Source organism: Erinaceus europaeus, chromosome 5 (genome assembly GCF_950295315.1).
Source record: "Erinaceus europaeus chromosome 5, mEriEur2.1, whole genome shotgun sequence".
Classification (NCBI taxonomy): Eukaryota; Metazoa; Chordata; class Mammalia; order Eulipotyphla; family Erinaceidae; genus Erinaceus; species Erinaceus europaeus.
Window position 1 is genome coordinate 15593257 of NC_080166.1, and position 72089 is coordinate 15665345.

Consider the following 72089-nt stretch of genomic DNA (forward strand, 5'->3'; position numbering starts at 1 on the left):
ATATATATATATATATATATATATCATGGTTACTCAGACTAAAAAAGGCAGGACTGTTGAGAGAGAAGGTACTGGAAGATACTTTCTGGCAAGGAACTATATGGTGATAGGTGTTTTTTTGTGTTTTTGTTTGTTTTGTTTTTTCAGAAGCAAAGCCTCTGCCAAGGAAGTTTTTAAGCAGAGACTGAGAATAAGGACAACTAAGCAAAAAAGACAGCTCTCTGGGGTGATGACACCATAAACAGTGTGGGGCAGACAGCACAGACACACAGAACCTAATACAGGAAAATGAGCCAGAAATCATCCCATGAAATTCACTGCAGGGTGGATGTGTGTCTGTGTTCCTTAGAAGAGAAGCCTTTGGCACTAAAATAAGACCAAGTAGGGGCCAGCCGGTGGTCTACGTGGTGGTTAAGCACACGTTACAGTGCACAAGGACCCTGGCTCAAGTCTCCAGTCCCCACCTGTAGGGGGGAAAGCTTCAGAAGTGGTGAAGCAGGGCTGCAGGTGTCTCTGTTTCCCTTTCTCTCTCCCCTTTCCCTCAGTTTCTCTCTGTCTCTATCCAAAAAAAAAAAAAGTAAAATTATAAAAATCAGAGAAATTTCTTCCTTATGGATGAACTGGCTCACAGAGATGATCTTCATTTATGCCAGGTGCTTCCAGCGTTTCTCTGTTCATGTCTGTAAAGTGTCATGCTAACGGACTTTCCTAGATTCTTCTTTAGAGAAATACACATTTTCTTTTGTCATTGCTTGACTTCACTGCTCTGGACCAACTCACTTAGAGAGAGGGGCAGAGAGAGAGGAGAGGCACCATACCATCAAGCTCCCTTTGATGCCATAGCACTCCCCTGTTTTGGATAGGGGAGTCTTTTATTTAAAAACAGAACAAAACAAAACCCAGACATCATCCCATGAGAGCTACCTCCCCAGCCACCAGTATAAAGAAACATTTCTAACCTTCTAGCCTTTGCCAAGACTCAGATAAATATGTCAACAATGTCTTCAAATACAGATGCTTTTCAGAGCCCACTATTCTTGGGTATCATGATACATTGTTTGTGGAATATTCTGTCTTTTTTTGTGGGCTGGTTCCTACTACACCCTGGAGCCAGAAGAAATATCAGCTGTCCTCGACACACCCACTGCACTGCCTTGTGGCTTAGAGCTGCATGGCGCACTGTCCAGCTGCATGTGTTTCTGAGATCTGTGACTTTCTCACCCAAGCCAGTGCGGTCCTATGGAACCCTCCCAGTGATGGCACAGCTCTGTATTCTGTGCTGTATGACACAGAACCAGTAACCACAGGCCTCTGTGACACAAGCAAAAGGGGACTGATGTGATTTCAAGACTTAATGCCAAATTGTATCTACTTTAAAGATGTATTTATTGATTTCACAGAACCAAGGCCTTGCAAGTACTGTCAGTATCTCTTTCTCTCTCTCTCCCTCCCCTTCCCCTTTTAATTTCTCTCTCCTATCAAATAAAAAAGAAAAAAAATACAGTGAGAAATACAAGTACCATAGAAGTAGACATTATGGGATGTGCTTTTTATGGAATATTGTTTGTGGAGTTGGGGGGGGGGTCTCATACATGTGGGACTTTACCCCTGCAAGCTGTTTTCTGTCAGTCAGGTAGAGAGAGTTTGAGATCAGTTAGAGACACCCCCCCACTCATGCTCCCCATCTGCATGGAAGATGTTCCACAGGCAGCAAAGCAGATCTGCACATGTATCTCTTTCTCTCCCTATCTGCCCCTCTTCTCTAATTTCTCTCTGATCCAATAAAGTGGAAAAAATGGCCAGGAGTAGCAGTGAGTTTACAGTGAGGCACTGAGCTCCAGCAACAACCCTGGAGACAAAATCAAAATGAGAGAGAAAGAGAGAGAGAGAGAGAGAGGGAGAGAGAGGGAATGCTCCTTCATCTCTCTACAAGTATAAGGGAACTCTAATCGAGGCTACACATCCTTTTTGGGGGGGGAAGTGTGTAACAGGTGTTTATTATACTGTTTTTGTATAAATGTAAAATTGCCCAGGGTCTGGGCAGTGGTGCATCTGGTAGAGTGCACGTTTCAGAGTGAAGGATTCTGGTTCAAGCCCCCAGTCCCGAGCTTAATGAGTGATGGAGCAGGGCTGCAGGTCTCTCTCACTCTCTCTCTCTCTCCTTCTCAATCTCCCCTCTTCCCTCTCAATTTCTCTGTCACTATCCAAAGTGAATACATAAATAAAAATAAAAATTATTAAAACTAATCATAGTAAATTGTCCATAGAATGTAAAGAAAGAACCGTTGGAAAAGAAAAAGGTCCACTGTTGAATGTGTTGACTGGAATGGAAGCAGGTAGTCTGACGTGTGAATCTGGAGTTCCCTGCTGGGGATAGAGTCACACCCTGCAGAAACACCCTGATTGCTTTTCTCGGTTAAGAGATGCAGAGGGTTTGAGGAGCTCCTATAGGACAGAGAAGTGTTCAGGGCTCAATCCTTGGGTGTGTCAGCATTTGGAAATCAGGCAGATGGAGGAGGGGTAGTTAGCATAATGGTTATGCAAAGAGACTCTCATGCCTGAGGCTCCAAAGTCCTAGGTTCAGCCACCTCCCCTCCCTCCATAAAACCAGAACTGAGCAGTGCTCTGGTAAAAGCCAAAGCAAACCAAAACAACAATGAAGGGAAGTCATGTAGACAAGGAAGGGCCAGCCAAGCAGATGGAGTGGCCTGAAATGAAAGGCAGGAAGTCAGCAGAGTGCTAGGAGGAAAAGTGTTTCAAGAAGGAGATGAGAGTCAGCCATGTTGAAGTCTACTGAGAGGTCATCACTGGGTTCAGCAAAGTGAAAGTGGGTGATTAGATAAGCCCTAGAACATTGCTCAGGGAAAAAGGCTGGCTGCATTGTATTGGAGAGATAATGAAAGAGAGAATACACAGAACGGGGGTGGGGGGCAGGCAGTGGTGCACCAGGTTAAGTGCACATAGTATGACACACAAGAATGGACACAAAGATCCTGGTTCGAGCCCCCGGCTCTCTACCTGCAGGGGGGTCACTTCACAAAAGGTGAAGGAGGGAGGCTAGACATTCTTATTAGCCAAATATTCAAAGTCTTTGAATATTTGATTTTGAATATTTGATTTGAAAGTCTTGTTCATATGACAAGGGGACTTTTTTCACATTAAAATATTTCATTAGGTTTACAGTAAATACAGTCATTGGTACATGTGTAAAATTTCTCAGTTTTTGCAAAACACTCTCACCCCCAGCCTAGATCCACCATCATGCACCAGGCCCTGAAAATCTTCACCCCGGAGTCATTTACTTTGGTGCAATACACCAAACCCAGTCCATGTTCTGTTTTGTGTTTCCCCATCTGTTCTTATTTCTCAACTTCTGTCCATGAGTGAGTCTTCAACAAATGGTGTTCGGAAAACTGGGTTGAAATGTGCTGAAGAATGAAACTGAACCACGACATTTTACCATACACAAACATAAACTCCAAATGTCTCAAGCAATTGGATGTTAGATGAGAAACCATCAGATACTTAGAGGAAAATATTGGCAGCAGTCTTTTCCATCTGAGTTTTAGAGGTATCTTCAGCAGTCCAAGTCCAATTGCAAGGAAAACAAAACCAAAAATAAACCCATGGGACTACATCAAATTGCGAAGCTTCTGTACAGCAAAGTATACCACCACTCAAACAAAGAGACCCCTCACAGATTGGGAGAAGATCTTTACGTGCCATATGTCAGACAAAAGACTAATAACCAACGGATATAAAGAGCTCACCAAACTCTGCAACATAAAAGCAAATGACCCTGTTCAAAAAAGGGGAGAAGTTAGGAACAGAATACTCACCAAAGAAGAGATCCAAAAGGCCATTAGACATATGAAAAAATGCTCCTTCAAGTCACTGATTGTCAGATAAATGCAAATAAAGACAACAATTAGATGCCACTTCACTCCTGTGAAAGTGTCATTCGTCAAGGAGACTTTACTAACCTTATAAGTTCAGAATATTTGAGTTATAACTCTAAGCTTGTACTTTTTACTTGGTGATTTTCAAATAAGGTGTTTCCCAACAAGTTTAAAAAACAAGACAGGCAGTGACACACCCAGTTGAGTGCACATGTTATTATGTACAAAGACGTGGTTCCAAACCCGAGATGTCACCTACTGAAGGGGACGCTTCACAAATAGGAAGCACTGATGCAGGTGTCTCTCTCTTTCTCTCTCCCTCTCTATCCCTTCTCCCCTCCCCCAATTAGTATTTTTCTTATCAAATAAATAGATAAATAATTTTTTAAAGTTTTAGGTTCTTTTACTCTGGAAAAATGATGAGGGGGTAGTAAGATTAACTATTAAAATAATTTGTTGATTCCATGAAGTAATCCTTGCTTTATCTTCTTTACCCAACATTCTTGAACTGTATGTTAATGTCTCCAACTCTCTATGACCCTTCCTTATCAGGAATTCCCCATTGGTTTTCTCTGACCCTTCAAGTTCCATTTTGAATGGACTTTCCTGGGGGAAGCATCCCAAAGCCCCAAGGTTAAACTAAGGTCTTGCTGTTACATGCTAAAAGACCTATACTTTTCTTTCCTATCATTATCATTACATATCCAATCTTGTATTTATCTCACTCATAGCAGCAATTACCCCACTTACCGCAGAGCCTAGGAGTTAATGATTCCCCAATAAATAGATGCTTATTGATTGAATAAATACTACCTCACCAAAAGAAGAGTCTATCTATATAATTTTTAACTTACTTCTTTGTCTTGATGGTATGGGACATGAATGCTCCAACTAAACTAATAGGTGAAATTTATTTTTCTTCCAAGTCATCAAAATGTCCTTTCTTTGGTATTCCTGTCTCCTAGCAAGCACACCATCTCAGAGCTTCATATTTTAAGGGATGTTCTGTAATTTCAAGTAAATTAGAGGCTTTAATGAAACTATTTTGGTGGAAATTGCCCTGATCTCCAGAGAAAAATGAAAGTATTGTCTAAATATTCTCCCTCTGACTGCTATCTGAACTGGTCCTTTTACGGTATTTAAAGATAAATGCGTAGCCACATGCCAGAGAACAAACCAGATTGGATTTCAGCGGTAGAAACTTGCATTCTGGGTAGCCAGTTGGTGAGGAAGTGCTTTGGAATATTGGTGTTCCCTCTGTTGGCCTCAAGTCAACACTACCTTGGTATCATCACTCCAAGTTGTGCTGTGACTGCTTTTTGCTCTGGATTGTCTCCAGAGACGCTGCCAGTCTCCCAACTTCTTTGGCCCAGTGAGATCTTTCCTAACCTAAGGGACACTTCTCAATTCTATACTGGCTTGCACATTTTCCAACAAAGTACAGATCTTAGATACAGGTTAGGGCCCATGGTACTGTGTACACGCTCATGTCTCCATAGTTAGAGGCAGTTCTATATTTTAAAGTAAAAGTGCTTAATAGTCCTCTGCGACTAGACTTAGATCTAGTAAGCATGGCCTAGAGATGGCTCAGTGTATTATTCAATGAAGTATTAATTAACTAGCCTAGAGATGGCTCAGTGTATTATTCAATGAAGTATTAATTAACTAGCCTAGAGATGGCTCAGTGCATTATTCAATGACGTATTAATTAACTAGCCTAGAGATGGCTCAGTGTATTATTCAATGAAGTATTAATTAACTAGCCTAGAGATGGCTCAGTGTATTATTCAATGAAGTATTAATTAACTAGCCTAGAGATGGCTCAGTGTATTATTCAATGAAGTATTAATTAACTAGCCTAGAGATGGCTCAGTGTCTTATTCAATGAAGTATTAATTAACTAGCCTCATAGATGTTTCTCTCTTACCCCTATAACACTTCCCTCATACACTCTAGCTATTCAACTAGTTACATAAGAGATAGTAAATAAGGTTTACTTTTATATCTTTTAATCTCTTATGACAAGGCATCAATGTTTTTGTCACCATTTTCCAATCTCTATTTTAAATGTCTTTTTAATTAATTAATTAATTATTGGATAGAGATAGAGAGAAATTGAGAGGAGTGGGGCAGATAGAGAGGGAGAGGAAGACAGAGAGACACCTGTAGCCCTACTTCACTACTTGTGAAGCTTTCTCCCTAAAGGCGGGGACCAGGGACTTGAACCTGGAACCTTGTGCACTGTAATGTGTGTGCTTAATCAGGTGCGCCACCACCTGACCCTGACTTTCCTATCTTTAAATGAAACATTGTGTACCATTGGCCAAGAAATATATATATATATATATATATATATATGCATATTTATATATATAAATATATATAAATATGTATAAATATATATATAGTTGTCCCTAAGAAAACCTTCATTATAAATTATTAAAAAAAAACTAAGTTAACTGAGACCCCATTCTTCTAGCGTTTGCCCTTCTTCCATAGCCAGTCAACAGCGTCAGGTTGAGCCTGATGTAAAGTTTCGAGACCTCCTTTGAATCTGGAGAGGTGGCAGTCATTGACTATGTGGGTCATAGTCTGTCTGGAGCCGCAGGGGCAGTTCGGGTCGTCTCTGGCTCCCCAGCAATGGAACATAGTGGCGCACTGGCCATGGCCTGTTGGATAGCGATTGAGGAGGGCCCAATCATAACGTGCTAGGTCAAAGCCGGGTTGACGCTTGCAGGGGTCTGTGATGAGGCAAATTAAAATCAAACCACACTGTTGTCCACACATGGGAATGGCTGGACTAAAGAAAGTGTGGTCTCACCAACGTTGATGAGAATGTGGAGAAATTGCTCTTTTAAACACAAGTAGAAATATCAACTTTTACAATTTTGCCTCTGTCACTGCAATTATTTAACAAAGTCTTAGAGACCCTTGCCACTATGATCAGGCAACAAATAGATACAAAGGTATACAGATTGGGAAGGAAGAAATAAAATTATCACCATTTGCTCATGTCATGGCAATATACCAAGGAACCTCCAAATTGCCCACCAAAGAAACTACTGGAAATACTAAGTTCATTAAAGTAGCAGTCTACGAAATCAAGTCACATAAATCTGTGGCAGTTTTATGTACAAATGAGGAATTAGTGGGAAAGAAATGGAAAGACTCAATCCCATTTATAATGGAACCCCAAAAGATAAAAAAGATAAAATCCCTTGGAGTGAACCTCACAAAGGAGGTGAGGGATCTTCGCAGTGAAAATTATAGGGCATTGTGTTTTTCTTCTGATTTTACTAGTGATTTAATATTGATTTACAAATTACATGTCAGCTGGGGTATAATTTCATACCATCCCCACTACCAGAGCTCTGAATCACCAATCCTTTTATTGTAAGCTACAGCAGTTTTTCTTAAGGTTGCAGATAGGGTTAGCGATCATCTCTACAACTATCTGTCCATAGTTGTATATAGATCCCCATATATAGATACACATATAATATTTATTTGTTTATTCCCTTTTGTTGCCCTTGTTGTTATTATTGTTGTCATCATTGTTAGCACAGAGAGAAATAAAGAGAGGAGGGGAGACAGAGAGGGGGAGAGAAAGACAGACACCTGTAGACCTGCTTCACTGCTTGTGAAGTGACTCCCCTGCAGGTGGGAGCCGGGGGCTTGAACCAGGATCCTAACACTGGTCCTTGGGCTTCTAACCCACTCGCTACCACCCTCTTCCCTTCCTCCCCTTTTTAAGGTCCCACCTTCTCTTCCTTTTCAAGCTATACTAGACAGAAAAAAAAAAAAAAAAAACCAGAAATTGGCTTAAGCAAGTCAAAGATGCCTGTTCATTGTGAGTATTGGCATGACCTAGGGAAAAATATCATCATATGACGTCAAAATAGAACTAAAATGGAGGGGCCAGGTGGTGGCGCACCTGGTTAAGTGCACATACTACAGTGCACAAGGACCTGTGTTCAAGCCCATGGTCCCCACCTGCAGGGGGAAAGCTTCACAAGTGGTGGGCAGGGCGGCAGGTGTCTCTCTGTCTCTCTCCATCTCTATCTCCGCTTCCCCTCAGTTTCTCTCTGTCTCTATCCAATAATAAATCAATAAATAAAGTTAAAAAAAGGAACTAAAATGGCAAAGGACTATGAGCAGCAAAGAAAGGCCATCTGCTCAATAAAACATATTAATGATAAGTGAATGTGAATCTCTCCTGATTTTAGGGAAAGCAAGTCTCAAGATTTATTCGTCTTTGGTTTGTATACAAAATATTTATAGAAAGCTTTCCATATGCCATGTACCATTTCTCTGTGTGTTTCCTTTTTAGATAGAGGAGAGAAGCAAAGAAAGGAAGCACTAGAGACCACAGCACTGATGTTTCCTTCTGGGTGGTGGAGGGTAGGGTATCACACATGGCAAGGCAGGGTATCCACTGTCTGAGTGAGCTGTTAGGCCAGCTGCTACCTACTCTTCCAAGAGTCTTGGTAACTTCAGCAAAGCCACTCAGCAAACCTTACTGATGCAGTGTTAGAAATAATAATAATAATAATAATAAAAACCAAACATAAAAACTCATCCTGTCCCTCTTTGGATTCTCCAGAGCCTGGACAAATAATCAAACAAGCATGAGGCAGGCAGATTTCTAAGAGAACATGTAAGGGGTGGGGGAGTCTTTTAGCCACTTGCACTCCTGCTGTGAGCAGAGAGAAACCCCAGGAAGACTGAATAACTCACCACATGGCCTTGAGGCACTGGCTTAGAAAGCTTTCTTTCTTTTAAAAAATATTTATTTACTTTTTAAAGAGAGAAATACTTCTTCTAGCGTTTGCCCTTCTTCCGTAGCCAGTCAACAGCGTCAGGTTGAGCCTGATGTAAAGTTTCGAGACCTCCTTTGAATCTGGAGAGGTGGCAGTCATTGACTATGTGGGTCATAGTCTGTCTGGAGCCGCAGGAGCAGTTCGGGTCATCTCTGGCTCCCCAGCGATGGAACATAGCGGCGCACCACCCATGGCCTGTTCGATAGCGATTGAGGAGGGGCCAATCATAACGTGCTAGGTCAAAGCCGGGTTGACGCTTGCAGGGGTCTGTGATGAGGTGTTTCTTCTTTACCTCAGCTGACTGCCAACTCTGTTTCCAACTGAGGAAAAGATACACAGAGAGTCAAACCAGAGCACTGCTCAGATGGCGGAGTTAGGGATTGGACCTGGGACCTCAGAGCCTCAGGCAGGAATACCTTTTGCAGAACCATTGTACTATCTCCCCAGCCCCTAAGAAAGCTTTCTAATGCAGGGTTTCGAGAAGATACAAATTCCAGCTTCTCCAGGAAGAAAAGTTAAGATTAAAAAGTCACTCCAAAAAAATAGCATGGGTGGAAACAACACCCCTAATTCAGGGCCAGTATGGTACCTCATCTCGGTAGTGTACTAGCTTTCTCGTGAGTGTGACTCAGGATTGAGCCAGGTCTCACCACACTGAGGGAAGCTTTGGTGCTGCAGTGGATTTTTCTCTGCCTCTTTCTACCTGAAAAAGTTGTCTTGGAATGGTGAAATTTCACTGATGACCAAAAAGAAAATAATAATATTAATTTCTATCCTCTCCATAGGTCACTTGCTCAGATCTTCCCAATAAGTCTTTATCTTCAAAGTTCAGTTTCGTTCTGCTTCCAATAGCTTACTCATGAACTTATTCGTTTTGTCAGAGTCATGTTTTTGGAAGAAAAACAGAATGTCACTCACCTAGAATTACTCATGGAACTCACATTGACTTATTTTATTCACCAATGTTAATTAGGTCAGCAAAATCATTTGTGAGTGTAAAAAAAAATGGCATCTTTCTGGGGTTTGGGATAAAGTGCATAAAGTGTTGGATTCTCAAGCATGAGGCCACAAGTTCAATCCCTGGCAGCACATGTAGCAGAGTGATGTCTGGTTCTCTCTCTTTCTCTCTCTCTCTCTCTCTCTCTCTCTCCCTATCTTCTGCACGAATAAATAAAACCAGTTAAAAATTGTATCTTTCTTTCTATCATAAAACTGCAAACCAAGATTTTCAAAGATCTCTGTTTTTTTTTCCTAGTGAATGTTTTCATGAGTAACAGTACCACCAGTAATTAGCAGGAGCCATCTTTCTTTTAATAAAAATCTGACTTGTAGCTCTTAAAAGATTTTTATTTTATTTAATAGAAAAAAAATCAAACGAGAAAGGAAAGACAGAGGTGGAGAGAGAAACAGAGAACTGCAGCACTGCTTCCCGCCTCCTGAAGCTTCCCTCTCCTGCAAGTGGGAACAGAGGGCTTGAACCCTAGTTCTTGCACATGGTAGCATGTGTGTTCAACAGGGTGTGCCACCGCCTGACCCCTAGCAAGAGGTATTTTTCAAAATTATTCATTTTATTTGATACGACAGAGAGAAGTTGAGAAAGGAAGGGGAGGTCGAGAGGAAGAGAGAAACACTCCTGTTGCACTTCTCTACAGTTTACAAAGCTCCCCCCCTTGCTTGTGGGGACCTGGAACTTGAACCCATATCCCAGTGCATGGCAACACATGCACTCAACTCCCTGCAGCACCGTCCTAGCTCCAGGAGCTATTTTTATTCTTCGGTTTAGGCAGGCAGGGAAATTATCTTTTCAGAGCTCAGCTCCAAGTGCTTTCAAAGGCTGAAGCACTGTTTTTCCTCCTCTCATTCTCTCCAGCATTGCTGTGGCTTCTATCATTATCTCGGGTTTCTTTGGTTTTGAAAAGCACTGGGAGTCCTTTGCCAGATGCATAGTTCAAAAGTCAGACATGTAGTACGTTGCCGTTGCCGAAAGAATTCCCAACGCCAGGAATCTCCCAAAGAATGTGAAAGCCCGTGTTTCTTCCTCATCCCTGGGGCTCCTTGCAGGCGACTGCCCAGTCGGACTGCAAGCTGCCAACAGAAACAGGAAAGTGAGAAATTATCTGTAAAAAGCAACACAGCTCTTCTTATGGGGACTGTCTTATCAAAAGTCAGACTGCACAGCTAAACCTTCCAGTTTCCAAAAATAAATAAATAAATAAAGTCTTTGCTTTCATGACTGGTGCTCTGTGTTCCTAGTTGGAAGCTTGGCTGAAGAGCCAGGGAAAGACACTCCTTAAAAAGAAGGGAAACAAATATGTTTTGCAGCAACAGAATATGGGAACACTCAAAGTGATTTTCTCTTTCTTTCTTCCTCTCTTTCTTTTTGGTATATTTAATCTCCTTACACAATATTGCTTCTATGGGAGTTACTTTTGAACTGCAAGTAAGTAGCAAAGACTTGTCACATCTTTATATTTGGAGGAATAACCTTATAATTTTCTAACTGTTTTTTTTTAAATATTTAATTTAATTTATTTATTTAGGGAGAGAGACGCCTATAGTACTGATTTATAGCTTATGAAGTTTCCGCCTTGCAAGTGGCAACTAGAGGCTTGAACCCAGGTCATTGCACATGCTACCACAGACACTCTAACAGCTGCACCCTGCCCTTGCCTGGACCCACTAACTGCTTTTATATAAAGAAATTAGTCTGATTTACTTTTGCCTTTTTTCTTATCAGAAACAAAATTGTTTTTCTATGTGACAGTGTCACTGTATTTACCCTTTGGTCCAAACCACTAAAATTCCCATAATATATCCCAGAATATATGAAACCATAATGCCTTTCCTTTAGAAGAAGTTATGTGTTTCTGTCTTGCTGGATGTAGTTCAAGCGTTTGAAGTACAAACTTACAGGACTTTCACCACTACCTCCCCTTTAATACCAGTTGCCTTTCACACGCCCCCCTTAAAGACACAGGATTCTCAAGATGTCTTTACACCTTATCTTTGCTCCCCAATAAGCTTGAAGCAGAGTGAAATCATATTTCTTGCCAAATTTATTTTATTGGCTCTTAAAATAAGAATAAATGTTTCCTTGATGCTACAGATGCCAAATCAAGGAAATTTATGGCATCAGTGTTTGCTCGACACAGAGAAAGGCAAAAATATGTTGTCTTTCTCTCTGGGCTTATATCCTGTGTCTGTGAAAAATCATTCCACTCACTATTTTTGAAGACCAGTGATGAAAATAGGTTCCCTAAACTCTCAAATCCAGAGGAGAAAAAACTATAAATAAGAGTTCATGGAACGAGAAAACCTGTTGCAAAGCAGAGCTTGAAGGAAGTGCGAGAAGGCTGAAGCATATTCGGTTTGTCACTTTTTATGAAGTGCTAACAAGGAAAAGAGTGAAGCTGGAAAAAAAAAAAAAACATGTGCCCTTTAGATAACTTGCTGCTGAATTTTTCTGATGTGAGGTTATGGAATATGAAGCTTCTTGAACAAAGCTTCTAATAACAAGAGCCTATGTATTACCTTTACAAAAAAACAGTGATTTGTCTCTTGGAAGACAACCCCAAACCATAATTATCTGACTTTATTTAACTTAGGCTGAAAGGCAAATCCTTTACCTAAGAATATACCCATGCCCTCCAGATTCACCCCTTATCCAAACCAGCTTCTCTTGGCAAGAAATAAAAGTGAGTACAATGCTAGTCTAATATTACAGCATTAAGAAGAATTAAAACAAGCCTATTCGTCCAAATATTGTTGGGTTTATTCACCAGGAAGCCATCTGTCTAGAGACCAGTTTAAGAAGTAAGAATTTCTAGGTCTGGGTAGTGGCACACCAAGTAGAGCAGCATGGACATGTTACAACGGTCAAGGCAAGAACCCGGTTCAAGTCCCTGGTGTCCATCTACAAGGGGGAAGCGTCAAGAGTGGTAAAGCAAGACTGCAGGTTTCTATGTCTCTGTCTCTCTCTCCCTCCCAAATCTACCCCTTCTCTTTCAATTTTTTGTCTGTCTCTATCCAAAATAAATACAATTAAAATATTAATAAAAGAAGTAGGAATCCATTTTTATCCCCAATCCTCTGAAGACAATTGGAGAGAGTCATCTAACCCAGCTGAGTCTGAATTCCTCATCTGTACACATGGACAATACAGTGTCTTCAGTCTAACTTTATAAATTTGTTTCAATGTGCTTAAGCAATATTCACAGTGAGGTGAATGATGTTCTTTCCCTTTTGTTAAAAAGGTCAGTTAACTGACACACTTTAATCATGGCTCTTTGGGCCACTACCAGGCTACCCCCATCATCCAGGGCCCTAGTCAGGGAATCCTGGGATTACCATGTAGACATGTTGGGCCTTGACCTCTAACAAACCCTTTCCACCATCACTGGCCATCTCCATCAGGAACAATATAGTGAATCCTCTTGTGGGCCTCTACAGGACCTTGCCCTCAATGTGGGTCAACATTGGTAAGGATTGCACCATTCTCTGAAGGAAGGCTGGGTCAGTATACTTTGCCACTTGAGGAAGACAGGTCCTGCAATGAGTACAGGCTAGAATGTTCCTAGCTGTGACAACAGAAGGGGAGCTCAGACCTACATAGTCAAGCCAAAGGTTTTCCTTTCCTTTGTCCTTTTGGCCTCTGTTTGCCAGCCAAAGAGTGGGTTATAGGACACATTTTTGGTGTTACCTTGACCACCCCTTGCTCTCCCTTACCACCAATGGTCAGAAATCCTTCCCTCTCCCAAAAATCCCAGGTTGAAAGTTGAAAGCTGATTTTCTCCAGAGCTCACACCAGATATTGTCTCCAAGTCACCATCTTGGCTCTGCATCCCTCTTATCTTACAGTTTTGTCAATCATTATTTTAAAAATGGAGGGAGGGGGTATCAGACCTACTTCCTCCTAATTCCAGAAATCTGACCTGCCCCTCTGCACCCAACCGTCAGTAACTTAGAAACACCTGCAATTTACATTACAGAGAAGAAATGAAGGTGGACTGTTGTATGCTTTACATTGGGTTCTAGTTCTCCCCCGCCAAGAGAATTAGATCAGTCCAGTTAATTTCGCGGGCCCGCTTGGCCCCGCCCCTAGGGACCACGCCAGAGTTCCAGAGTGCCAGAGTTGGAGGGTTCCTGAGTTCCAGAGTTACAGAGTAAGAGAGAGTTCCACAGTTGAAGAGTTTCAGAGTTCCAGAGTTCCAGAGTAAGAGAGAGTGCTTGTGCCGCCGCAAAGAGACAGCAGAGTTCTGTTTGGTGATTAGTTTGTCTTAGTTTATGAATTGTTGTTCCTGAATAAAGAAATACAGCTTCCCTGCCCAGCCATTGTCTCCGCGTCTCTGTTACCCGCCAATGAAGCTAGCCTGCCCAGCCAGAGCCCGCCGAATTTTAACAACAAATGGCGCCCACGTGGACCTGACCTGTGCATCTCTTAGATAAGTAAAGACAATGTGGCTACCTATGTACTATGGCCTTCTCTTCTGCTTGTGAAGAGATCTCCAAAGGCCTCTGCTCTTTCTTCACGAGACTGTTTTGCTGTTTCTGGAACATTTATCTCTGGACCACTCTGTGGTTTCCACTCGCTCGGGCGAACTCAGAACAGCCAGTGGGAATAGCCAGCTGGAGGGAGGTGAGGCGCGGAGCTGCCGTTTCCACCTGGTTAAACAGCCAGCCAGCCGGCTGCGCCCAGACAACACCGCGCACCGCGCCCGCAGCCCCGCAGCCTGCAGGAGGCCGACGCCAGCACACAAGAGCCCCAAGAGCCCCGCAGCCCGCAGGAGGCTGACGCCAACATGCTGGAGCCCGATGCCAACATGCTGGAGCCCGATGCCAACACGCAAGAGCCTGAGGCCAGCCCACAGGAGCCGGCTCTCCACCGCGTGGCGCAGGGCACTAGATGCGTGATCCCTCAACGCTGCTCGGCCACTGCGAACAGGACAGCAGACATGGCAGGGCCATGGGGCAGGGGCGCCACCCCTGGGCACTGTTAGAGGCAGTAACTCTAAAATAGTTATAGTTGCTTTTTAAGTTTGAGTTTTAAGAATAGTTTAAATATAGTTGCTTTTTGCCTTCCTGACCAGTGAGGTGGAAAATTCCTTGCCCTTTTCCCCTCAACAGAACCTGAGAGGCCATCAATTATTTTGACAGACCCTGCAGCGAGCAGGACTCATCATGACCTCTGCAACAGAATACTGTTACCAGACAGTTAAAAATGGCCTGACAAATGATGACCTGATAGATTGCAAACAGATGGTCGGTGGTCCCAATAAAGAACAAAAAAATGTGGTGACCCCCACTTTGGCAATGACCTATTGGTCTGGTGTGATGTTTAGAAATAGCCCATGCTTTGCTCTGAATGGATCAGGCTTTTGCTAAGTTTGAAATGATTGGATATAGGCAGATAAGGTGATGTGTTCCCCCTCCCTGAGTGTAGTCTGAATTCCTATAAATTGTATGGTTTGAGCTTTGTTCAGGGTCGAGCTTGGTAGACTAACACCAGTCACCATCTCGGCCCGGATTGCAATTCGTGAATAAACATCTTTTGCTTCCTTGCAGTGGATGGTGGTTTGATTTCGCTCTTTAACATTTGGAGGCCCCAGCGAGATATCCTCAGACAGAGGCTCCTGAGGACACCCCATCCTGGGTCCGGATCCTAGGAAAAACCTTGGAAGCTTTTGCCCGGCGCCGGTAAGTCAGGCCTGATTTTTGTGCACGGTACCGTTTCATTTGTGTGCTTGTGTGTCCCCGCGGGGCCTGGGTCTGTGGATTGCGGGATGCCGCATTGAAATCCCAGACTGCAGCACTGGGAAGTGACGACTTCCAGGCTGCTTGGGTTGGGTGATAACTGGATCTGAAACAGGGTCCGCACCCTAAGGATCTGAAACAGGGTCCGACAGCCCAGGGTTGGGTGATAACTGGATCTGAAACAGGGTCCACACCCTAAGGATCTGAAATAGGGTCCGACAGCCCAGGATATTAGTTCTGTCTTTTGTGGCCATTTGTTGTGTCTGTCTTCTCTCCTCTTTGGCGATTCGCGAAAAGGTTGACCTTGTTAGTGCAACTGACGGGTCTGGCCGGAGCTATTCTCCGGTGACTCCTGAAGGCCTAACCTGTGATGCCTTAGTAGCGATGGCCGGAAAGGTAATCGCCCTCCCTTGACTGAATGAATGGTTTGATGTGAATGCTAGTGTGCCTGTTGCATGCCTCACGGTCGAAAGACTACGGGGCTTGATTGGGCTCCAACCTGCGTGTCTGTGGAGTCGTTTCAGCTAAGTGGAGATTCTCAGCCTGCTGAGACCGAGGCCGGGGTTTATACAGCTACTCCTAAGCTAAGACTCCTTAAGGTCCCGCGAGGGGCCCGGCCAGGCGAGCATAGTTGATTTTCTGGCATCCATCAAATGTCAGTTCTTTTCCCAACACTCACTGTTTGTCTCTTTCTGTGTCAGCTGTCTTTCTGTGTCCAGACACCAATAGGCTTCAAAAAAATAATAATAATAAGGAACTCTTGGGTAGGAAAACTGGAGTCCTCATTTATAGAAGCTCCACGCAGTCTAGTTAAGGGAGAAAGTCCCAGGTGGACACCCTTTGGGTTAGCAGGAAAAACGGTTGAGAGTGAGAGAACGTGTGAGAGTGTATGGTGTGCTGGCCAGCAAGTACAAGGAAGAGTGAGAGGAATCTTTGGTCTAATTGCTGTGATTCTTGTTGCAGTGTTTGTCTCCCTTCTTTTCCACTTTGACGAGGAGATGGGACAGAGTCAGTCCAAAACCAGCTCGCTAACCCCCCTTGAATGCTTGACTAAAAATTTTTCAGATTTTTCCAGGAGAGCTGCTGGGTTTGGAGCCCAGGTGGACGCCTTCACACTGAGGAAGTTCTGTGAAAGGGAATGGCCAGCCTTTGAGGTTGGCTGGCCTGAGACGGGAAGTCTCGACCTGGGAAAGTGCACGGCAGTGCACGATGTGATCTTTGGGAATCCCGGGAACCCTGACCAAATGCCATATATTGAGATCTGGATGAGTATTGCTAATGATAAACCAAGGTATCTGCGGGAGTGTCAGGGCGACTCCAAAGGAAAAAAGAAGGTCAAAAGCAGGTCGAGAGTGTTGGTGATCAAGGGCACGAAGGGGGATAGATTCCCTAGGAGGCCTACAGCTCCTCCTGTCCTCCCCACTAAGCCCGAATCCCCCATACAACTGAAAAAGAGGAGGGATGAGAACCCTCCACCGTATGCTGGCACTTCAGGGGCTACCGCTCCTGAACCCGATTCCACTTCTGGGTTGCCATCAGGAGTCCTGAGCCCACCTCATACCAGAGCAGGAACTATGTTTGGGTCAGAGTCTACACCAGTTGGGACTTTTCCTTTACGGGAGGTGGGGGAATTAGATACGTCAGGACGGCCCCTCCGAACTTATGTCCCGTTTAGAACTTCTGACTTGTATAATTGGAAGAATCAAAACCCTCCTTTCTCTGTAGACCCAGAAGGGGTGGCAACTCTACTTGAGTCAGTTTTTTACACTCATCAACCTACTTGGGATGATTGTCAGCAGCTGCTGAGTACCCTATTCACTCTAGAAGAAAGGGAGAGAATTAAAATCGAGGGAAAGAAGCAGGTCCGGGATAAAAAGGGAGAGCCTCCCACTGACCAGGACGTGGTGGAGGAGGTGTTCCCCCAATCCCGACCTAAGTGGGACCCCAACACAAGCACCGGGTATGAGGCCCTCACCAGGTACCGCCAGGCTCTATTAAGGGGTATCCGGGCTGCGGGTCGGAAACCCACCAATCTGTCTAAGGTGACCGAGTGTAAGCAGGGTGCAGACGAGAGTCCGACTGCCTTCTTGGAGAGGTTGTACCAGGTATATCGAACCTGGACGCCCATAGATCCCAAAGCCCCTGAGAATGTGCAGGCAGTCGCCCTCCAGTTTGTGGCCCAATCCGCCCCAGATATTAGGAAGAAGTTGCAGAAGTTAGAGGGTTTTGAGGGGAAATCTCTCTCGGAGCTGTTGGCTGTAGCACAGAAGGTTTTTGATAATAGAGAGGACCCCGCGAAAGCCACTCTGCAACTGAATAAGAAGATGGCACAGGTCCTTTTGGCTAGGGAAATAGTAAATAGAGAGGAAAGAGGGAGGTATGTGAGAGAAAAAGGGCAGATGAAGGGAAAAGATAAACCCCTGAGAGGACTGAGAAAGACTCAGTGTGCCCTATGCAAGGAAGAAGGGCACTGGAGGAAAGAATGTCCAAAAAGAAAAGAAGAGGAAGGAAAGAGAATGGGGAAGGAAGCCCCCCTCTTAGTTTTAGATTGAGGAAGTCAGGGATCCTCCAGCCCCCGGGAGCCTAGGGTAAAACTCGTGGTAGGGGGGAAAGTAATTAATTTTTTGGTGGATACTGGGGCCACCCACTCAGTACTTCAACAACCAATTGGACCCACCGGAAGAGATAAGGTTAAGATGATAGGAGCCACTGGGGAAGCAAGGAGTTATCCAAAGTCCATAGGAAGAGTCGCTGGCCCTGGCCTGAAGACTATTACTCACTCTTTCCTGGTGATACCCGAGTGCCCTGAGCCACTGTTAGGTAGAGATCTCCTTCATAAGCTACAGGCCACCATTTCCTTTGAGACAAATGAAGGACCAATAGTACAAGCAGGTGGCCGAATTTTGCTCACCATGCCGGTAAGGGAGGAATATCGTCTCTATGAAGCACCACAGAATGTAGGCAACCCGGACTTATTAACAAGGTGGAAGCGGGAGATTCCAAGAGTTTGGGCCGAGACCAACCCCCCCAGGGTTGGCTAAACATGTGACCCCCATAATAGTCCAATTGGTCAGCACTGCCACCCCAATCCGAGTCCGGCAGTATCCCATGAGTCGGGAAGCCCAGCATGGTATCAGGAACCATATTAGACGCCTAAAAGAGGCTGGTATCTTGGTGCCCTGCAAGTCAGCCTGGAATACACCCCTTCTCCCGGTCCGAAAGCCTGGAACGAACGACTTCAGACCAGTGCAAGATCTGCGAGAGGTAAATAAGAGGGTAGAGACCATTCATCCCACAGTTCCCAACCCTTATACTCTCCTCAGTCTACTGTCACCTGATCGAACCTGGTATAGCGTCCTAGATTTGAAAGATGCCTTTTTCAGCCTCCCCTTGGCCCCACAGAGCCAACCTATCTTTGCCTTTGAATGGACAGACCCCGAGGAAGGTGAGTCAGGACAACTAACTTGGACCCGACTTCCCCAAGGTTTTAAAAACTCTCTGACCTTGTTTGATGAAGCCCTAAGCAAGGACCTACTGACCTTCCGAAGTGAGCACCCTGAGTGCAGCCTCCTACAATATGTGGACGATCTGCTGATCGCTGCCTTATCTCGAGAGGATTGCGAAATGGCAACCAGAGACCTATTCGAGGTACTGGGGAACTTGGGGTACCGGGTATCGGCCAAAAAGGTTCAGCTGTGTACCCAAGAAGTAACCTACCTGGGCTACCAAATTAAAGAAGGACGAAGGGCCCTGTCTGAGGGAAGAGTCCAGGCTATCCTAAAGATCCCGACCCCCACTACCAAGAGACAGGTCCGGGACTTCCTGGGAGCGGTAGGCTACTGTAGGCTATGGATCCCAGGGTTCGCTGAACTAGCAAAGCCCCTCTACACCGCTACTGGAGGGGGCGACACTCCTTTGAAATGGACTGAGATGGAGGAAAGGGCTTTCCAGGCACTGAAGGAGTCCCTGGTAAGTGCCCCAGCTCTAGGTCTCCCAGACCTGAACAAACCGTTCCAGCTGTTTGTAGCAGAAAGTGCTGGTGTGGCTAAGGGAGTACTCACTCAAACCCTGGGGCCCTGGAAGAAGCCTGTCGCCTACCTGTCTAAACGACTGGACCCAGTAGCGGCCGGATGGCCTGGATGTCTGAGGACAGTGGCAGCAGCCGCCCTACTGGTGAAAGAGACTACCAAACTAACTTTTGGGCAGACCCTAGAAATCACCACAGCCCACAATCTTGCCAGCTTACTTCGCTCCCCTCCGGACCGATGGATGACCAATTCTCGGGTCACCCATTATCAGGTACTGTTGTTGGACCCACCCCGCATTACTTTCAAACAGACTGCAGCCTTAAATCCAGCTACCTTGCTCCCCAACCAGAGGAAGACGCCACCCATGACTGTGGAGAAATCTTGGAAGCCCTGACCTCATTGAGAGCTGACCTGACGGACGTCCCGCTACCAGACGCACAGGAAACCCTCTACACGGATGGGAGCAGCTTTGTGGAAGACGGTGTACGGTATGCAGGTGCCGCGGTGGTCACCAGCCGGGAGGTCTTGTGGGCTGCATCCTTGCCACAAGGGACATCAGCCCAAAAGGCGGAGCTGATAGCACTCATTCAAGCACTCAAGTGGGGAGCAGGGAAAAAGATAAATGTGTACACCGACAGCAGGTATGCTTTTGCCACTGTCCATGTCCATGGGGCACTATATCAAGAGAGAGGACTGCTGACGGCTGGGGGAAAAGCTATTAAGCATGCTCAGGAGATACTGGCCCTGCTAGCAGCTGTTTGGGGGCCAGAGAGGGTTGCTGTCATCCACTGTAAGGGACACCAGAAGGATGACTCAGAAGTCTCGCGAGGCAATCGGTTGGCAGACCAGACAGCTAGGGAAGCGGCCCAAAGACTAGTGGGGACCACGGCCCAACTGGTGGTGGCTACCCCTATACCAGGAGAAGTGACAAAAGGACAGAAACCAGTGTACTCGAAACAGGAAGAGGAGATGAGCCGGAGACTGGGGGGGAGATTAAATGAGGAAGGATGGATCGTCCTCCCGGATGATAGGATTCTATTACCCCAGCCACTGGGAAGACAGGTGGTCTCTCAAACGCACCAAGGTACCCATTTTGGGGGAAACAAATTAGCTGAACTGATCAGTAAATTTTATTTGATAATTGGTTTGCACAGGATCTCCCAGAGTGTGGCAGGTCGCTGTGCAACGTGTGCCAGAGTCAACGCTAACCCAGTACAAGTGAAAGGACCAGGAACCAGGTGGCGGGGGGGGGGGGAACCTGGAGAACACTGGGAATTGGACTTCACTGAGATGCCTGTGGCTCAAGGAGGATATAAGTATCTCTTAGTCATGGTAGATACCTTTTCAGGGTGGACCGAAGCCTTCCCCACTAAGAAAGAGACTTCCCAGGTAGTAGTGAAACAACTGGTCTTTGAAATTATCCCCAGGTTTGGGCTCCCTTATTCACTGGGGTCGGATAATGGCCCGGCATTCATTGCCAAGGTCACCCAACAATTGGCAGAAATTTAAAAAATTAAATGGAAATTACATTGCATTTACCGCCCCCCAGAGTTCGGGGCAAGTAGAAAGAATGAATAGGACTATTAAGGAAAGCTTAACGAAGTTAAAAATAGAGACTGGCGGGGACTGGATTTCTCTTTTACCCTTTGCTTTGCTTAAAAGCAGGAATACCCCATACGTGTCTGGATTTACTCCATTTGAGATTGTGTATGGTAAACTGCCAACCTTGGTGCCCCGGGTTGAGACTGAAAAATTGGCCGAAGTGTCACGGGGCAGACTCCTCAAGTCCCTACAGGCCTTGCAGGTGGTGCGAGGAAAAGCCAGAGCCGCCGTCCGGGATGAAAAGCCTGGGACCCGGAGGGAGGAAAGCCGAGGCCAAGTCCCCTTGTTCGAGCCTGGTGATTCCGTACTGGTGAAGAAGCTGCATCCTGACCATCTCGAAGCTCGGTGGGAAGGACCATACACCGTGATCCTGAGTACGCCAACTGCTGCTAAGGTTGCCGGGAAACGACACTGGATTCATCATACTCGCCTGAAGAAATTTGTGGCGGACCCCCCGGAAATAGAGAATCTGAGGAAATGGTGTGCCGTAGCCACCCCAGACCCAATGAAGGTCCGCTTGGTCTCCTGCTAACTTGTGTGTGTGTTTTGCCTGGTGCACTTCTGTTTTACCTCTGCCACTGCCCAAGCTCACATGCCTCCCAACCCCGAGTGTCCTCTCTGTATGTATGGGAGCTGAAAAACAAAGAGGGAAAGATGGTCGCCAACCAACTAACTGCCGGGCAGCCTATATTCACTCTTGATCTGTGTGATCTATTTGATGCCAACTGGACCAGGGTAATCTATGCCGGCCAGACTGCAACCGGAGGGACTACTATAGATGGGGGGTGTGGCTCCATTGACCTGGAGGCTCGCCTTTGGGACATACCCTATTATGTATGTCCCAAAGAAGACAGCCCCACCAACTGCAGAGGAGAACCATATTTTTTCTGTGGGTTGTGGGGGGAATGTCTGACAGCATCTCCAGGGAGGGATGGTGATAAGCACCTGAAAGTCACAAGAGTGATTCGACCAGGTGGCCCGACCGAACCAGGTACTTGCTATATTGGAGACTGTAACCCTGTGGAGGTGATGGTCAAAACTTGGAATGAGACTGATTCATGGATGAGAGGGAGAATGTGGGGCATTAAGATTCCTTTTTCTGAAAAGGACTTTGGGACATTATTCACTATTCAACTGCGGATGCTGCCATGGACTCAGAATCCTATTGGGCCCTTGAGACCCATAATTTTAGGAGAAGACCCCCGACCTACTCTCTCCCCCTCTCTACGGATGGGGGGAGAGAATGAGACTAATGGGGATCAGACTGACATTGCACCAAGTGGCACTAAACTGACTGACGCAGAACCTTTGCATCCCAGGGTGAAGCCACTAGTGAAAACTGTAGAATTAATGTATTACCTTTTGAATGAGTCTGACCCTAACATAACCAGAAACTGCTGGCTGTGTTTACACCCTGAGCCTCCTTATTACATAGGTGTGGCTGCCTCTGCAGGAATAGGTAGCCAGAAGGGAGACATAAGGAAGCTGGCTCTATCCTCTAGCAACTCTAAGGGCCCAGAATGTAAGTGGGGAGTACAGCCCCACATGACACTGGGAGATATCCAGGGAACAGGAACTTGTATTATCACAGCCAACTATAAATTGGAATCCTCCCCGTACAGGGGAAATTGCAACCTAACCATTAAAGTTAGTAAGACTCAAGAGTGGGCGACCCTCCTCAAAGCCCCTGAGGGGACTTGGTGGGCCTGTAATTCGGACATGACCCCCTGCATCACCCCCTACGGAATGACCAAAGAGGACCTCTGTGTTTTGGCCCATATCCTGCCCCATGTATACTATTCCCATGGCGAAGAAGGGTGGGCTCACCTTGAACGGCAAGGAACAGACTACCTCGGACCAATAAGATGGAAACGTGTCCCGATAGTAGTTCCTATACTCGTGGGGATAGCCATAGCAGGGACAGCGGCAATGGGAGCTGCAGCCCTAGCTAAGGAGACTACTCTAGTACAGTTAGATCAGCAGATCAATCAAGATATGGCCACACTAGAGGGCACTATTGAATCTCTCGAAGGGTCCCTATCTTCATTGGCCGAGGTGGTCCTGCAAAATCGTAGGGGACTTGATTTGTTATTCATGAAACAGGGTGGGTTATGTGTGGCCCTGAATGAGGCCTGTTGCTTTTATGCCAACCACTCCGGAATGGTGAAGAAAACTTTAAGTGAGGTCAAGAAAAGAATAGAAGATAGAGATAACCGTCTAAGGGACCTGAGCAAGGACAGCTGGTTCGCAAATCTATTTTCTTGGCCCTCTTGGTTAAAAACACTAATTAGTTCCCTGGCAGGGCCTCTGATCACCCTACTTCTACTTCTTACCCTGGGGCCTTGTCTATGGAGGTCTTTGATCTCCTTGATTAAAAGGAGAACTGAGAAGGTTATGCTCCTGGAGTCTCAGTATGTCGAGGAGCAATATAGCTCAGAAGAAGAAGAAGAAGAAGAAGAAGAAGAAGAATCAAGGATTTGATTCCCAGCTAAGACTAGTGGGGAATGTTAGAGGCAGTAACTCTAAAATAGTTATAGTTGCTTTTTAAGTTTGAGTTTTAAGAATAGTTTAAATATAGTTGCTTTTTGCCTTCCTGACCAGTGAGGTGGAAAATTCCTTGCCCTTTTCCCCTCAACAGAACCTGAGAGGCCATCAATTATTTTGACAGACCCTGCAGCGAGCAGGACTCATCATGACCTCTGCAACAGAATACTGTTACCAGACAGTTAAAAATGGCCTGACAAATGATGACCTGATAGATTGCAAACAGATGGTCGGTGGTCCCAATAAAGAACAAAAAAATGTGGTGACCCCCACTTTGGCAATGACCTATTGGTCTGGTGTGATGTTTAGAAATAGCCCATGCTTTGCTCTGAATGGATCAGGCTTTTGCTAAGTTTGAAATGATTGGATATAGGCAGATAAGGTGATGTGTTCCCCCTCCCTGAGTGTAGTCTGAATTCCTATAAATTGTATGGTTTGAGCTTTGTTCAGGGTCGAGCTTGGTAGACTAACACCAGTCACCATCTTGGCCCGGATTGCAATTCGTGAATAAACATCTTTTGCTTCCTTGCAGTGGATGGTGGTTTGATTTCGCTCTTTAACAGGCACCTAGTGGACAACTAGTGAATTGATTTATTATAGACATTTTGGAGCAGAGATCTGATAGAGTTGAAGGCTCTCAGCTCTGTTACAAAAATAGAAGGTTGGAAATCTGTTTATTAGAAAAATAAGACAAAACTTGATCTCCCTCAAAGGAAAGCCCAGTAGGACTTATGTTGATGTGAGATGCATAGCCAAACTGAACTCATATCTCTTTTTGCACTGAGAAACATGTGTTCCACTTAAGCATATTTGATCATCATTTTGGGGGCAATTGCATTTACTTTAGTCATCTCTATTCCCTGTGTGAGTGAAGGCATCCAGTGACTGTCCTTTGCCTCTTTACTTAATTCACTTAGCATGATCACATCCAGTTGAAATGAAAACTTGTATTTTTGTAAAGCATTGTTGAGCTACCAGTAAAAGTATAAAAATGAATAAATAAAAGAAATATTTACCTCCTAAGGGGGGTACTAGAGGGTATCTATCCATCTATGTTATCTCTCTCTCTCTCTTTCTCTCTATCTACCTATCTCTGCATATACTTGCCAACACTGGAGCTTCATGTTCCATGCTGATTTTTTCAAACAGCTGTGGAGAGAAGGAAGGAGAGACACCACAACACCAAAGTGTCCTCTGTATTATAGAATTTCTATGCAGTATAACAGAGATTAGAACCTGGACCAAATGCTTGGCTGAGCAGGTACTCTCCCAGGTGAATTATCTCTCTGCCCCCCCCCCAGCCTTTTTACTCTTTTACACTTTAAAAGGACCCAGTGAGACAATTATGGCAAAAGATATTATAAGAGCTAAAATGATTATAAATACACTGAAACATAAATATAAACCAAAACTACAACTGGGTAGGGAAGTCATATCTCCGTAGACTGATCTTTTAGGACGGTAAAATATAATGTCCAATGCTTTCATGATGGACACTTGTCCTTGTTCATTTATGGATTATGTACCACTAAGAATGCACCCTAGTGAAAATTACTAGCTTTAGGTGATTGTAGTGGACACATGTAGGTTCATCAGTTGTAACGAATACACCCTCTGGGCTGGTGTGTTGATGACAGGGAGATGAATGTGAGGGGAAATGAAACTGCCCCAGGAGGCAAGGTTTGTTTTTCAGAATAAAATGAGAGGGAAGTAGGAGTTAGATAATTAGATACAAAGAGAGGCTCAGTAGAGGACACTACCAGAACGCATCACATCATTCTCAACTACAGAACCATGGACTAAATAAAGGTTCTAGATGAACTTACTAGATGTGTGTGTGTGGGGGGGGGCAGGAGGTAAACACAGGAACTTAACTGTCTCTAAGTCTTTGTGAGATCTCTGCTGGTTATTATAGGGGGTTTTGGCAGGTGGCAAAATTTTGGTGGTAGGTGTAGCATGGAACTATAATCCTGCAATTTTATAATCTTCTAAAGCATTAATCCAGTAGTAAAGATTTTTAAAGAGAGATGGAAAAGAAATATGAGATCATTCAATAAGGAAACAGGACACATTAATGCTATTCTAAATGCAATCTGAGATCTAATATCTAATATCTGAGATATATGTATATATTGGATTATCAAACAAAAATGAATGAAGAACCAGGGAGATCGCTCACTAGGGAGGGTACTTCCTTTGTCATGTGCACTATACAGGTTCGAACCTGGTCCCAAGTGCACTAGGGAGAATTAACATGCTATGATGACTCCCTCTCACCTTTTCTCTCTTGGTTTCTCTCTTTCCATCTGGAAAATTCAAACAGGAGTAGTAAAACTCTAATAATGTAACATATCAGTCAATCAATCGATCAGATGAGTATCAGCAGGCAAGGCTGGGTGGTTTAGCAATAGACTTCATACCCCGTATGCACAAGGCCCTGGATTTCATCTTCAATACTTTTTTATAAAAAAGTGTGGTCCGGGAGGTGGCACAGTGGATAAAGCATTGGATTTTCAAGCATGAGGTCCAGAGTTCAATCCCCGGCAGCACATGTACCAGAGTGATGTCTGGTTCTTTCTCTCTCTCTCTCTCTCCTATCTTCATGAATAAATAAATAAAATCTTTAAAAAATTAAAAATAAAATAAAAAGTAAAAAAATATAAAATACATCATATGTGGTGAAATTGCACTCTCTTCTCTCTCCCCCCTCCCCCCAAAAAAAATCTCCCCTAGAAGAATGCTTTCAGAGCTGCATTTTCCAATAGGACAACCACTCACACTGAGCACTTGAAATGGGACTAGAATGACTGAGGAAGTTAATGTTTAACTATTTTCACTTCCATTTTAGTCTTTAAAACCATAGCATTTAATTCTCTTGTTAGAAAACTTGTGTGTGCATGGAACACTGGCTTTAGGTGCGTGTGGGATCACTTGGGTACAAGATTGTTCTCCAACTGTACATTCTCTATGTACATACAGATGCAAGATTGCCAAGGCAAATTCAGTATCCAGATGCATAGCATATGCATATGAAACACAGACCAGTTTTGAAAGACATAGTACAAAAGCAATGCCAATTATAGTATGGCTGCATTATTTAAGTTGCCATGGTATGGAACAACCTGAATACCCATAGACAGAATAGTGCACAAAGAAGCTATGGGAGGGGCCATGTGGTAGAGCAGGTGGTTGAATGCACATATCACCATGCCCAAGGACCCAAGTTCAAGCCCCTGATCTCCATCTAAAGGGTGGAAGCTTCATGAGCAGTGAAGCAGTGTTGCGTGTCTCTCTCTCTCTCTCCCTCTCTATCTTCCCCCTCCTCTCTCAATTTCTTTCTGTCTCTATCCAAAACAAATAAATAAAATGTGTTTAAAAAAAGACTTAGTGGGACATGTATTCAGTGTAAGATAATTTTAATGATTTTTTAATTTATTTTGGATAGAGATAGGGAAATTGAGAGAGAGAAGGGGGAGAGAGAAAGTGAGAGAGACAGACAGACACACACACACACACACACACACACATAAAGAGAAAGAGAGAGACTTGTAGTACTGCTTTACCACTGCTGAAGCTTCACCCTTCAGGTGGGGACTAGGGTTCTGAACCAGAATCCTTTCACATTGTAATGTGTGTACTCAACCAGACATGATACTGCCTGACTCCTGTTCAGCGGAATACTACTGTTTAGTTTAAAGAAAAGTGATATTGTATACTTCAGAACAAAATGGATGGGACAGAAGACGATTATGCTAAGTGAAGTAAATAATCAGGTAAACTATATTTACTGTAAACCAGTAATTCCCCCAATAAAGATATTTTTTAAAAAAAGGAAATGGAAGACTCAATCCTAATGTAAACTATAGACCCTGACGAGAACTATATATCCAGATAGTTCATCAATTGTGAAAATGAGCCAGTGTGTGTGTGTGTGTGTGTGTATTGGGGGATAGTCACAAGGGCTGAGCTCAGAAAAGACATTAGTAGGAGTGGGAAGCAAATGAAAAGTGTCTGTCTTGTCTGTAAACTTTGTTGCGGGATATAGTTGTTCTACAAAAAGTAAAATATTGTACTCAAAAGGTAACACAGTGAATTTTAAATGTGTAACATTTTAGATATTTTTTTTCTTATTAAAAAGAAAAGGAAAAAAAATTGCCATTCATGCCTCTAAAACTTTAACTCTCCTTACTCAAATTTCATTCCAGAAATAATGGCAGAGCTGGCAAGGGTGTGGTGCTGCACTTTGGGACCAAGTTCTAGGTTCAATACAGCCAATGTGGACTGGCTCTGGTAGAGTATCCCGATTTTTTCTTATAGACCCCTAAATCATAATACCTGTTATTTCTCTGATGAACTTTTTTTTTTTTAATTACTGACAGCTATGCATTATACCAGAAATCTCAGAAGTGCTGTGCTATCAATGTAATTCTATCTTCAGCCTCCACAGTGTTTGGCTAATATCAGAGTAAACACAAATAACAGGCAAAAAAAAAAAAAAAAAAAAAAACCTTTAGACTAGCAGAGACCTTATCTGTTATCTATGAATTGCGCCAACTTCCTTGGGGTAAGAACAGGATTTGCAGAGTAAACATAGACTCTGAGATAATCACTAGAACTAGAGATAACAACTCTGCTATAGTGTGGTCTGCATACTAGGAGCAAGAACGTTCACTTATATATGCCCCTCAGTGTTTTATGTGTTTATGTGTATCTTTAAGATGTCTAGATACCCCTCAGATAGTCAGATTTGATGCAGCTGTATGCACGCCTTCCCAATAAATAGAGGGACAGGATAGGCTCATAGGAGAGATTAGAGATATCATGCAAGACATTTGGCAGAGATGCTGAAGACTTTCACTGTGAGATGTAGGCTGTGTGCCCAGCACCCAAGTCCTCTCTTCGCTCACTGGTGTAATGAAATGGATTGCTCTGCTCTCAGACACAGACAAAACTCTGCTCCCTGGTATCCAGAGAACCCCAGTTGGTTTTTTGAATCCCTTTTCCTTATAATTTTCATTTTTATAAAAGATCTGTAGGTCTTTCTTTTAAAGAAAGATTTATTGTTGTATTTATTTATTTTAATATTTATTTATTTATTCCCTTTTGTTGCCCTTGTTTTGTTGTTGTGGTTATTATTATTGTTGTTATTGTTGTTGGATAGGACAGAGAGAAATGGAGAGAGGAGGGAAGACAGAGAGGGGGAGAGAAAGATAAACACCTGCAGACCTGTTTCACCGCTTGTGAAGGGAACCCCCTGCAGGTGGGGAGCCGGGGGCTCGAACCAGGATCCTTAACACTGGTCCTTGCGATTTGCGCCATGTGCACTTAACCTGCTGTGCTACAGCCCAACTCCCTGTATTTCTTTATTTTAATGAAAGAGATATAGAAAAAAATAGATGATAGCTATTTGATAAATATAAATAGATGATAGCTGATGGATAGATAGATGATATATAGATAGTTGATTGATAGATGATAGATAGACAGGCTGACCAGAGCACTGCTTAATTCCGGTTTATGGTGGTGCTAGGGACTGAACCTGGGACTTCAGAACCCCTAGCATGAAAGTATTTTGCAGAAACATTAGGCTTTATCTCCAGTCTGAAAAACTCACTTTTAAGACCCTTTAAGACTTAATGTGCCCTGCTGCTTAACAGAGCAAATTGACCTTACCTGAAGTGAGCGAGCCCATCACTGGAGGCTTGTACTTTCAGCCACTAGAGCCAATCAGAGGAACTGTGTCCTGTGTGCTCTCCAGATGCTGACCAGATGTGTGTGCATTCCAGCCCACCAGCCTGCTAGGGGCTGTCTGGTCACTAAGGATGTTCAGTCAGGCTCTGTGCTTGTGATCATTAAAAAGCAATTTGCTTAGAACAGAAATTAGGGGATGTGATCTCTGTCACTTGAAAATGACCATGCTGTGGCATGTCATCGATTGTCTGTCTCTCTGGTCCTGTAATCTAGCTGCCCTGTTTTACATCAACTGAAAATCTCAGATTATTACTAAAACCCAGCTTCTTGCCACCACCCCCAACTCCCAAGCCTTCCAGTCTCCTTCCTTCCCTCTGTTAGGCCGTCATGGTTGTGCTGAAGTTCCTGCTCTGCATGGTGCTATGCTTGTCCTGTAAACCAACTTCCTTCCACTCCTCCGAGAGGTTTCTCTGCTTCTGGCAATTCAGAGGCACCCCTATTACAGCAGAAGGTGTGGCTACCCACTTCTGTGAAAGAAGAGTCCTGTGAGCAGGCTCCCTGCTCTCTCTCACCCGCCTCCATCCCTAGCACACATTTCAATAAACATTTCCATCCTCCTTCCCAGCATCCGGACCACCATTCCCAGCAAACTACCTCCCTGAACCACACTGAACCTCTGCCTGCTCTTGCGTGGACCACCAGCTTACAAAGGCTTACACATTCTCAAATTGCTAGGAGGGTGGGTGTGATTTCACAGCCCGTGAGAATCACAGGCAAGTCAAATTTCAGCACTCATCAGTGAAGTCTACTGGAGCATGGTACCCTCCTCACTTAGGGCTCTTCTTGTTCCTTAATATCAGTGTTCAGTAGTCTCTGTAGAGATCACATGGCCCTGGACTCCCAAATGACTTACCCTTTTATCCTTTATGGATTTGCGAACCCAGATCTTCATGAACTGCCTTTCCTCCTTCCAGCAAAATAAAGACAGGTCTTCTTCCCCTCTTCAAAGACCAAGCCACACCCCTCCTTTTCAATATCAAGCCTTCTCTCTCTCTCTCTCTCCAGTCAGACACTTCGCAATCCCTTTTCCTCCTGCTCAGTTTCTATCAGCCTTAGGCTTTACTCTGTTAACTTTTCTTTGGAATCTTGGCACTTGTTTCCTCTCTCTTACTTATTTGATTAGATAATCTTCTTTCTCATCCTGTGTGAGACGTCCCATGTGTTTGCCCCTCAAACAAGAATCTCTCTCTCTCTCATCTGAGCTCAGTACTCTACATTTAGGATAAGAGAATGACCTGGTTTCAACCCCTACAAGTCAAACATTGAGTATGTTGTATTGCACCAAAGTAAATGACTCTGGGAGTTAGGGTCAGGGGTGGGGGTGGGGTTCAGGTCCTGATGGTGGAAGAGGACCTAGGTTGGGGTTGAGAGTGTTTTGCAGAAAATTGAGAAATTTTACACATGTATCAAAAACTACATTTACTCTAAACCATTAATCCCCCAATAAAAATAAAAGGCTGGGGAGACAGCATAATGGTTATGGAAAAAGGCTTTTATGCCTGAGGCACCAAAGATTCCAGGACTAATCCTCAACACCACCATATGGCAGAGCTGAGTAGTGCTCTGGTAAAAAGAAAAGAAAAAAGAAGGTAAAAATAGCCGAGCCAACTCCACCCTCCACCGTTTTGTAGTAAGACCAATAGCTGTATAATGAAGGAAAACAAAGGGCACATACCTCACTAAAAGCACTGCATCTGAATCTCGCAGATTCTAAGCACGAGGTAGAGAAGACACCCGCCTTTGTAACTAAGCACTCTGTCATCTCTGCTCTGAACTGCTCCAGCCTCAGCTGGAGAAAATGTCCCAGATGTTCTGGTGTTATTGTCAGGAAAATACCACTTTCATCTGGTCTGAGTTAGTTAGTTCCCTTAAACAAAAGAAAAAAGGAGTGGGCATTGTATTTGCTGTTTTGATGACTGCTGGGCAGTTGGCAGCTGCTGGCATTATTTTACAGGCAGTAGTTCTGACAACACCCTTGCTCAACAGAACCCAGTAGAGGTCTTGGGACATCCAGAGGCATGTGCTTGAGAAAGCAGGAGACACCCTTGCCAAGTGGACATGAACTTCCAAAGCTTTTAATACTGCTCAAGTCCACTCAGTTCTCTGCAGGTTTACCCTAGGCCCACTATATATATATATATATATATATATATATATATATATATATATATGATTAGGCAGGTTGATTATTATTTTATTTGCAAGTTCATGTCTTCAAGTTCATTCGCTATATTCCACATCAATGAAACTGTCCTTTGGTTGTCTTTCAGTTCTTTACTGACTTCACTAAGCACGATCACCTCCATCCACTTCCATCTGTTTGTCCCAAAGGACACAATATCATCTTTTTTAATCGTTGGGTAGTATTCCACTGACTGTATGCCCCATAACTTCTTTATCTGGTCATCTGTTGTTGAGAATTTAGGTTGTTCCCAAATTTTGGCTCTTGTGAATATTGCTGTTATTAACATAGGGGTACATATGTCCTTTCAGATTAGTGTTCTCGGGTCTTCTGGGTAAGTGCCTGAGTGGTAGTGCTATATCACGAGATATTTCCATTGGTATTTGTTTAAGGACTCTTCATGCAGTTTTCCATAGTGGCTGCACCACTTTGAATTCCCACCAGCCATGTGTGACCCTGAGGGGGGTGGTGGCGGATTAAACCTGAGACTTTGGAGCCTCAGGCATGAGAGCCTCTTTGCATAACCATTAAGCTATCTACCCCCCCACCCACCCTCAGAGTTCCTTTTTCTCCACATCCTCATTGATCTGATGAAAAAGCTATTCTCCCAGGTGTGAAACGGAATCTCAATGTAGATCTAATTTGCATTTCTCTAAAGATGACAGATGTTTCCTCATAACTCAGTTGGCCCATTGTCTATTAGTCACATGCTAAATCAACACAATTCTGGTTGTCTTGAGTATCTTTTAATTCACTTAGTTTTTTTTTTTATCTTGCATACCTTGGGAGCAATGGCAAGTATAATTCACTTTTTTTTTCTTCTTTTTTCTTTTCATATTGATGAGTCATATGGAAGCACTGTACAGAGAAAGCTATCACTTTATTAATCTACCACAGTAATCTTTCCTCAATTTATGCAGGGGTTGAAGACTCATAAAACATGAGTATCTCTGAAGGTATTAGTCACCAGATAGACATCTGTGTTTTCCTTCCTGGGATATAGTGATGAGAACCTGATGGAGGTTTAACATTTGCAACACTAAGACCTCTCTGTTGAGTCTTTGTCCTGTTCTGGAGTTTTCCAGATCATCTGGACTTTTGCATCACAAGACAATAACTACCTTCTTTAGAAGCAAAATATCCCCTGCAGTTGTCTCAGAAACTTCTTTTGGGTGGCAGGTCAGTGAACTTGCTTATGATGAAGGCATTCGTAACTGACTAGGCATGACTGAACGATGGTCAGAGTTGCAAAGTCACAACAAGATGGGCTCCTAAACTTCAATAACAGTTGAAGCAGCCCTCTCAGCTAGCCTTGCTTCCTGCACTGGTGGAGCAAACTGCCACTGAGCAGAGCCACTAAGCATTATCAAGCCAAAGGTTCATTACTTGCTGCCGAGGAGGTCAGTTTATGAGAAACAAAGTGTCTGTGTGAAAAAGCAGACTTGGTCCGTTACTAACCAAAGCCAAGGAGATGGCAGGCTCATGTCTCAAAGAAGCATCTTATTCTGAGTCTGGACTCACTGTGCATAAAGTGTAGTAGTGGGTTCGTGTGGAGAGGGGTTGAGTCACTCAAACACACAGTCCTTTGGCTAATGGGAAGGGTCTCACCACAAGCTGTCCATCTGGCTTGTTTGAACTCTTGGCACAAGGTTGTTTGTCCAAGTTTGTTTGTGTGGTTGTAAGGGGCTCCATCTCAAGGGATAAATCACTGGAGCCTAGAAGTCAGTACAACACCAAGGCAGAATTACTGTATCCCTAAGTCCTGTATAAAAGGCCCATTTATCCCTCAAGAGATCTAGATGACCGTATTTGTGGGGGAAACTAGAAATGCAGAGAATAAGATGGAGCCCGTGGTGTTTGCTCTCTTCTATAAAGGCAGTGTTGTCGAAGCATTTCAGTGGCCCACGTTTAACCGGATACTGTCTTCCTTTCTTTTCTCTGGTGATTCTTAAAATCCTTAGCCAGCACTTTCAGTGGCCAGAGTTAAGGACGTATTGTCACTAAGGCTTTCGCGAGTTCCTATCATGCTCTCATTCCAGTCACTGCCGCATTTCTTCTTGGACGGGTCAGCCAAGGTTCAGCTGACTTGTTTCCAAGGGATGGTAGTTTGGCTTGAAAACACCTTTCATTTCTCTTACACCATTTCCCCCTCACACAGACAACATGGCCCCTCCTATCTCCTGTCTCCACACATTAACCACGCTTTTGATAGACATCCCAGACTTGGAGTGATGGTCAACGATAAGAGAGTAGAAAATATTTCTCCACGCATTCCTCGTCCCTGCTATCTCCTGTAAAGGGCTTCTGGTCACAGAGAAATTATTTTTGACAGTTCATGTCAGCTCACTATCATGCTTTTCCCATTACTTTTGATATCTGAGGACTTTGACATAGTTTCTGTTTGCTTGTGCCAATTTGTCTACCTTCTTCTTCTTTTTATATTATTTAGTTTTTGCTTTTTTATTGAGAGATAACATATTTTGCTGTGTGAGTTTACCTCATACAACATGAGGGTGTGTGTGATTTATCTAAATTGTGAGATGATTACCACAATAAGTCAAACTAACATCCATCTTCTCTCGTAGACAGTAACGTCTAAAGAAAAGAAAAAACAAATATCTTCTTACAATGAAAACTCTTAGGATTTGCCCTCTCAAACACACACACACACACACACAGTTATTCACACACACACTCAATCACACACAGAGTTGATTATACTTATTGTGCACATTATATTTCTAATGATTATCTACCCTATAATAAAAATTTGTACCTTTGTACTGCCTATATGACTCTTTTTTTAAATTTTAATTTTTTTATTGCCTCCAGAGTTGTTGCTGGGGCTTGGTGGAAGCACTATGAATCCACTGCTCCTGGCAGCCATTTTTCTCCCTTTTTTTTTTTTTCTTTTTTGGACAGAGAGAAATTGAGAAGGGAGGAGAAACAGAGAAGGAGAGGAATGGAGAGATAAACACCTGCAGACCTGCTTCATGGCTTGTGAAGCTTCCCCTCCCCCCACTGCCACAGGACTCAAACCTGGGTCCTTGCACATAATAAATACTCTGTGTGCCTTATGTGTGCTTGATCTGGTGTGCCACCGCTGGGCCCCCTGTCTGTCTGATTCTTTAGCTATAGTTTGCTTTCTCAGTGTTTTATTGTTTCTTCCTTATCTTTCACACATAAATGAGACCATGCAGTATTTCTCTTTTGTTGTCTAATCTATTTCACTTAGCATAATGCCCAAGGGGCTGGATGGTGGCACATGTGGTGGAGTGCACATCACTGTACGTAAAGATGTTGGTCTTTACCTGCGGGGGGGTGGGGTGGGGTGGGGTGGTGGTTCATAAGCAGTGGAGAAATGCTGCAGGTGTCTCTCCTTCTCTGTACCTTTCTTTCTCTCCATCTCACCCTCTATGAACAGAAAGTGGAACAAAAATAATCAACTGTAATGGTGGAGTTGTATAGACACCAGCCTCCAGTAATAACCCTGGTGAGAAAAACAAAATAAAAGAGTGAAAAGCCAGAAAGTTCTCAAGGTTTATCCTTGTGGTCACAAACAGCACTATGTCATCATTTTCTGTATCTGAATATGTACACACACACATCACATCTTTATCCACTCACTCGTAAGTGGGCAGTGTGCTTATTTCCATGACTTGGTGATTTTAAAGGATAGTCTATGTAATATGGGAAGTTTTTGATTAGAAAACTCTGAATTGTATTCTTTCCCAGGGCAATAGACTTATTCCCAGGTTTTTCATGGGAAGTTGTCTCAATTCTTCGCTCAGCTCCAGAGAAGTTACCTAAGTGATTCTAAGTCAGCTGCACCCACAAATCTAGAGAAGCTATTCAGCATGATTCTTAAAAAGAAAAACCAAACCAAACCTAATTACTTTATTATTTATTGGAAAGAGACAGAGAAGTCAAGAAGGAAGGGGAAAAGAGAGAAAGAGAAAGAAACAGAAAGAGAAAGGAGAAACACTTGCAGCACTGCTTCACAACTTGTAAAGCTTTCCCTCTTGCAAGTGGAGACCTGGGGGCTTCAACCTGGGTCTTGCGCATTGTAATGAGTGTGCTCAACCAGGTGCACCACTGGCTATTTAGAGTGACTCTAAGCTGATGCCCCAACCATACTATGAAAGAGGAAGATGTCATGACCCGTGAGACTCTATTAGATGAACATGCATACATTTCATCCCCTCTACCAGTTTCCGACTCAGAACCTCCAACTATCTATTCTAGAACATTCTGGGAACCCTGAATTCACAGAATGACTGTGTGCGGTTTACAAGACTTTACCCTTGAGAAATTTCAGTTCCCTTTTTGCTCGTAACTCTCCTTGCTTGCCCTTTTCACACCCAGAGTTGCTGCTATTGCCAGAAGATGTGGTCCACTTGCAAACACCCACCTTTCCCTCCACCAGAATTCCCCTGCAGCGAAAGAGCGGGGAGAGATGAAATGATGTTCCTTTACTGAAAGCTTGCTACAAACTGTAAGTTTCTCCTGAAACGATTCCAATTCCTACTCTGTAGACAAAAGACTTATTTGTGAAACATTAAATGAGCATGCAGGAAAATAAATGCAGTGAGATGATTGGCTTGCTAAAGGCAGTGACTGCAAAGAGCAGTTTCATAGAGGAGGCAAAAACAAAAATCAGAGCTCTGAGGAGCTGGGATGCTTAGGAAAAGGGGGAGAGAATATCCCAAGAGGGAGAAGCATGAGCGAAACAAGCAGGTGGGACACCACAGGTGTCATCTTTGCATTCCATTTTTGTTTTTAAAAAGTCAAGTGTGAATATGATGCCGTATTTCTGCCCCTCCTCTCTGGCAATGTGTACATGAAAAATTTAAATTTAATTTGCTTTTGATCTATAAATATTTATGAATAGCCATGAAAGTTGCTTTTTTCTTTCCTTTAAAGAGTATTTGTTCTGCAAACAGAAGCTGTCTGCTTCGGTTAACAGTGTAAAAGATTCTCAGATGTTTTATTTTCAGTCTCTTCCCCAGCTTTAACAAAGAGTGGAAAATATTTAGAAAACAAAACAGAATCTAGAAGACGCAGCTTTTAGAAATCTAACATAGCTATAGACTGCTCTAGAAAATAAGTCACCTCTGAATAGAGTATGTGACACACAGTTTATAGAGCATCAGATGTTAGTGACAGAGGATTACACAGAAAGCAACAGAGTTGAAATAGTGACAGAGTCAACAGTTCCTAAAAAGAGGCCTTGTGCTTAGTCACTGTGCATAATTCTGCTATGAATGGGCACCAGCCTCCATCTCATTCCTCTGTCAGCAATGCCTCTTCATTTTGAGTCGCATGCTTTTGCTGCTCTGAGCGTCACCGGGATTTTCTGCTTTGGTCAAAGCATCCTTTTTCCACTTTCTTGGCAAATAACGGAACCCTTTGAGACCTCCTGGCTTTTATTCTTTCCTTTCCTCCCTTCTCCCTCCCTACCGCCCAGGCATCTCTCTCCCCACCGCCTTCCTTCTGGTCTCCTCCTCCAGGGCTCTCTAACCGCACGCCAACTCTAGTTCTTGGAACCGCTTCCCAATTAATGTACATCAGTGTCCCCCACCCCCAGCCCCATTGAGAATGCCCCTGGGGGGTGGGCAGGGACAAACACTCCACACAGCATCCCAGGCTCAGTGGCAACAGCCTGCGAAGGTCGGTCCCATCTTTTATACTGGTTTCTGCCATTGGGTTCACATGACCAGGGAGGCATGAATAATTCTTTTTTTCTCCCGAGTGCCCCAGGAACATTTAAGGTGCCATGTAGTGCATGCAAAATCACCATGGGAGAATTCTCTCTCCTGAGCTGTTTTGTCCCTTACCCCTGGGGACATGTCAGCTCCAAGAATGGCCCGGTACCTTGATGACTGCCAAGTCAGTTCCCCCTTTGGAAGGACTTGCTTTGTTGACTTTTCTAAGGCTAGCAGCCTCCTATTATGTTTTTCTCTCGACCACACTATCTGGACACAAAGGTTAATGGCAGGTGCCCATGATGGGTTTGTCCTGCTCATCCCTGAATCTGTACCCAGGAGAACACCTCCCACCCCCCCACCCCACCCCCCCCACACACACTGGGCACTAATGAGATGACTGAGCTTGGATCTTTATTTCAAATCATAAAGCTTTTGTGAGATTTAGCCTACAGGCTTCTAATTTTTCTTTCGTTCTTTGCTTTATTTGGTCAATGTTCCCCTCAAGCCAATTTGAATCCACACTGCTGGCAATTATCACGCCATTTCAATTCTTACTCCAGTCAGAAAGAAGTTGGGGAGGGGACAAAACGTATAGGAGAAAATTCTCAGGGTTAATTGGGAATAGCGTACCATTTACATTTTTCTTATTCAGAATGAGTGAGTAGAAAATTAAGAAAAAACACTTTAGCCCATGAGGTAGTAAAATTTCCGCTGAAGGGATCCCAAAACAATCAGGTCTTAGAATCTGTTTCCTTATTTTTTAAGTATGTATTTATTAGAACCAGACAGAAACTGAGAGGGGAGGCAGTGGTAGAGAGAAAAAGATCAAGATGCCTTCAGCATTGCTTCACCTCTGTGAAGTTTAGCCCTCTTGCAGGTAGGCACTGGGGTGGGGGGCTGTTGAATACAGGTCTTTGCTCTTTGTAACTTGATCTCTCTACCAAGTACACCACCTGACCCCTAGAATTTGTTTCTATAAGCCTTGAGTGGTTTTATTGAAAAACAAACAAAAATGACAAGAATAAAAACAAATAACTACACCAAAAAACCAGGCTCACTGGCTCTTTCTCTGAGGCTTTACAAATGCAGTAATTTATTAGATTCTTAAAAACCATGGTAGCAAAAGAAGAAAAGAAGGTGAAAGGAAAGAAAAGAAGAGAAGAGAAAGAGAATGAAAAGAAAAGAAAAGAAGATGAAAGGGAAGAAAAGAAAAGAAGAGGAAAGGAAAGGAAAGAAGAAAGAAAAGAAGAGAGGATGAAAAGACTAGCCAACCAAGCGGCATGAGCCGAGTCCTTAAATGTTCACCAGCATTCAGTCTCCATTCTGTGAGTATTCTGGGAGAGGACTAGACAATCAGGTGCGCAGGGTAACAAGCAAAAGAGGGACCTATTCCCAGAAAGCCACCTCTCCAGAGCCCTACTGCACTTGGGGAAGATAGAAATAGGCTGGGGATATGGACTGACTTGCCAACCTCCATGTCTAACAGAGAAGCAATTACAGAAGCCAGACTCCTACTTTCTGCACCCCCAAAAGATCTTTGGTCTATACTCCCCAGAGAGGGATAAATGTTAGGGGAAGATGACAAAAGGGCTCTGAACTCCCGATTCCATCAGGTCCCTGAGAGAGAAGAGGAAAAGAGAAAGGACATTCAGAAGTAGTAACAGGTGTAGGTGTGACTTAGGATGAGAAGGCAGGACCATAGGGGAAAAAGGATATATATATATATATAGTCATAGACATAATAGTCAACCCATCGCTGTGACCTTGGGAGAACTGCTGCAGTTTCTAACAGAGGGAATGGGGACACAGAAGTCTGGTGGTAGGAATGGTGTGGAATTAGACCCCTGTTATCTCATAATTTTGTAAATCAATACGAAATCACTAATAAAAAAGGGGGGATCTATTTCCACCAGACCTGAAATAACTTCCAGTCCCCGCAGTTATTCAGTTTACATCCTGTGCTGTATGTCTGTCGTAGGCTGATGATGTAAGTCATACACACGGCACAACCTCCTTTTGCTTACTGTCATTAAAGCATAGTGTGTTCCCAACAAGGTTTTATATGTGGATGTTACTCACCATGCCCACCACCAAAGTTTCAGGGCCATTGCACCAAATACAGGCGGGCAGCTACAGTTCCCAAACCTTATTCAGTGCTAGAGTTAGGGTTTTCCACAGAACATGGTTATCAGTTTTTTATATAACCAGTCTATTAGTATGACTTTTGATTGTTTCAAATTGTTATATAAAAATTTTCCATAGGAAGGCAGGGCCTTAAAAGTGAATAAAAATGGGATATATCTATCTATCTGTACACATATCTACATATCTATATATAAATATATGTCCCATATCTATGACCTTGGGAGAACTATGGAGGGGGTAGGGGCACAGAACCCTTATCTTAAAATCTTATAAATCACTAATACAAACACACACTGTTTCACACAGTTCTGGTTTTACTCTTCAGATTAAATGCACTGTGTATGCCAGAGTGGTTTTCTAGTCCCCTCTCTGTATTCTCCCCTGCTACTATAAATAAATACATCTTACAAAGTAAAATGAAAAGCTACTATGAGCCAATATTAAATTAAAAAACAAAATCAATTTAGATACATTTCACAAAAATAACACAAATATCGTATATAATCAAATCAAATCTTTTTTCTTTTTTGCCCCCAAAGTTATCTCTGGGGCTCAGTACCAGCACTATAAACCCAAGGGCTTGAACCCAGATCCCAGATTATGGTAGAGTTTATATTCTACCAGATGAATTATCTCCTAGCCCCTTAGGGATGTACTTTTATTGAAAAGAATGGGTGAATATCGTGGTATCCCTGCAGTTACAAAAAAAAAAAAATCGAAATCCCCATGTTTTCACAAGTTGTTTTCCATGATTTCTTAGTCTGTCTTTAATTATTTCTTTTTTCTTAATTGTAACAAGAGTTCTGATACCTGCCCCCACACAGGTAAAAGCCAAGAGACTGAAAATTTCCTCCTCTTCTTTCTCCTCCTTCTTTCCATTCATCTTCTTTTAAGGAGACAGAGAGGTAGAGAGCAAGAGTGAAGGAGATGGCAGCGCTGAAACATCCTGGGGTGTGCACATGGTAAAGCAGCGCTGTGTCATGGGAGCTATTTCCCCAGCCTTTTGCTTCCTTCTGTTTACGGCACCCATATGAAGGTTCACTCAGGCAGACCCAAAGGGATACTTTGTTAGGGACTGGGTGGCTGTGTGTGCCTCCAAATTCACATGTGTCTCTTTCTCTCCCCTCCCTATCCCTTTCAATTTATCAATGTCTTTAACAAAATAAAAGAAAAAATATGACCACAAGGTCCAGTGGATTAATGTGCAAGCAATTGACTGGGTGCAGAACCCCAGTAGTAAACCTGACAGCAGAAAAAACTATCTCAATTATTCAGTTGGGATACTTGGGCTTTGTGAAAGAAGAAGATTATGAAGAAGAGGGAGGAGAAGGAGAATCTGGGAACAGCTCAGAGAGAGATATCTGATTCTACTCTATTTCTTGAATGTTACATATTTTGAGGGCTCCAGAAATAAATCCTCAAAGTATTAGATACTTATTATATCACTGCAACATAGATTGTTTGACAGTACACACAAGTGGCAGAACTCATACAACTTGCTATTAACCAAAACCACATTAGAACCAGCTAGATAACTCACCTAGATAGTATGGTCAAATTGCCATGCACAGCACCCAGGAAGCTTCAGTGTTCTTCCTCTCTCTCTCTCTCTCCTATCTGAAAAGTTTGACCAAAGTAGTGAAGTCCCACTGATGGCAAGAAGAAAAAAAAAAAAGAAGAAGAAGAAGAAGAAGAAGAGGAGAAGAATGAGAATAAACCCAACTAAACTCCAACGTGGAAGATGTTGAAAACTGCTAACCAATGTCAGATGCCAGTAGACACCCCTTAGGATGGCTATACTAACTGTTGAAAACAGATGTGAAAAACAGCGACTGTTGGCCAGGATGTGAGGGAAATCGGAGACATTGTGTGTTGTTGATAGGAATGTAAAATGGTATAGCAGCTAAGAAAAATAATTTGGTAGTTCCCCACAAAGTGAAGCATAGAGCCATCGTATGTAAATTCTTACTATTTGCTTTTAATTAACTAGAATTACTAAGTCATAAAATGACATCCAGATAAGAGTCTTGTGCATTGTTCAAGATGCAATTTACTGTGTTAGAAAATGACTTCCCTAGAGTCAGGGATAAATCATCTGAAGGGTGACATCTTGGGCTTTGACAGTGGATCATTTTCCATTAAGCACAATTTTCCCTTAATAACTTGAACATTTTCTTGTCCTACTAATCCTTTCTTATTGCATAAACACTTGCTAGAGCCCATAGTTAGGAATTCGTGCTTCTGTGAACATTCTAAGTGATGTCTTTGGTTTTGAAAACTCTAAATTTCTTGGGAAATGTGACTAAAATAATCCATATTCTATCATGCATCACAGTCTTGGTCAGATTTGTTTCTAGAACCTGTTTGGGATTTCCATCATTCTTTGCAAAATACATTACTTAGAAACTCTAGCGTACTATTTTAAATCATAACTTACCAGAGCTTTGAAAAGATGGAAGATGTAGGAGTTTTGCATCTGGAGTAGCCTGAACTCAAAGGAACCCCAGAGACTACATTGGCCCCAGAGACAGTTTTCATCAGGGTAGTTCAAAACCAGACATAGTTCCTATGATAACTTATCTGAGACCCCATGAGTGCCCCAGTGAGACGGAGAAGTCTATGTGGAGAAGGCAGGAGGGGAAAGATACTCTTGTGCACACTCAGAAGTTTATCTCTTGGAACTGAAGACTGAGTTAACAGTGAGAGAACATTTTTAGTGTCTCACTGTAAATCCTGACAGCAAACTGAAGGGCTTTAATGTTCCTGGTGTTGAGTGATTTGTTCCGTGTTGGTAGATACTAAATAAAACTCTGACAAATGTGGTCAGACTTCAGTGCTTAGTGCCATTTGCAATAACAATGAGAAGTCAAGTAACTTATTATCCTAGTACATTGAAGTAATGTTCATGCCACTGAAGTTTTAACTTGTGTTGGCTCAGAGACCTTGGACTTCAGCCTTGAATTTAGACGATTTCCCTTGTGTATGATCACTCTTTCCACTTCAGGAGGCTTAGAAGTTAGCTGTGTCTAACAAGAGTACTATTCAGGAGGGACTCAGCAGGCAAACATACATATAGGCATCATTTCTATTTACTTGTCTACAGGCAAACTATAGAGACTTGCCTATGGGATGCTGTAACAGACGGTGAAGAAAAAGGTAGTAATATAGGTACTCTATACAGATGGTTTCTCTTCAATTCTAGTAAAAGATCCTTCATAGGCATTCAAAGACTGAATATGACCTTCATGATTTGTGTGGTGCAGTCTATGTCAGGAAGGTTCCATTGTTCTACTTTTTAAAAAAATATATATATTTATTTATTTTCCCTTTTGTTGCCCTGTAGTTTTTTTTATTGTTGCTGTAGTTATTATTATTGTTATTGATGTCATCCTTGTTAGATAGGACAGAGAGAAATGGAGAGAGGAGGGGAAGACAGAGAGGGGGAGAGAAAGATAGATACCTGCAGACCTGCTTCACCATCTGTGAAGCGATCCCCCTACAGGTGGGGAGCCGGGGGCTCGAACCAGAATCCTTACGCCGGTCCTTGTGCTTCGCGCCACGTGCACTTAACCTGCTGTGCTACCACTTGGCTCCCTGTTCTATCTTCTTATGCCTTTCTACCACCAACCCTGAATAACTCTCATAGACAGAATTACTGGCTTTTCAGGGGAGCCACCCAGCTACTTGTGCAAACTAACATGTGCAAGTAATGTTTCTCTCTGCTTTTCCAATTCTTTAGACTTCAAATTCTATTTCTAAATGATTGTTGTTATTTCATCTTTAGAAGACTGATTTTCTTAATGAATATCTTGGCTGTATCTCTGAAAGTCTTATTTTGAAAGATAAAAGTTCAATAGCTATTCTCCCTCTGAACTTCACTTCAGTATTTAAAGATTTATTTTACTGATAACAGAAAAGAGAGAGCTACACATGAAACAGAGGAAAGCAAAAGACCAAAGCACACTCCTGTAGGTTTGGTGTTGAGGACTGAATCAGGAACCTCAGGAATACAAGCCAGATCTCTGGTAGTTGAGTCATTTCCCTGGTCATGTTCCTCTCGATTATAATTTTTTTAAAGATCTCAACTTGCAAGGCAAGTGAATACCTTTGAAAAACTTAATAAAGCATCATATAGGCTAGCATTGTATTTAACAACTTATGATACATATATGCACACACTAGAAGAAAGACACAAGAAACAGAGAATTCAAGAGATAGAGATGTCATCCAGAGAAGAGTACATTCAAGTATCAACTACTGATGCTCTCAGGCCAAAAGGTGTCTTTGGCCTACTCACTCTGTCTCAATGACAAGCTCTGTTTATGTTACATGTCTATGTGGCTTAAGGTTGACTAAAAGTTTTTTTATTTATATGGGGGTTCCAGCTAGACATTCTTTTGGAATTTCCTTTTTCTTTTCTTTTCTTTTCTTTTCTTTTCTTTTCTTTTCTTTTCTTGGCTTTATTTCTCATGGTCTCAGCCTCTGAATAAAGCAATAGAGGACTTATACATATTAAGAGGTATCTCCTTGATCCTTAAGGAAAACCAATAAACATTATGAGGCATAATGTTATGACTCAAATAAATTGTTTTTCCTCTAATCTATGGCATCTCATGGGGGATTGGCATTCAAACCAAGCATACAAAATCTCACCAATGTCACCTCCAAGGTACTGCTTTTGAGGATGGCTGTCTACAAAGTCAAAAGAGAGTGTGTTGAAGAATAGAAAAGCATCTGGCTTAGGAAAACAATGAAATTAAGTCCCAACCCAGTACCTGTGGTGACAGTGTAAAGAAATCAGTCTTCACTATAGCAAGAAAAGGAAAGAAAATTATCAAGAAACAGTTGTGAAAGGATTTCAAGGGATGTGATGTTATCTTGAAAGGTCAGATAAATGTAAGGATGTGAGAAGAGCACAAGATATATGAATAATCCAAAGGAAAAGCAACGAGAATGTCTAGGAAAAATAAAAGTTTCACCAAGGGAGTATCCTTGTTGGCTCTACAGTGAAGAGTGTTTATATTATTATCATAATACAAATAGGATTCATACTGTTTCACAGTCCACAGGCAATCCACAAGCAAAGAAAGGAAATGTTAGAGTATTTTAAAGTCTGTATATTTTTATCCTTGTAGAAATAGAATATAGAAAATATAAAAATAATAATATAAATCTAAATGTTAAAGAGAGAAGAATAAATCAGTAACATTTTCACCTTAAAAACAATATGGCATAGAGACTTCTGGAAGCAGAGCTACAGAGCAGCAGCAGCTGTGTTTCTTTCTTCTCCTCTTCCAGGTCAACTAGGAATACCAAAGGAGACCACCTGGGACCACAACAAGCCAGGAATAGAATGACTTTGGGAACCCACCAAATCACTGGTGAGTGCAAACATGTGTGGTTCCTGGAAAGAGAGACTCCTAGGGAGAGATTAAGTGGCTAGTAACAGTCTGGTAGTTTACCAGTTCAGACACCACCTCCAGTCTGTTTCACCAACAAAAAGAAAGCTGAAAGGAGGAGAGGACTCCCTTGAGACTCACCAAATGCAATTGTGAGTCTCCATTGCTACTGCCCTCAGAATCTGGAGCAGCAGCAGGGAGGCCCTGTGCTGACACCAGGGGACAAAGAACTAACAAGGAAACTCAGAAGATCTATACCTTGGTGGCCTAGTGATGGGGCTGTGAAAGTCTCTTTGCATAACCACTGGATTATCTCTGCCCCACCCTGCTTTATCTCTTGGTCAGAAGTCAGTGATTAAGCTAAGAAGTCTACTTATAGTTTAAAAGCCCTCAGGCTCCCATAGCCTACAGGGAAGAAAAAGAACAAAAGAGACTTTTAAAATGGTGACTTCACCATTTTTTAGCCACTCTTGGATAGACCTTGAAAAGTTCATGTTAAGTGAAATATGTCAGAAACAGAAGGATAAATATGGGATGATATAACTTTCTGGCAGAAGTTAAAATACAAGATCATAAGAGAAAACACAAGTAGAACTTGAACTGGAATTGGCATGTTGCATCAAAGTGAAAAATTCTGGGGTGGGTTGGGGGGAGTGGGGGGAGAGAACACAGGTCCAAAAAGGATGACAGAGGACCTAGTGGGGGTTGTATCGTTATATGGAAAACTGGGAAATATACAGCATGTACAAACTATTGTATTTACTGTCGAATGTAAAACATTAATTCCTCAATAAAGAAATTTTTTAAAAAAACCAATATGATATAGGGAGGTTGTGGGGATGTGGTGAAGCCTGACAGGGCTTGACCTGAGAGGTGAGTCTGTCCTGTTAGTCTCTCTCTCTATGGTGGGGTTGAGCAAAAGGTGGGGGGGACACAGGAACATCAAAAGGTCACTGGCCATAATAAGACTTCCCTGCCTCACAAAACATCCTGCATCTTCCTGCTGCTGCTGGGAGTTGGCATTCCTTAAAACATTAAGCCTGCTCCACCCTGCATTCCTTTTATTATCGACATATCAATCTTCAGCTTTGTCTTACAAATGACTAAAGGTCTCCTTCCTAGTTCCCCAAAGGGTATTGCTAATCCTACCAGTTGAACCCCTAGCAACAGTTGCAGGGGAGGTCCATACCATTCCTGGCCCCTTTTGCCTTTCTCTGCCCCTTTCCTAACCATGTATGGTATTGTCCAGCCACTTCCGTTTCTGTCTTGTCTCTTCCGTGTCCCAAGCTGGAAGAAGGTGGGTGTGGAGACCGAGAGGCAGACACTGGCCATTGCGGTTTGCACCACATGGCTTAACCAGGTGTGCTACCGCCCAACTCTGGGGCATTCGAATGAATAAAGATTTGTATTGCCTTGCCACCATGAGCTTGGTTCCTGGGTCATCTCTCTCCCTCACATCGCTAGCCCGACAATATGGCATAAAATATAAGAATAATAAATAAACTAGTATACTATTTAATATTATGAATAATAGATTCAAAACGTGTCATAACTATTAAGAGAAAGGAAGAGATAGAAGGAGCAAATTTAATCTATTAATCTGTTGTTATAATTCCATTAACAGCTAAGCTTTGTCATTCAGGAGATACTAAGTAATAACTGTAAGTATAATATTCAGAGGCATGAAGGATAGATAGCAATATAAAAAAGAGAAATCCAGAAACAAATAAAAAAATAAAACTGGTATGGGGTGGGGGTGGGAAGATAGCATGATGGTTATAAAAGACTTTCATCTCTGAGGCTCTGGAGTCTCAAGTTCAATCCCTAGCACCACCATAAACCAGAGCTGAACAATGTCTTGTTTCCTCTCTCTCTCTCTCTCTCTCTCTCTCTCTCTCTCTCTCTCCTCTCTTTCTCCATATATATCTTTAAAATTTTCTAAAACGCTGACTGAGTGATGGGGTAAGTAAGTGACTGAGTTGGCAGAGCTCATACTGAGAATCCGTAATCCCTGCCACCACAGATGATGGAGCACAACTCTCTCAGAAACATGTAAATTAACCTACCTCTAAGCAATTAAAACTAGGTTCATCATCAGGGAGATGAGTCACACTTGAGTACTTGCCTTGCTGCACTCACAGGAAAGAACTGAATCCCAGCACCCCATGTGAGGAGCTCTGGTGCTGGAAAAAACTCTGATATTGTGAAGACTTTCCCACTGTCTCAGTCTCCATCCCCCATCTCTGTTGATCTGAATGGAAAGGTGCTACAAGTCACCCTAGCTATGCATAAACAGCAAAAAATAAAAGAGATAAAAGTGAGCTGTCACATAGTATCTACAGCAAAGCTCATTAGAAGCACTTTTGAGGGGCCAAGTGGTGGTGCACCTGGTCAAGCGCACATACTACAGTCTGCAAAGATCCAGGTTCAAGCCCCTGGTCCTTACTTGCAGGAGGAAAGCTTCACAAATAGTGAAGCAGGGCTGCAGGCGTGTCTGTCTCTTTTTCTCCCTCTCTCCCTCTCCTCTCAATTTCTGTCTCTATCTAATAATATGTGCTAAGGTGTACTTATGATATACCACATAACCTAGTCAACTCATCTGTTCTATTCTGTCCTACAACATCATCCATCCCACTGTTATTTATAAACAGAGAAGAAATGAAAGGATAAGCCTACGTTTTATCCAGGAGAGACCATCCCACAGTAAAGAGAAATATTAGACACAGTAGTCCTGGTATGTTTTGGATGAATTAGCTCTGTTTTTAAAAATAGTTTACTTATTTTAAAGAGAGAGATATGAGGAGTGAGAGGGGGGAGGGAGAGAAAGAGAGAACAGAGCACTGCTCAGCTCAGTTCTGGCTTGTGGTAGTGCTGGGGATTGAGCGACAGTTCCAGGCATGAAATTCTCCTTGCAGAATCACTATACTGTCTCCTGGACCATGAAAGTATTTTGTAAACACTAAGACTAGTCTTCAGAGCTGTACATTACCTACGAATATTATTTGGAATTTCTATCACAATTTTTTCTTTTCATTTTTGTATCTCTATGAGGAAACAGAAACTAGCTGAATCTCCTGTGAGAAAATTTTTCTAAAAATTTAAATCATACCGCATGTATCAAAAACAGAAAGCAACCTTGTCAGCTATCACTCAATGGGGCTGGAAGAGAGCACAGTGGTTTACACAAGAGAATTTCATGAGTAGCCTTAGAAGCCCCAGGCTCAATCCCTGGTACATCTATAAATCAGAGCTGTGCTTTTATCAGTGCTCTGGTAAAAAGAAGAATAATAAGAGGAGGAAGAGAAAGGAGAGAAGGAGGGGGGAAGAAGAGGAGGCAGAGGAAAAGAGTAATAATAACAATAAGAAGAAGATTAAAAGGGGGGAAGGTTGGTGGCACACCTGGTTGAGTGCACATGTTACAATGTGCAAGGACCCAGGTTCGAGACCCTAGTCCCATCTACAAGGGGAAAGCTTCATAAGTGGTGAAGCAGGGCTGCAGGTGTCTCTCTGTTTCTCTCCCTTTTTAAAAAAATAATTTTTATTTATAAAATGGAAAGACTGACAAGACCATAGAATAAGAAGGGTACAACTCCACACAGTTCCCACTGCCAGAACTCCATATCCCATCCCTTCCCCTGATAGCTTTCCTATTCTTTATCCCTCTGGGAGTATCAACCTAGGGTCATTACAGGATGCAGAAGGTGGGAGGTCTGGCTTCTGTAATTGCTTCAACATGGGCATTAACAGGTCGATCCATACTCCCAGTGTGTTTCTCTCTTTCCGTAGTGGGGCAGAGCTCTGGGGAAGCAGGGATCCAGGACACATTGGTGGGATTTTTTGCCCAGGGAAGTCCAGTTAGCATCATGGTAGCATCTAACACCTGGTGGCTGAAAAAGAGTTAAGATACAAAGCAGAACAAATTGTTGACTAACTCCCTCCCTTTTTATCTCCCTCTTCCCTCTCGATTTCTAGATGTTTCTATCCAAAAAATAAATAAGATAATGAACCAAATTTTATAAAAAGGAGAAAAAAGAAAATATGAAGTCTTGACCATGAAAACAAAATAGAAATAAAAATAGTGTCCAGGTATTATTATTTGTGAAAGGGTTTGGATATATTCATCTCTGATTCTTCACACTTTAGCAGGGACCTGGTTTTCCTAGGGTTTTGCTCAATCATTTTAGCAGAGCTGGGGTGGCATCACTATAATGATGGAATTTTAGATCCTGGAGTGGGTTAACCCAAAGAGCATTTGGGGGCTGGTGGTCATCATCTCACGGACTCCACTTAACCTTAAATGTGATTCCTGTTTACATCATTTACCTGCTTCCCCTGGATGCAAGCAAAAAAAAAAAAAAAGGAGTTCAGAATTAAGTTATGATAATAGTCTCTTGAAGGTCACAAACCACTTTCCAAATGTTTGGGGTTCAGTAAGATTCCAGATGTATTTGGCCCTGAGTGACATTATTATTATTATTTTTTTAATCCACATGTATTTCAAAGAGAATCTTATTCACATGTTCTTGATTCATTTACCCTTCAATCATTATATGTTGCTTTATTTCACAGCTATCTAATAGCCAAGAAGTTTTTGTTTTTTTAAACAAGTACTTTGAAAAAAAATTGTCTTCTAAAGAAAAGATCAAATAAAAGAAGCTGAAGGTTGCCAAGAGTAAACAACACTTATACACCCAAAGTTTCCATTTTGAGTCCATCCAACTTCCAAACCTATCATTTCTGGGTTGTGTCTACAGAGACCTTAGTACAACGAGTTCTCCTTTCCAAAATAAGCAGGAAAGTGCCAGGTGGACACACATTAAGACTAACTAATAAAACACGGCACCCAGACCCACAATCACAAACATCTATCAGCAGAGTTGTAAATAGAAGTTGGGGCTCTATAGCAAGGTAGCAGGAACAGCACTTAAGAGATTCTACTTTTTGATGACTTTGGGCATTTCATTTAGCTAATAGCTTCTCAATCTCCCCTTAATAAGCTGAAGTTGACTGGCTCTGTTTGGCCTTTATCAGTGTGTTGAAGATAGAATCAAGTCACACTCTCTCCCTCAGAGAATACAAAACTTGGAGGGTGGGTGCCCTGTGAGACTATCATCATAAGCCCATCTTAAAACAACAAGGGCAAAAACAAAGGGAAAATGAATAAATAGATATTTTTTAAAATATGTCACTCCACTCTCTCATTACCTCTAGGGTTTGTGAAGAAAAATATGATGGGAGCCTGATAACTTCACATTTATACGCCACTTCTTTTTGTTAGCAGCCTGAAAAATTCTTTCGTGTCTTTGAGTTTTGATAGTTTCACTGTGATATGTCTTCCGGTTTTTATTTATTCATTTGTTAGAGACAGAGAGAAGTTGAGAGGGGAAGGGTAGAGAGGGAGATAGAAAGACAAGACACCTACAAATCTGCTTCGTCACTGTGAAGCGTCCCCCCCTGCAGGTGAGAAGCAGGGGCTTGAACCCAGGTCCTTGCACTTCATACTGTGTGTGCTTAGCCAGGTGTGCCACCACCTAGCCCCTGATATATCTTTTTGTATTTAGGTATCTGGGTGTGCTCTCTGCTTCCAGGAAGTTTATGTTCTGAGGATTACCTACATGTGGAAAATTCCCAGCTATAATTTATCTGAATGTAGGCTCTGTTCCCATCACCCTGTCATCTTCTTCAGGCACTTCTATAAATCTTACATTTATGGAGCCTGGTGGTAGTGCTGTGGGTTAAGCGCAGGTGGTGCAAAGCTCAAGGACCGGCGTAAGGATCCTGGTTGGAGCCCCTGGCTCCCGACCTGCAGGGGAGTCGCTTTATAAGCAGTGAAGCAGGTCTGCAGGTGTCTGTCTTTCTCTCCCCCCTCCCCCTTTCTGTCTTTCCCTCCTCTCTCCTTTTCTCTCTGTCCTATACAACAACGACATCAATAACAACAACAATAATAACTACAACAACAAGAGCAACAAAAGGGAAAATAAATAAATATTTTAAAAAATTTTTAAAAAAGAGAAAAAAAATCTTACATTTAACCTTTAGATGGAGTTTGCCACCACGGTTTTGCTGAGGTTTTAGTGTCTGTATTTTCAACACTCTTGGAGAACCCCCCCCCTTTTTTTTTTTACTCTTTTCTAGTTGGCTGATCAGAGGCAGAGACAGAGACAGAGAGAGATACACAACGGCCCTCCACTGCTTGTGAAGCTTCCCTGTTGACTGATGCTCTTACAGGGTGAGCAGGGAACTGAACCTGGGTCCTCACACATGGAAGAGTGTGCACTTATCTGGTGAGCAATGTCCTGACCCCCTGCCCTGAATATCTGTATTATTTCCTCCTTTGCTTTCACTCATTCTAGTGTTTCCATCACACAGTGCTCAGCACTGTCAGACATTCCAGTTTCTATCACTTTTTCATTATCCAGCAGAGCCTGTCCAGCTTTCGCTGCCATTCTCGTTCACTAGTTTTGAAAATCGCAGCCATACAACTACAAAAGCAATTCCTTGTACTTCGCTTATTTAACAAGCTCTTACAACAGAGCTTAAACCTGCCTCATGCTACCATCCTCTTACTTGGCACCTGTACTCGAGAAACTTAGCGCTGACAGACATTATAACAACATCAGGTTCACTGGACACATTTTAGAATTATGGAGACACTGTCAGACAACTGTGATGTATTTCTCGAGTCAGCTTTTTCCCACACAGTCTGAGGTGATGTCATGTCTTTGCCTCCTCAGTTCCTTGAAACTCCCTCCACCTTGTCTCCCACACTCTGCTGATGACCTCGATTCTTGTTATTTTACATATCGAACGAATGGAAGCCATCAGTGGGTAGAACAAATCTCTGTCCTGTGTGAAGCCTTGGGTTCTAGTCCCAGCACCTTATAGGACAAAGAGATGCTCTGGTGTTTCCCCCTTTCCCACCTGCCATCATAAAATAAAAACAGACAAGTCTTTAAAATGGAAGCAATCCATGTTCAGCAGAGAAGCAATTACAGAACCAGACCTTCCACCTTCTGCATCCCATAATGACCCTAGGTCCACGCTCCCAGAGGGTTAAAGAATAGGAAAGCTATCAGGGAAGGGGGTGGGATACAGAGTTCTGGTGGTGGGAACTGTGGGGAGTTGTACCCCTCTTGCTTTATGGTTTTGTTAGTGTCTCCTTTTTTAAATAAACAAAGAAAAAAGAAATGGAAGCAATCAGAAAAAGATCTTTAACTTTGCAGCACTAGAGTCACCATTGCCATTACTCTCTCTCTCTGCCCATATATGCTACCTTCTGACCTGCTCAGGTAGGGAAAAATGTTCTGCTTAATCTAAGGCCAGCTGGTCTGATGGGCCCAAATCCCTCTCACGATATCCTCCACCATCATGCTACCTCCATCTTGCTCATCATTGCGACTTCTCAAGTGCGTTATTGCCACTGACATACAAAACTTTAAAAATTACTCTCTTGGCTTAACTTCCTTCTACTTGGTTTTCCAGTTTTGTGTGTGATTCATGAAAAGGGGGGAATTCCCAATGGTGGTTTCTGAGATTTCTGCATCCCCATCGTCAGACCCCACGCCCTTCTGCATCTGTTTAATTACATGTTTATCTCCCCTAAAACAAATCTCAAGGAGCCACTAACTCACCTCTCTCTCTCTCTTTCACACACACACACACACACACACACACACACACACACACACACACACACCACCTTTATTAAGCACTTTGATCCTATAAATTTCAGTTTTCATTGCCCATCACTGTCTTTTTAAAAATTATTTATTTATTCCCTTTTGTTGCCCTTGTTTTATTGTTGTAGTTATTATTGTTATTGATGCCATTGTTGTTGGATAGGACAGAGAGAAATGGAAAGAGAAAGGGAAGACAGAGGGGGAGAGAAAGACAGACACCTGCAGACCTGCTTCACCGTCTCTGAAGCGACTCCCCTGCAGGTGGAGAGCTGGGGGCTCAAACTGGGATCCTCAGGCTGGTCCTTGCGCTTTGCGCCACCTGTGCTTAACCCGCTGTGCTACCGCCTGACTCCCCAATCACTTTTTAAAAAAATTTATTTCCTTCCAAATTCACTCCACTTCAGCATTATTATAACACTCTTGCAAAAACTCCTTTCCCCATTTCTTTTTAACATATTCATGTAGCAGAATTCAAACGCATTTATCCACTCACTGTCTGTATCCGAGTGTGTGAATAATACTTTAAGTATTGTAACATTGGGCTGAGAGGTGTCGCAACCAGGAGAGAGTATATTACAGCATGCAAAGACCTAGGTTCAAGCCCCCATCTGCAGGGGGGAGCATGTTTTAAAAGAATTTCAGCTGTGCCTCTGAAGCTGACTGAACATCATATTTGTATGAAGTTTCACTCTTTTATTTTTTTATCCCTGCATTTGAACCAGATGACACGTCTAGATTGTATAATTTAAGTCATCTTTTTCTGCCTAACAGCTTGTCAAGCTTTAATCATTTGTAAGAGCCTAAAGGGATTACTCACTGAAAATATTGTTTTAAACCAATCCCAAACTCTGCTCTTAAACCCGAGGCTATGTCATTCTGTACTTCAGCGTTCTACCAATTAGTAACTTTAAAAAGTGCTGTGGAGAATACAGAGATGGATTTTTACCAGCATCTTCCAGAGTTTTGCCATCTGGAGCACACATACGCACTTTCCACCAGGCAAGGCTGCGAGTGATGAGAGTCATGGGATTGACACAGAAGCACGATTTGAGGAGCAGGGTATGAGTGAGTGAGGTCCTGAAGACTCATGGGCATTTCCACCGAGGCAACGGCTCAACAGGTTTGCTCGGTCTGCTGAAGAGGCGGGAGAATCACCTGTGTCACTGACGTGAAAGTTGGAATTGGTGTGTGGGAAAGGGCTTCCAAAAAAGAAAACTAAAATAATAAACTTTTGCTGTTTGTGATTTTTATAGTTCCACACGAATTTTTGGATAAGTTGTTCAATTTCCTTGAAATATGTAATTGGGATTTTAATAGGTACTACATTGAATCTATAGACTGCTTTTGGCAGGATGGCCATTTTAATGATATTTATTCCTTCACTCCACAAACAGGGTATGTTCATTCACTTCTTTGTTTTAACCTCTATTTCTTTTAAAGACATCATAGTTTTCATTGAAAAGGTTCTTCACATTCTTTGTTAGACTTATTCCTATGCAGTTTATCTTTTTGGATTCAACTGTAAAAGGGATTTCTTCCTTATGTTCCCTCTCCTGTGGTCCATTTTTTTTATATAAGTATCACATATTTATGAGTACTGATTTTGTAACCTGCTACTTTACTGAATTTATTCATGATTTTCCACTAGTTTTTGGCAGGGTTTAGGGGATCCTCCAGGTATAACAGCATGCCACCTGCAAATAATGAAAATTCGACTTCATCCTGTCCAATCTGAATTTCTTTGATATCTCTTTCTTGCCTGATTGTGATAGCAAGGACTTCTAGGACTATGTTAAATAGAAGTGGTGAGAGTGGACATCTTTGCCTCATTCCTGATTTTCTCGAGAAAGCTTTCCATTTTTCCCCACTGAGCATGAGGTTAGCCATGGGCTCATCACTTATAGCCTTTATTATGTTGAGGGATTTTCCTTCCAATCCCATTTCTTGAGTGCCCTTGGACTTTGTCCAAGGCTTTTTCTATATCAATTGATAATATCATTGATTTTTCTTTTTATTTTTGTTGTTATGGTGATTACACTGATTGACTTGTGAATGCTGAATCATCCCTGTTCCCCAGGGATGAATCCCACTGCCTCTTGATGGATTATTCTCCTAATATATTGTTAGATTTGATTAGCTGTGATTTTATTGAGTATCGTTGCATCAATGTTTATGAGGGATATAGAGGTATAGTTTTCTTTTTTGGTGGAGTCCTTTCCTGCTTTGAGGGATCAAAGTTATGTTAGCCTCATAGAATGTGTTTGGGAGTGCTCCCTCTTCTACTATTTTCTGGAAGAGTTTGAGGAGGATGGCTGTTATTCTTCTTTGAATGTTTTATAAAATTCATCAGCATACTCATCTGGACCTGGACTTTTGTTCTTGGGGAGGCTTTTGATTACTGGTTCAATTTCTGCACTAGTGATTGGTCAGTTAAATTTATTTACTTCCTCTTGTGTCAAGATTGGCAGTTGGTATGACTCTAAGAATGTGTCCATTTCTTCTAAGTTGCTGAATTTATTTCCATATAGATAGCCTTGGTGCATTTCGGATTTTTTTAATTTTTTTATCTTTATTAATTGGATAGAGACAGCCAGAAATTGAGAGGAAAGGGGGAGGGAGATAGAGAGGGAGAGAAACAGAGAGATGCCTGCAGCCCTGCTTCACCACTCATAACCTTTCGCCATGCAGGTGGTCACTGGGGGTTTGAACCCAGGTCCTTGTGCACTGTAACGTTCACTAAATGAGGTGCACCACCACCAGGCCCTCCTTGGTGAATTTTGTTTGAAGTTCTTCTTTAATGTTTTTTAATTTCTTGAAGAACTCTGGAGTTGTTCTTTTATGCTTCCTAACCTGTTAATAAAATATTCTTTCAACTCTTGAGTATGCTTCTCAATATTGTGCTTAGACTCTTGGAGAAACCCCATAATGAGTATATATATAGTCTTTATCTGATAGTTTCTCTAAATTTAAAATTCCTAGACTCCTTCTGTTCCATTATTTTCTTTTTGAATGGTCATGTTCTGAGGTTTGTTTTTGCTATTTCTTTGTTGTTTGTGTATTTATTATGTTGGTCATTGCTGAGCCAACAGGTGGTGCTATCATTATAATTACTAGGTTTCACTTTGTTTATATATTAGGTGGGGGTGGGGGGGTGCTGGGGCTATGTTTCTTGTTATTCCCTTGAGCTGTTTTATACTCTATGTAGTATGTATATATGGCTTCTCTGTAGGATTTTAGTCTGAGTTCAAGAAATTTGCTCCTATCTGGTAGTCATGTTTGAAGAAGCAGGGCTCAGTTTACTGTGTGGCTGTCAGCTGCCGCCTATTACCTTTTAGCTGTCAGCTGCCACAAATTACCCTCTGAATGTCTGCCTTCATTTGGGGAAGCAGATGAGACTGGTCAGGCAAATTTCCTGCTACTATGGTGTGACCCAGCCACCAGTTCATCATACTCTTACCCTCCAGATGGCATGGGCCAAAGCTCAGAGGTTACCCTCTCTCACAGGGAGCACTCCACATAGACTTGATTGCTGTTGCTCAGGGAAAAAATGGTGCTATTTGTTACAGGAGCTTCCAAACTCCAGGTAATTGGTTTCAACCCTGTGCTCCCTCTCACCCAATCCATGCAAACACCAGCACTCACCAGCACCTGGGGCCTCAGTGTCTGCAGATGTCCCAGCTCCAGTTTAGTGAGGTTTGTGGATTCAATAGTTGTTGATATTTATTATTTTGGGAGGGGTCTTTGCTGTTTATGGGTAGTCCACAGCCATGCTTCCCAGAAATCTAAACAGCTATTTCTCTAGCCACAACTCAGACTTTAAAATTAGCTGTGAATGATTGATACAGGGCCTCATTAAACTCTAAGAAAATGGTGCTAGTTCCAGAGGTTATCATCAGACAAAAATCGACTTGAATTAGGCAGCTATTGGCACAACCATTATGTGTAATAAACCATTCCAGAATCCAATGTCTTAAAACAATAGTCATTCATTCTTGTTTACACACAAAAATTGTTGACAGACAAGAATTGCCTGGAGGACACAAGAAATAGATGGACTCAGCAATGTAGCTTTGCTTCAAGTTGTGCTTGACATCCTGACTCCTCACTGTAGCTTTCATTCAGGTTTAGCCCACATTTGTTCATCCTGAAGTCTAAAGTCAGATAGTAGCTGCACAGGGCAAGTTTTCATAGCAATGGTGTAAATGTAAGACGACAAATCCAAACACGGAAGGAACATTAAAGTTTCTGTTGCTGTCATAACTATTAATTGTCTTTTTAAAAAAAAATTTTTTTTAGGCAACCAGTGGCACAGCTATTTACAAATACTGGGTACTATACAGCAAACCCTAACAAAAGGACTTTTCAAAGTTAACCCAATTACCAAATAATGTGATGATAACATTAACTATCCATTGTCTTTTTGAACCCTAAGACAGCAGGAACCTCACATCTCCACTATAGAGCCTCTACTTCCCCCAGTCCTAGAACCTTAGGTTAGGGCCCACTTTCCCGTATGCCTCTCCCAATCCATATCAAATAATATTGCATCAGCCAATTGCAACCTAATCAATGCAACGATTGCCACCTCAACATGCTTCACTTCAGACTGTGTCCAGAGACTTCAGGTGTGGAATGACAACCCTTCAGCTTCATTACTTGGGTGAGACCTTTCCTTTCATAGCATTCTCTAATTCCATCCCATTCCATTCCATCTAACAAAGTTCCCAAACCTAGATATACACCAGGTTCTGTGAGAGAGAGCATATGTTCACATGTATCCATAAACTAGTGCAAAATATATACCTGAAAGCAGAAGTACACTAGAGTTTGCAGTGAGCACCCCCCCCCCCAACACTTCCTCTACACTATTCCAACCTTTGGGTCCATGATTGCTCAACAATTTGTTTGGCTTTGTATGTTAACTCTCTTTTCAGCCACCAGGTTCCAGATGCCATCAGGATGCCGGCCAGGCTTCCCTGGACTAAAGACCCCACCAATGTGTCCTGGAGTTCTGCTTCCCCAGAGACCCACCCTACTAGGGAAAGAGAGAGGCAGACTGGGAGTATGGACCAACCAGTCAATGTCCATGTTCAGCGGGGAAGCAATTACAGAAGCCAGACCTTCCACCTTCTGCAACCCACAATGACCCTGGGTCCATGCTCCCAGAGGGCTAGAGAATGGGAAAGCTATCAGGGGAGGGGATGGGATATGGATATTGGGTGGTGGGAATTGTGTGGAGTTGTACCCCTCCTACCCTATGGTTTTGTTAATTTATCCTTTCCTAAATAAAAAATAAATTAAAAAAATTTTTTATTATATTTATTTACTTTTCCCTTTTGTTGCCCTTGTTGTTTTTATTGTTGCTATTGTTATTGATGTTGTCATTGTTGGATAGGACAGAGAGAAATGGAGAGAGGAGAGGAAAACAGAGAGGGGGAGAGAAAGATAGACACCTGCAGACCTGCTTCACCACCTGTGAAGTGACTCCTCTGCAGGTGGGGAGCTGGGGGCTTGGACCAGGATCCTTACCCCCATCCTTGCACTTTGTGCCACATGCACTTAAACCACTGTGCTACCACTCGACTCCCCTGTTAATTGTCTTTTGGCCAAAAGTAATCCATGTGGTTGAGCTCAAGTTCAGGAGACATATTTCACAGATTTGAAGTCAAAGCAACACTCACATAGCCAAGCCCAATGCCAGTAGATGAAATAAGTCAGTTCTGCATGAAAATGTCAAAAGGAGAGCAGATATTTTGAACATGAATACATTATGTCATATTATTCTCACTTGGCAGATAGAAAATTATCAAGGACTAGAACAGAAGTTGAGAGGAGGTCCTTCAACAATACATTATAGGACATGCCCATATACAGTTCTACTGCTTCCATCTTAATCACAAAAAATAAATTTGTGGATGGACATATTGAATTCCAGGTACAGTGGAACATATAACCAAGTGTAACAACATATTACAAAACTGAAAATAACAAACTATACATTTTTAGAATAAAATGTGTACAGAGTAAAAGGACACAAGGGTCAAAACTTGTGGGAACACTACAAGTGTTTCTTGACTTGGTTAAAAGCCAATCAAGAAAAGAGAGAGGCCCCATGGATAGAGCACAACTTACATGCTTGAAGTCTTAGGTTCAATCCCAGGCATCACATATACTGGAGTTGTAAACTGGGCTTTGTTTTTTTCTCAATAAATAGAATATTTAAGGAAGAAAAGATAGAATTTTGAATAGAATGATAAGAGAAGCAAATGAAGGTATCAGTATAAACTTCCTAGCTTCTTCCCATCCAAAGAGCTCTTATTTCATCTGCTCTATTCCTACCTTTGGGTTACTGTTTATTAAACAATTTGTCTTGCTTTATATATTACTGCATTTTCAGCTACTAAGTTGCAGATGCTACCATGATGCCAACCTGACTTCCCTGGGCAGACAACCTCACCAATATGTCTTGGAGTCTCACTTCTCCAGAGCCCTACCCAACTAGGGAACCATAGAAACAGGCTGGGGTATAGATCAACCTGTCAATGCTCATGTCCCATGGAGAAACATTCACACTAGCCAGAGCTCCCACCTTATGCTCCCCATAGAGATCTTTGGTCCATACTCTCAGAGGGATAAAGAATAGGGAAGTTTCCGATAGAGGCGATGGGACACAGAACTCTGGTGGTGGGAACTGTACATTACCTTACAATCTTGTTAATCATTATTAAATCACTAATTAAGAAAAGAAGGTGTCAGTAGAAGAAAAAGCAACTTTCGCAATGAAAGAGTTGTTGTAGTCTAAAGTGTTAAAGACACTTGAGGTGTTTATAATCCGTGAAGGACCTTAGCAATGACATCCTTTGTATCCGAAAAGTAGGTCACTACTGTACCTTCAGAGAATATCCATGCTGCAGATTGGAGTCAGAAGTCCAGCACAAAGCTCAGGAGAAGAAATCTGAATAGAAGGAGTGAAGAGTCATAGGCAGTATTTTATAGCATTTCTATCTTAGTCTTTTCTGCATTTTTCATAATTTATATTATAATCATACTTACATATTTACAAATTCTATGCTGTTTTCGCAGCCCAAATTTGTTTTGGTTTAGTCCTGCAAACATCATGTTTATTGCTGTTAAGCATTTTCAATTTAAAGTCGGCATTATTTGACATGTGAAAATCAAACACTTTTTTTCCCCCCGGATAGAAGCAAAGAGAATGAGTGAAAGAGGCCACAGCAGCAAAGTTTCCTTCAGTGCAGTGGAGGCTGGATACAAACTGGGTCACTCACGTGGCAAAGCAGCACACTAGTGGGCTATTTCCTCAGCCCAGTCAAACACGTTTATAACTCATTTTGACTGATTTCGTTTCCATTTTATATACGTGGCTATTAACTGATTGCCTTTCAAAATTTTTTTTGTTGTTCTTATTTCTTGTCATTTTATCCATGCCTCCATTGAACTGACAGGTTTTTTTTCTTCCTCAATATAAGTAAGATAAATTGTAGCAATATTAAGAATATTCACTCTTATGGGCTGGGAAGGCAAGATAGTAGTTAAGCAAAAAGACTTTGATGTCTAGGGCACAAAAGATCCCAGATTCAAATTTCCAGCACTACCAATAGCTAGAGCTAAGAAATGCTCTGGCTTAAACAAACACACACTAATAAAAAATAAACAAACAAATTCATTCTTTCTTTTGAATTTCTTTATTGGGAAATTAATGTTTTATAATAGACAATAAATACAATAGTTTGTACATGCATAGCATTTCTCAGTTTTCCATATAACAGTACAACCCCCACTAGGTCCTCTGTCATCCTTTTTGGACCTGTATTCTCCCCCCATTCACCCACCCCAGAGACTTTTACTTTGGTGCAATACGCCAATTCCAGTTCGCTTTCTACTTGTGTTTTCTCTTCTGATCTTGTTTTTAAACTTCTGCCTGAGAGTGAGATCACCCTGTATTCATCCTTCTGTTTCTGACTTATTTAACTTAACGTCATTTTTTTCAAGCTCCATCCAAGATTTACTGAAAATGGTGAAATCACTATTTTTAATAGCTGAATAGTATTCCATTGTGTATATATACCACAACTTGCTCAGCCACTCATCTGTTGTTGGACACCTGGGTTGCTTCCAGGTTTTTGGCTGTTACAAATGTGTTGGGTTCCTTAGGAGAGGAATTGCAGGATTTGTGGGAATTGCAGGATCATAGGGCAGGTCCATTTCTAGCCTTCTGAGAGTTCTCCAGACTGTTCTCCACAGAGGCTAGACCAATTGACATTTCCACCAGCAGTGCAGGAGGGCTCCATTTACCTCACAATCTCTCCAGCATTTGCTGCTGTTACCTTTTCTGATGTATGACATTCTCACAGGAGTGAAGTGGTATCTCATTGTTGTCTTTATTTGCATTTCTCTGACAATCAAAGACTTGGAGCATTTTTTTCATGTGTTTCTCAGCCTTTTGGATCTCTTATGTGGTGAATGTTCTGCCCATGTCCTCTCCCCATTTTTTGGATGGGGTTATTTGTTTTCTTGTGGCTGAGTTTGGCAAGCTCTTTATATATTTTGGTTATTAAACTCTTGTCTGATGTATGACATGTAAAGATCTTCTCCCATTCAGTGAGGGATCTCTTGGTTTGGGTAGTGGTTTCTTTTGCTGTGAAGAAGCTTTTTAATTTGACGTAGTCCCATAGGTTTATGCTTGCTTTAGTCTTCTTTGTAACTGGATTCGTTTCATTGAAGATGTCTTTAAAATTTATGCAGAAAAGAGTTCTGCTAATGTTTTCCTCTAAGTATCTGATAGTTTCTGGCCTAACATCCAAGTCCTTCATTCACTTGGAATTTACTTTTGTATTTGCTGAAATATAGTGGTTCAGTTTCATTCTTCTGCACACATTCTGTCTCAACACATTTTCCCCAACACCATTTGTTGAAGAGACTCTGCTTTCCCCATTTAATAGGGTCCCTTTGTCAAAGATTAGATGTCCATAGGTGTGGGGGCTTATTTCTGGGCTCTCAATTCTATTCTGGTCAGTGTGTCTATTTATGTTCCAGTACCAAGCAGTTTTGATGACAATGGCCCTGTAATACAGTTTGAGATCTGGGAGTGTGATGCCTCCAGTTCTGTTATTTCTTCTCAGGATTGTTTTGGCAAGTCTAGGTCTTTTCTGGTTCCAGATAAACATTTGTAGCATGTGTTCTATTCTCCTAAAAAATGTGATTGGGGGCGGAGGGTAGATAGCATAATGGTTATGCAAACAGACTCTCATGCCTGAGGCTCCAAAGTCCCAGGTTCAATCCCCTGCACCACTGTTAAGCCAGAGCTGAACAGTGCTCTGGTTAAAAAAAAAAATGTGATTGGGATCTTGATGGGGATAGCATTAAATTTGATGGGGATAGCATTAAATTGCATTAAGTCTTGATGGGGATAGCATTAAATTTGGCTCTGGGTAGTATATTAATTTTGATGATGTTAATTCTTCCAACCCATGAACATGGAATATCTTTCCAATTCTCTGTGTCTTTTTCAGTTTCCTTGATTAGTGACTCATAATTTTCGGTATACAAGCCATTCACTTCTTTGGTTAGGTTTATTCCTAGATATTTTATTGTTTTTGCTGCTATAGTAAAAAGAATTGATTTGTGGATTTCATCTTCTTCTAACTTAGTGTTTGCATAGAGAAATGCCACTGACTTTTGAATGTTAATTTTGTAGCCTGACACCTTACTTTATTGCCTGATGATTTTTAAAAGCTTCTTGCTGGATTCCTTGGGTTTTTCTATGTATACTATCATGTCATCTGCAAATAGGGAGAGTTTGACTTCTTCTCTTCCAATCTTCTTCTTCTTCTTCTTCTAGTATTTGCCCTTCTTCTGTAGCCAGTCAACAGCGTCAGGTTGAGCCTGATGTAAAGTTTCGAGACCTCCTTTGAATCTGGAGAGGTGGCAGTCGTTGACTATGTGGGTCATAGTCTGTCTGGAGCCGCAGGGGCAGTTCGGGTCATCTCTGGCTCCCCAGCGGTGGAACATAGCGGCGCACCGGCCATGGCCTGTTTGGTAGCGATTAAGGAGGGCCCAATCATAACGTGCTAGGTCAAAGCCGGGTTGACGCTTGCAGGGGTCTGTGATGAGGTGTTTGTTCTTTACCTCAGCTGACTGCCAACTCTGTTTCCAAGAGTCTGTAACAGAGAAGTTCAGTGTAGGCGTAGGGGACCAGATTGGGTGACAAGATGTCAAGCGTTGGACAGGGTGGGCGAAGATATCCACGTATATTGGCAGGTCCGGTCGAGCGTAGACGTGGGAAATGAACTTAGATGATGTCGCATCCCGACGAATATCTGGCGGGGCGATGTTGCTAAGAACTGGCAGCCATGGAACCGGGGTGGAACGGATGGTTCCAGAAATTATCCTCATGGAGGAATATAATTTGGAATCGACCAAGTGGACATGGGGGCTACGGAACCATACTGGGGCACAGTATTCTGCAGTGGAATAGCATAATACCAGAGATGATGATCGTAGTGTGGAAGCGCTCGCGCCCCATGAGGAGCTGGCCAGTCTTGCAATGATGTGATTCCTCGCGCCCACCTTTGCTGCAGTTTTTATGAGATGTTCGTGAAATGACAGAGTGCGATCGAGAGTAACGCCAATCTGTATCCCCTTAAATGTATCTTCCAATCTGTATCCCCTTAATTCCTTGCTCCTGCCTGATTGCTATGGCAGGAACCTCCAACACTATGTTGAATAGTAATGGTGATAGTGGGCAGTCCTGTCTAGTACCTGATCTGAGGGGAAATGCTTCCAGTTTTTCACCATTGAGTATGATGTTGGCTGTAGGTTTGCTATATATATAGACTCCACTATCTTCAGGAACTTTCCGTCTTTTCCTTTTTTTTGTAGCGTTTTGATCAAAAAAGGATGTTGTATTTTGTCAAAGGCTTTTTCTGCATCTATTGATATGACCATGTGTTTTTTGGCATAAATTCACTCTTGTCAAGTCTCCTAGAGATCTCTGTTCGAGTGTGTTCATCAGGTATAGCTGGACTAACGTCACACACAAGAGACAACAGCACTCAGTAGCTCACAACATGCTTCCTCTAGGAAGTTTTCTACAGGTAAATTGTGTCTCCCTCCACTGGACTCAAATGACATTGAGGCTTACGTTTCAATGATCTCTAAATCCACCCAACCCACAACAGTGACGGTATTCATAAATGACGGGATTTTCTAGCTAGTAGAAATTTAGAATGAAAGGCAAAGTATTGCATTGGAAGACTTTGTTTCATGGTTATGTTACTACTTCTTTCCTCTCTGGAAGGGAAAACTCATTTTCCCTCTCATGTAGCAAAGGCACCATTTTAGCCAGCCTATACTACTTGCAAAGATGCTGTAGACTAAATCCTCCTACAACACATGCGAACTTTAATTGTTTCAATATTTCTATTTCAAATTAAGTATATGGTGCAATCTGACTCACAAGTTGAAGTGTTTTCTAAACATGAAGTGTGATGATATTGATTTGATGTTTTCTCAGCAATATGTTTCACATATACACAGTGAGAGAGTCTTTAAGTCAGTTCCCATACATTATATAACTAGTAACATTTTTCTAGCATTTTTTACATGTCTGGAGAGTACCTACTCCAACACACTTTGCCAACTGAAATAATAAACAAAGCCTGCCCGGTTGTGGTGATGTTATGCTAAGTGAACATTTTGATTCTTATTTGTTTATACTCCATCAAGTTTACTTTCTTATAGTTGAGGTTTACCTCCTTCTCCAATCTCAGCTTTGATTGTAGAACTCACTCAGAAGTTTGTACTTGGCTGCATGTGCCACTTTACTTGGGATTTAACATGACCATCCAAGGATTTATGTTTTTGTGATCAAGGCTGAACTAGTGATACACCATATAGACATGTCTAGAAGGCCTTCCTCTCTTCTGGTCTTTCATAACTTCTTACCTGTTACTGAAAATAATTATTTCTCTCTCCTGCCCCCCCCCCATATATCTGCTCTTAAACTTCAACTCCTTGAACCAATGTTAGATTTTTTTTAATTTTCAGAAATGTCTATCCCTTTCAGGTATCTTCTCCCGTGTACAAGGGCCAGACTGGTTTTGTCTAAATCTTTATTTACACAGACCTGAGAAGAGTTTGGATTCAATGTCACCAGCTATGTGATTTCACTGTAGATGCAAACACCTCATCACAGACCCCTGCAAGCGTCAACCCGGCTTTGACCTAGCACGTTATGATTGGGCCCTCCTCAATCGCTATCAAACAGGCCATGGCCGGTGCGCTGCTATGTTCCACCGCTGGGGAGCCAGAGATGACCCGAACTGCCCCTGCGGCTCCAGACAGACTATGACCCACATAGTCAACGACTGCCACCTCTCCAGATTCAAAGGAGGTCTCGAAACTTTACATCAGGCTCAACCTGACGCTGTTGACTGGCTACAGAAGAAGGGCAAACGCTAGAAGAAGACGTGTAGATGCTCTATACTGTTGCAGTTTCTCTCCTAGGGTTAAACATGTCTGATGAGTCACTCCAGAATAGGTGTCTGCAAAACACTCTCACCCCCAATGTAAGTCCTTTTCCACCATCCTGCCCTACGACTCCAAACTCATGTGTTAACAGCTGTACTATAAGCCATTAACTGTCCCCCCCATAAAATGATAAAAGGGAAAAAATCTGATTATGGTTCATAGACAATAATAGTATAAATTCTGATATTCAGGTTGACATAGAGAGAAGCAAGCTAGCTATGTAAGCATTAAATAATCCATAAACATCTTGATTTATTATTATTATTGTTATTAAGCAATATCTAGAGAAACCAGAGCATCATTCAGGCATATGTAGTATTGGGGATTGAACTTGAAAACTCAGGCTTGCCTGTTGAGTTGTTCTATGACTGTGCCACATGCCAGGCTGAAACATGAGTCATTTAGAACAGAAAGGGGAAACGCAAGGTCAAACTTGAACAGGCTGGGTATACTGCACCAAAGCCAAGGACCCTGGGGAAGGAGGACGGGGAGAAGGGTCAAGGTATGGGGGTGACTTTTCAGTCTCTTAAACATAATGATGGACCTACATTGGGAGTGAGAATGTTTTGGGGACACCTATCATGGTAAGATGGGAAAGTAGACCCATGTGCCAACAACTGTAGTGTAAATCATCAATCTCCCAATTAAAAACTATATATATATATGGAGAGAGAGAAATATACTATTTATTCTATTCCTGCCTGTGAAGGAGACATTTTGACCTTTCTCTCTCTCTTCCATGAACTAAATGGTTAGATCCCTCCAAACTCATATACTGAAATCTTCCCCCACCCCAAAAATGATGCTATTGGGTGTAATCCCTGAGCATTGTTTAGGCCTTCAAGGTAGAGCCCTTATGAATGGGATTACTGTCTTTATGAAAAAGAGAGTCTAGAGAGATTCCTCAGCCCTCACGCTCTGCAGGCATCAGCAAGATGTCTGCAAAGCAGGAAGTCAGTTAGTCTTCCAAAGCCTTCATTTTTGGATTCCCCTAGCCTCTAGAGCCATGAGAAATAAATATCTGTTGTTTGTGAGTCTATAATATTTTGTGAGTGCAGCTAGAATGAAGTCAGACAGCCTCCCAAAATAAACAGCTATAAAACTGGTCAAAATACATTATGAAACCATTTTCTGGCATTAGACAATTGGCATCAGAATACAGTAAGCCTTGGAGAAGGAAAATATGCCTAGTTACCCCTACATTTGTTTTGGCACTCAGACACAAAGCACTCCACTCACCACTGGTGCATGGGCACTGGTGCTCAGACAATAAAGAGGCCCATTTGCTACATTCAGAAAACAAGAATTCTTAGCTATCAAGCCAGATAACAAACAGTGTATATGTTGGGAGAGTAGGGAGGAGGAAGTAAACAAGGAGATGCTTTGGAATCCACACACTTTTTTCCCTTGGTGAGAACCAAGCTGTGTAAGCACAGTGTGGTACTTACTTTACACACACACACACAGAGAGGCTGCTGGGATCAGAGGCATCCAGACATGCAGATACCCAGCCACTCTAAAAGAGAATTCTAGAAAAACTGGACACACCGGGCTGGGCAGCAGGTGGTGGCTTCCCAGTATAGAGCATCCATTATCATTAGCAAAGACCCAGGTTCAAACCTCCAGTCCCCACCTGCAGAGAGAAGCTCCAAGAGCAGTGGAGCAGTGTTACAAGTTTCTCTCCTTCTTCTTCTTCTCCCTCTTCTCCTTCTTCTCCTTCTCCTTCTCCTTCTCCTTCTCCTTCTCCTTCTCCTTCTCCTTCTCCTTCTCCTTCTTCTTCTTCTTCTTCTTCTTCTTCTCCTTCTCCTTCTCCTTCTCCTTCCCCTTCCCCTTCTCCTCCTCCTCCTCCTCCTCCTCCTTCTTCTCCTCCTTCTCCCTCTTCTCCTTCTTCTCCTTCTTCTCCTTCTCCCTCTTCTTCTTCTTCTTCTTCTTCTTCTTCTTCTTCTTCTTCTTCTTCTTCTTCTTCTTCTTCTTCTTCTTCTTCTTCTTCTTCTTCTCCTTCTCCTCCTCCTCCTCCTCCTCCTCCTCCTCCTCCTCCTCCTTCTCCTCCTCCTCCTCCTCCTTCTTCTTCTTCTCTCTCTCTCATCTACTTCTGTCTGTCTCTCACTCTCTATTAAGAATAAAAAAAAGAAGGATGGAAGGAAAGAAAGAAGAAAGGAAGAAGGGAAGAGAAGAAGAAAAATAATTGCCAGGAGGGGTGGTTTTGTAAACACCAAGCCCCAGACCCAGTGATAATCTTGATGGCAAAACCAGATCTGACAGGTAGGCATGTCTTAGTAACTTAAACATTTATTGTAGAACTAAAGGAGATGATGTCTGGGGAATCAGGAGCTTGTCCTACAGAAAGGAGTGAGCCCTAGGGCAAGACAAAGCCAGCAGACTTCTGCTTAAACAAAGTGCAATTCAAGTCTGACTTTGTGAAGAGGATGTTCTAATAATTTAATTGTTGTCAAAGAAAAATCTCAGTTCTCCTTGTAAAAACAACAAACAAAACCAATGACCTATCCCAGGCACCTTACAGTCACAAAGCTGTATGTCTAGTACACTACTGAAGGATATATAAGTAGGCTTGTAGATAAAAACCAGAGAAGTGTGACAATTTAAAAAACAAAAAGGTTAATACATATAGGACCCCACCATGCCCGAGTCTCTGAGGTCCCAGGTCCTACTCCCAGCATCACCATGAGCCAGAGTTGAGCCTCTTGGTATCTCCCTCTCACTAAAATAAAATAAATAAATAATATAAAACAGCCACAAAAACAGCTCCTCCAGTGGTCATGTTAGAACCAACAAGCAAGATGTTAAAAAATTATTATAGTGATATTCTTTGAAAAAATGTCATAGCAAAGGCTCATAAAGGAATACGAACTCAACAGTGAACTCCGAATGAGAATGAGCAGATGGTAGGTCATAATTATAGAAAACCTAGGGAAAAGATGGCACACGATAGGGTTGCAATCATTCAGGGATGTCTATCTTTAATTTTTTTATCTTTATTTATTGGATGGAGACAGCCAGAAATTGAAAGGGTACAGGGTGAGAGAGAGGGAGAGAGACACCCGCAACACTGCTTTACCACTCATGAAGCTTTCCCCCTGCAGGTGGGGATGGGGACTCTAACTAATCAGTCCTTGTGCACTGTAACACGTGTACTCAGCCGGGTGCACCACCACAGGGCCCCTATTCTGGGGCTTCTGTTCACAGTTCTTGCATGGACACTGAAGAGCTTTGTAGCATAAACAGTTAAACTGTTTTGAAAAGCCAAACCATTGAGAGTCTTGGGAAACTGTCCCAAGGGCATACAGGAAATGAAAAAACAGCAAGAAAGTCTATGAAAGCGCTATGGAACAGTCAGAAAAGTCAGTGTGTGGCATTTGAATTATAACCCGCTGCTTCCTTCTCTTGTCCCAGCTCAGCATGATGGAAATTCCACTCCCAGTGGGTGCAGACAAAATGCAAGATCCCTTCTCCCCCCTCTTCCCATGGTGGACTATCATTTGAAGGATTACATTCCTCCAAAGTTCATATTTTAAGATCCTGGTCCTTAACAACCATGGTATTAGCGAGTGAGACCTTTCGTAGATGCTAAGGTCATGAAATAGAAATCCCATGGAAAACATGTAGGGTCATTGTAAAGAAAGTTCCAGAGAGACCTCTAGCATATTTCTACTGTGTCAGGAGACAATGAGAAGTTTGTAGGAGCCGGGTAGTAATGCTGTTAGCTAAGCACACACAAGGACCATGCACAAAGACCAGGGTTCTGACTGGTACTGAATAAGCTTTTAAAACAGGGTGATCACTGCAATGTATGAGAATTGCACACAGGAAAAAAATTCATCAATTGCTCAAAAGCAGCTACTAATAAAAAGACAGGCTCCGGTGCTAAATATGAGTATATATGGGCCCTAGGTGAGATCAGCGGGGCTTACAGTTACTTTCCTCATATTTGGGAGGCACTCTCTGCCCTGATTCAGTTTTCTAGTCCTATTTCCAACTCTGACACCATCTTCCCAGACAAAATATTTAGTCCACCTGTAGTTAGCATTTGGGCTCTGGCAAAAACCAGTAAAGTCATGGGGCCCTTGGACTATACCTAAAACAGACTTCCTAGATTTTTTCCAGAATGGAGACTCCAAACCTCATCTGCTCTGTTCTTAGCTTTAGGCTCATGATTAGCCAACAATTTGTTCTGCTTTACATCTTGATGCTTTTTCATCCACCAAGTTGCAATGCTACCATGAAGCCAACCTCACTTCCCTGGGAAGACAACCTCACCAATGTGTCCTGGAACCTCACCTCCACAGAGCCCTGCCCCACTAGGGAAAGAGAAAGACAGGCTGAGGGGTGTGGATCAACTTGCCAATACCTGTGTCCAGTAGAGAAGCAATGACAGAAGCCAGACCTTCTGCCTTCTGCTCCCCATAAAGAATTTTGGTCCATGCTCCATACTCTCAGAGGGATAAAGAATAGTGGGGCATGGAACTCTGGTGGTGTTCCTGTTTCTCAGTTTGTTTCCAAACTGAGATCATCCCACGTTCATCCTTCTCTTTCTGGCTTATCTCACTTCATATGATTCTTTCAAGCTCCATCCAAGGTGAGGTGAGGAAGGTGACTTGATCATTCTTAATAGTTGAGAAAGTCCGTTTCCCTACCCCCACACCCCAACAGTGAAGCTGAAAATTTACCTTCCTCCCCTCCCCCAGTTTGCTGACTTTGGTGCAATACTTCAAACTCAGTCAATTTCTGCTTTCTATCTCCCTTTCTGTTCTTTCCCAATTTCTCCCTCCACCACCACCATTTTTACTTTTATTCATTTATTTATTTTTCTTTTCTTTTATATTTATTTTATTTTATTGCTGACCCTGATGTATTCATATTTCTGAGAGAGAGAGAGAGAGAGAGAGAGAGAGAGAGAGACCTGAGGACCACTCTGCTCTGGCACAGGCAGGGCTGGGGATTGAACCTGGGCCCTCAGCCCTGCCAGTCCACCGCCCTAGCCACTGAGCTACCTCCCCAGTCCTTCTCGTGGCTGTGGGGCAGTACTGTGTCCAGCACGCAGCTGGGGAGCCAGGCCTCAGCCCCAGCGCATTGGGCTGCAGCTGAAGTCCAGGTAGGCGGCGGGAAGCAGGCAGGCTGTGGTAGGCGGCGCTGATCGCTGATGTCCAGCAGGCAGACCACAGGGAGGTGAGGTGCAGCGAGAAGGGGGGCTGGGCATCTACGGGTCCCCCATGGTGTCCTCCCCGTGGTCACAGAACTGCTCCTGCAGCCACTCCTTCCAGCTGCAACCTGCACCGCAGACTGGGCCCTTCACCAGGCCCCATCAGGAAAAATATTTCCTTCCTTTCTTTTTTTCTCTTTCTTTATTTCTTCCTTCCTTCCTTTCTTTCTTTCTTTCTTTCTTTCTTTCTTTCTTTCTTTCTTTCTTTCTTCTTCTTTTTTTAACCAGAGCACCACTCAACTCTGGTTTATGGCATTATGGGGGGTTGAACCTGGGACTTTGGAGCCTCAGGCTTGAGAGTCTGTTTTCATAACCATTGTGCTATCTACCCCCTACTCCTAACGTTTGTTTTGTTTTGCCTCCAGGTTATTTGTAGGGTTTGGTGCCTACACAGATTTATTTATTTTTATTTTATTTTATTTCTGACCCTGATGTATTCATATTTCTGAGAGAGAAATTTCTTGATGGGGCGAGGAGGCTACTGACATTTCTCAACACCTTATGAAATGTATTTCAGAGACCAATTCCAGATTAGTGCAACTCAGAGAAAAAACACTGATCCACCAACAGCCCACAGACAAGCCAGTGACTTAATCGTAGGTCAGAATTCCGATGCCACTGAAGCTCTCACTGTGCACGTCTCAGTTCATGGGCACAAAACGGGACCAAAGTCATGGAGGGCAGTTCCAGAATATCAGAGAAAGCCCCACTCACCAAGAGCTCTGCTCTTAACTCAGGACTGCAGGAAAAGTGAGAAATGGTTTCTGTCCCTAGAGGCAGAGCCTGGAGATTAGAAATATTACCCAGGGGGACCATGTGGTGGTGGGTGACCATGCAAGTTACCATCAACAAGCAACTGAGTTCAAGGCCCCAGCCCCCACCTGCAGGGAGGGAGCTTCATGAGTGAAGCGGTGCTGCAGTTCTCTCTCTCTCCCTCTCTCTCTCTCTTTCTCCCTCTCTGTCTTCCCCTTCCTCCTCAGTTCCTTTCTGTCTCTATCCAGAATAAATGAATAAACTAGCACAAATATTTTTAAAAAGGTTGATGATGAGCATTTCCTTCTTGCTCACTCTAGCTAAGATGAAAGGAGGAATATCAGCTCCCAGTGACCAGGTTTTCGCTGCTTCCGGGATGTGGGTGTCCTCTGGTCTCCTGTGTGAGTGTCACAGCTGTTCTTTGCAATGTCACACAATGGACTGTGGACTTTATTACAGAATGTCGTCTTTACTGCCACTCCCAGTCCCTTTAAAAAAAAATTTATTGTCTTTATTTATTGGACAGAGACAGCCAGAAATTGAGAGGGGATGGAGGGATAAGAGAGGGAGAGGGACAGAGAGACACCTGCAGAGACACCACTTGCAAAACTTTCCCCCAGCAGGTGGGGACCGGGGGCTCAAACTTGGGTCCTTGCACATTGTAGCACGTGCACTCAACTAGGGGTACCAACACCCGGCCCATCACTCCCAGTCCTTATCTCTGTTGCTATATTGTGAGTCACACCTACTCAGCTGTGCACATTCGCCCAGCAAGGATGCTTATAGGTCAGCACGAGATGGTTAATTTGGAAAGTTTGCGTGAGAAAACATTTTGGGTTTGAATACAGAGTCGTGTCTGTGTAGGTGGCTTATTTACTTGTCGGTCACTTCATTGGGGACACGCTGATTTACAAGACAGGTGGACAGACAGTTCAGTCTCTCCTCAACATAGATGTCAGCACGCCACACCACATCCTCCACAGCAAGACCTCTTCCTCCACCAGAAGATTCTGGTTTCTGAGGGTTGTGCGATGGTGTGCCCAGTTGAGCATACACATTGCC

General features: G+C 42.7%; 1 protein-coding gene across 1 annotated transcript; it reads left to right on the forward strand.

The window, feature by feature from the left end:
- Nucleotides 1-21753: 21753 nt before the first annotated feature.
- Nucleotides 21754-29408, forward strand: LOC132538751 (endogenous retrovirus group S71 member 1 Env polyprotein-like). The gene is made up of 3 exons (XM_060191925.1): nucleotides 21754-23510; nucleotides 26623-26725; nucleotides 29301-29408. Exons 1-3 carry the CDS (start codon nucleotides 21754-21756, stop codon nucleotides 29406-29408), a joined length of 1968 nt encoding a protein of 655 aa, XP_060047908.1.
- The last annotated feature ends 42681 nt before the right edge of the window (nucleotides 29409-72089 follow it).

Bases quoted from the DNA above. Each gene is read 5' to 3' on its own strand.
- LOC132538751 (XM_060191925.1), top strand. From the start codon at position 21,754: ATGGTCGCCAACCAACTAACTGCCGGGCAGCCTATATTCACTCTTGAT. The intron at 23,511-26,622 runs GTATGTCGAGGA...ATGTACATACAG, and splicing joins GTTATGCTCCTGGAGTCTCA to ATGCAAGATTGCCAAGGCAA. The intron at 26,726-29,300 runs GTATGGCTGCAT...GCTGCTTAACAG, and splicing joins CAAAAGCAATGCCAATTATA to AGCAAATTGACCTTACCTGA.